At 41.5% G+C, this 72,089-nt stretch overlaps 1 protein-coding gene across 1 annotated transcript; it reads right to left on the bottom strand.

The window, feature by feature from the left end:
- Positions 1-21,712: 21,712 nt before the first annotated feature.
- On the bottom strand, positions 21,713-55,580 carry LOC124719877 (serine/threonine-protein phosphatase 6 regulatory ankyrin repeat subunit B-like). The gene is made up of 2 exons (XM_047245058.1): positions 55,382-55,580; positions 21,713-22,194 (listed from the first exon to the last, which is right to left on the bottom strand). Exons 1-2 carry the CDS (start codon positions 55,578-55,580, stop codon positions 21,713-21,715), a joined length of 681 nt encoding a protein of 226 aa, XP_047101014.1.
- Positions 55,581-72,089: the final 16,509 nt, after the last annotated feature.

The following is a 72,089-nucleotide window of genomic DNA, read 5'->3' as shown; positions in this document are numbered from 1 at the left end:
GCCTGGAGTAGTATTTTTATGTAGTTATTGCAGCAAATATGAAGGGTTGATGTAGGTTGAAGAGATATATATCAGTAGAAGTTGCTATTAAGTTGAGGGAGTTATGTGTAATGATGTATATTGAGTATGAGATGTTTGAAGTATTGAAGTATATGGAGGATTGATGTAGGTTGAAGATATATATTTATTCGCAGTTGAAGTTGGTGTTAAGTTATGTGTAATGAAGAGTATGGAGTATGAGATGTTTGAAATATTGAAGTATGTCATTTAGCACATGAGCAACATTTGTTTGCAAGTTATTTGTAGGCATACATGTTTATCTGAAGTATGCTGATAAAACAAAGTGTAACTAATGAATAATTAGTAATTCATGTATCCAATTAGCTATCAGAGTCAATTATGGTTATACGTAGGTCAAGCTTTAGAAGCAGAATTCCGGCACTGAGTAATGAATGACAAATATCCATATAGTGGATTTGAATTAATGTGAATATAACAGGAAATATTGCACCTCTCATCTAAGCTTTCTTTATAACAATTCACATATGGCAGTAATGTTTGGCAAAATGAAATGATCAGTAGTTTAAAATTTTTCATTGGGTGACCACGTTAGTTGTAGTGTTGCAAATAATTATGTAAGACATGCTTAGCGGTATAATGTAGCATTTAAATTTATGGAATCTGTAATGAATAAGTTGTGAATTTCTTCCTTAAGTTTTATGTGTGTTGATCAAGTTGGTTATGGGTTAGAGTGATAGTAGTATGGACGGCACAAACCCCGCTGAAAGGACGGCATACCAATGGGGTAGCTGGCATTCAATGTATAAATGTCATATTTTGTCTCATTTTCAATTTGCTTGTGTTAAAGATTTAAATAAGTTGTGATTTTTCTTCCTTAACTTTTATATGCGTTGGGAAGGGAGTTATAAGTTAGTGTGGTAGTAGTATGGACGGCATGATCCCCGCTGAAAGGACAGCATACCAAAGGGGTAGCTGGCATTCAACTAGTTTGTTTTCTTGTCTTTGCTGTAGCAATAAGTTGTGAATTTCTTCCTTAACTTTTATAAGTGCTGGGCAAGCGAGTTCTGAATTAGAGTGATAGTAGTATGGACGGCACAAACCCCGCTGGAAGGACGGCATACCAAAGGGGTAGCTGGCATTCAAGTAATTTGATTTCTTGTCTTTGCGGTAGCAAGTTATAACAAATATGTAGTTAATTACTCGTACAAACATTGAAAGTGAAAATTTTTGGTAATTGAATGTAAGATAAGTTTATAAAAATATTTACCATGCTATGTTAATTAAGTTAGATTGATGTTGTGTGTTATTGTGGTTTGGACATGCCATGTTTTCGAGATGTAATAACCTTTTGTAGAATATTATTGTAGAGGCAGCCCACTACCAGAGTCAAGGGTTTCTTGGTGAATTGTAATTTCATTACTTATTTGCACTGTGTGTTTTGTTCATATGTAGTGATGTCTAATTCCCTAGCCGATTCTTTTACGCCTGTGGCTTCAAAGAAGTTTTCGAGGGCGGGGATGTAAGGGGTCCGTAGGCCCTTACTATAAGTTTTGCGACAGCACAGCTCGACAGGACAAACAATCGATAGTGTGTGTCGGGTTGCGAGAGCGAGAGCGAGTGTTGAGACAGAGTGTGGTACGCGCTGCGGGCCGAGCCGGGTGGAGGTCTGTTGCTGGAATGCAAGACCGTACCGACAAAGGGAGTGGCCATCGCCGTGGTTTAACCCCTTTGTGTTAGAAATATACGGGAAAGTGAAAAAGTATAGTTACTAGTGTGATTCAGTGATTTTTTGTGCCGATATTTGTAATTACGCGTCTACCGCGCCAGCATCATTTGGATTGCAGTGTTGGATTGTAGTGTTGGATTACAATGAGTGAAATTGCGTGTGACGATAATGAATAACGAAAGGGCCTGTGCTGAGATTAGCCGTTATTAATTCTGTATGACGAAGGCAGTGGCTGTCTCCTTACTTTGTGTTTTTGTGATGAATATAGGTCGTTGCTGTGTTGTTGTTCTTCTTGCCACCAGACATTTTATTATTACAGCATTTTGAGAAGGACAAAATGGAATGTAACAACTCCGTAGCAGTCCCATCCGATTGCCAGCCCCATTAGGTACACGGTCACATTAGTTATTATCTATTTGGGCTGCTATCAGATCCTGATCGAGCGGGATAAGTCAGTAGATTAAAATGGAGTGTTACAATACACAACAATACTTCCTGTCCTATATGGAATTGTACAGTGCGCTCTAATCTTTTGTCGTAAGACTTTTTTCCCGGTTCGGCCATTTCTCCTACAGAAATTAAGGCTTGGCGTATTTTTCTTCAAATGACATATCTCTCTTAGGTACTTTAGACAGTGGTTTCTCCCACTCGTCCATTTCTCGTTCCTTAAACATTAATTCGGTTCGTGTAAAACCTGTCGAAGTATGTGGAAAGTTATTAAGTAATGGTTTGCTGAAATGGCGACAAAGAATCGATCCATTTTGTATGTTTCCGTGGTGAGGATAAGGTAAGAATAATTACTGCACCCACAGAGGAATTCAAACAGTCATTCTTCCAGGGCTCCATACACGAATGGAATGGGGAGAAACCCTAATAACTAGTACAGTGGGACGTACCCTCTGCCATGCACCTGGGGGGTGGGGGAGGGGGTCTACAGAGTACAGAAGTAGATGTAGGTCATGCAATTCGCGTAGATAACGAGCGGCCGACTTGCTCACGCGGTGATGGCATCCGAGAGCGACCCAGACGGGTTGCATAGGATTTAGATCAGGCTAACATGGTCACCGAGATACCAACGTAAGTCCACTATAACGATTCTCAAACAGCTGTAGCACGGCTCTGGCTCCGAGACACGGACAGTTGTACTGCTGAAAGATGGCATCACCGTCGGTGAAGAAGAAATCAAGCACGAAGGGATGCACGTGGTTCTCATCCGTCAGTGTGTCTTCGGTTCCTGGCTCAGGTCCCCTGCAAGCGCAGGAGAAAGTCTTCCACAGCATAATACTGCACACACCAGCCTGCGTCCGTGACGCTCTGCACGTTTCGAGCCACCGTTCACCTCGATGTCGGCGTCTGTGGAGACGAACATAGAACTACTGTATCAAAATCATGCAAACTGCAATCGTGATTGTCGATGTAGTTGGGTCAACATGTGACCACGTAAGGGTGGTCTGCTGCAGAAAATGGTTCAAATGGCTCTGAGCACTATGGGACTTAACTTCTGACGTCATCTGTCCCCTGGAACTTATATATACGTGAACCTAACTAACCTGAGGACATCACACACATCCATGCCTGAGGCAGGATTCGAACCTGCGACCGTAGCTGTCGCGCGGTTCGAGACTGTAGCGCCTAGAACCGCTCGGCCACTCCGGCCAGTGTCTGCTGCAGAGCTCCATTTTCAACAACGTATGGCGAACAGTGTGATCCAAACCACTTGTGTGCGCACAAGCATTGAGTTCTTTCGGCAGAGATGCCACAGATCACCATCTGTGGTACTCGTACTTTACTTCACGTTTGTGGTCACAAGTTTTTTTGTCATCAGACTTCACATCTGTTTTATAAAAAGACATGTCCTAATGTACTGCAGCCATAGTGGCATAGTCAAATGTTGAGCAGAAAATTAGAACCAGCATTGTCAAATATGCATAAGTAACAGCATATGCAAGGGTCAACATGTCAGCACCACTACTGTTCAAAACCACTGTTTGTTTTGAACACTAGAGCTGCTGACAGGATTGCTGAATTAGATACGCACAATGCACTGGATACAGGTGCATCGACAAATATAGTCTCACAAGGCTTACTTAATGAGTTGCATAAGTAAAACACACATACCAACCTACCCTGTGCAGAACTGTCGAATCCTGACGACATTGGGAGAAAATCTAAAGGGGTAAAAAATCAAGAATTAATACTCATTGTTGTTTTTGTTGTTGATTTTGTTGTTGTCATCTTCAGTCCTGTTGATGCAGCTCTCCATGCTACTACTCTATCCTGTGCAATCTTCTTCATATCCGAGTAACTACTGCAACCTACATCCTTCTGAATCTGCTTAGTGTATTCATCTCTTGGTCTCCCTTTACGATATTTACCTTCCACGCTTCCTTCCAGTACTAAATTGGTGAACCCTTGATGCCGCAGAATGTGACCTACAAACGGATCTCTTCTTTTAGTCAGGTTGTGCCACAAATTCCTCATTTCCCCAATTCTATTCAGTACCTCCTCATTAATTACGTGAACTATCCATCTTATCTAGGGCATTCTTCTGTAGCACCACATTTCGAAAGCTTCTCTTCTTGTCTAAACTATTTACTGTCCATGTTTCACTTCCACACGTGGCTACACTCCATACACATACTTTCAGAAATGACTTTCTGACACTTAAATCTATACTCGATATTAACAAATTTCTCTTCTTCATAAACGATTTCCTTGCCATAGCAAGTCTTCATTTTATATCATCCCCACTTCGACTATCATCAGTTATTTAGCTCCCAAATAGCTACTTTAAGTGTCTCATTTCCCAATCTAATTCCTTCAGCATCGCCTGATTTAATTAGACTACATTCCATTATCCTCGGTTTGCTGTTGTTGATGTTCACAATACCCATTACTATCGGAACCTTTTCATTAAAATGCTTATTTTGGTGGTTGAGAAACTTGTACTTGATTATTGGTATGGATATCCTTTGGACAGTACAAATTACACCCTGACACAGGACAGTGAAGCTGTTTCTTTACAATTAATGAACAAAGTCTATCAATAGATTTAATCAGAACCAGTACAATAGAAAACAAGCCTCTGCCAAATAGTCATCACAGTACAATTTCTTTATTCAGATATATAGTTTCGTGAGGCACAAAATACGAACAGCTACATGAAGGAATTATGGATCTGGTACTAGTACAAGCAAAGACAGAGTGAATCCGTTTGTTTGTTAGAAGACGAGAAAGAGGAGCTACAGAAATTAATATTTCGGTATGAGAATGTATTTGAAAAGCGCCCAGCAATAACAGAAGATTACACTTATAAAAAAATGTGTCTTACTTCATGAACGACTTGCTAATAGCAACGCCTATCTTGGAAGAGCATTTAGGATTTTTGGTACATGAAGTATATTGATTCTTAGAACATGATGTTACAGCAAATGTAAAGAAGGCGGAATTAGGGAAGGGAAAGGTCAAATTTGTACGACAAATCATATCACCAAAAGGTATTGTGCAGATCCGGGGACACTATCTGCAATCACCTCCGCCCCCCTCCCTCCCCTCCCCTCAAACAAAAGAAAACACTAAAAGCTTATCTGGGCTCTGTATCTTTCTTTAGAAAATTTATTCCCGACCTGTTGCTGAACAGCGATTCCCTGTTAAACTTGTTACGGAAGAATAACTTTGGATATGGACCAATCAGTGTCAGACCGACTTTGAAAATGTAAAAGGAGCTCTACTGTAAGCAGGTACTAGACACGTCACAAGAGTTTTGTTTACGCACTCCTGTGTCTCCGCTAGGTCTGGTGCATTCCTGTTCCAAATCACTGAGACAACCGACACACAAGACATTTAGTTTTGCAAGCGTAACTCTTACTGGATGTGAGAGGTCATATTCAGTAACGGAGCTCGAAACTCTCTCTATAGTGTGTGCTTTTAAGAAAGTCGAATGTTACTTGCGGGGAAAACACATCAAAGTACTGTGACCACGAGGCACTTTCTCTTCTCTTGGCGTGTGAACTGTTGCACATAAGAATTGCTAGCTGGTGCCTTTGTTTGCAGGAATTCAGTTTCGAGGAAGTGTACATCAAAGGTAAACAAAACATAACTGCTGGCGCCTTGGCGAGGCCATCCCAAGGGTTGTATGAATTTTTAGGATCTACCAGACAGAATTCTGAAATCTGCATCCTACTTACGCAAGACAAAACACACCACTCTATTACTTAAACATGCGCAGTGGCCTGGAGCCTTTGCAAGAAAACCCGAGTTGGAAAAAGGTAAGACTCAAACTATGTGAAGGAGATAATGATAACAACTTTACAAAATCTCTTACCCCATGTGAAGGACTACTGTTTCACTGACATATACGTAACGAAGAACGGTGCTCCGTATTCTTACATGAAAAGTTTGTACATGAATTCATTCTTTACACTCACAACATATGGGGTCGTTTTTGTGTTTTTAAATGCACTGATAAGACACACACTGCTACTTCCGAAACACATGACGTCGAATTCTCCAAGTAATTCGAAAATGTATTGCTTGTCAGAAGACCGAACACTCCTACAAATATCAATTAATTGAACTACATCCAAAAGTTCCCATAAAACCTTTAGACATAGTATCATTGGATGCAGCCGGTCGTTATCCAAAAGGAAAAGGGGGTGTAACAGCCTTCTGTAATGTTTCTTCCAAGCATATTAAATTGCATACAGTGAGGTCAGTGACCGCCGGTTCTACTACTAGAAGAACTACAGACGACTGTTCCCTGAGAGTAGGGAAGCCACAGATACTGTTAACTGATAATGGAAGGGATACACGTCCACAAATAAAATAAAATACAAACTGGTATCACCACTCCAACCCAAAGCAAGCCCCACAGAAAGGGCGTTTAAGGAGTTTAATAGATAGATACGCTCACGGTTCCTATGTGAGCCATATGTAGGGGATGTAGTATATTCGTGGAGTAATTACTTAAAGCTGGTTCTTGAAACTTTGTTAATAGACTTTCGCAGGATAGTCTACAAGAGTCTGCTGGTTTAATTCCTTCAGTGAGACTCTCCAAGGACTAGAAAATCATATGACCAACCGTGTTGTCCTTTCCCGTATACGTTCAATATCACCTGTTAGTCCTATCTGGTTTGGGTCCCACACACTTCAGCAACACTCTAGAACCGGTCGAACGAGTAATCTTAAGCATCTTCTCTGTAGATTGATTGCGCTTCCCCAGTACCCTAGCAATAAACCAATGTCTACCACCTGCTTTACCCACGACTGAACCTATGTCATCATTCTATTTAATACCCCTAGAAAGTGCTACACCCAGGTATTTGAGTGAGTTGGCCGATTCCAAGAGTGACTCACTCATATTATAGTCATAGGATACTATGGTTTTTCGTTTTGTGAAGGGCAAAATTATACATTTCTGAACATTTAGAGCGAATTGACAATGCTTGCACAACTTTGAAAACTTATCAAGATGTGACTGGATATTTTTGCAGCTTCTTTCAGACAGTACTTCATTATAGGTAATTGCATCACCTGCTAAAAGTCTGAGATTACTATTAATATTGCCCACAGGGTGATTGGTATACGATATGAACAACAAGAGTCCGAACACACTTCCCTGGGCCACACCCAAAGTTTCCTGTGCGTAGACATCTGATGCCACATATATCCACAAACCTACCAACAAACTGTCGGATCCCTGACACGCAGAATCAGTAATTTATTTCGTTCGAAAGATGTACAAACAAGCTATTGAGCCGGTGGTCATAATATTTTAGTTAATCAATGGCACTGCATACTTAAGCGATACGATGTGAATTCGATCACAGATTCACAACTTGAACTGCAAAACAAAAATGACAAAAAAACCGTAGCAAAATGAGTATGAATACGTGAAATGGAGACTTACCTGTATAACCACCTGTATTTCTGTAACCTACAAAGACTGGAAACCCGTATGAAATGTTCTGTTCGCATTTGTTTATATCACCGCCGCCTGAACTATTTGCTTCTCTTCTTGAATGGACCTGTATAGTTGCTTACTGGAGAACATCAAGCGATGTCAAATTGAGAGTATTTGGATACAACGGGTACTACAGGCCTTTAGAAGACGTTAGTCGATGTTGTTCAAAAGCACCAAATGGAACTACAAGTCTAAAGCAGCAATTGAAGAAATTTTATGCTGAATGCAAATTTATCGCAAGCGACACCTACCCATCTGACAGAGTGCAACTGCTCTTCCAGGTCCTTTGCAGTCTCTGACAGAATTACAATGTCGTTGGCAAACCCCAAAGTTTTTATTTCTTCTCCATGGATTTTAATTCCTACTGCAAATTTTTCGTTTGTTTCTACTACTGCTTGCTCAATACAGGGTGTTTCAAAAAGGTACGGCCAAACTTTCAGGAAACATTCCTTACACACAAAGAAAGAAACTATGTTATGTGGACATGTGTCCGGAAACGCTTACTTTCCATGTTAGAGCGCTTTTTATTACTTCTCTTCAAATCACATTAATCATGGAATGGAAACACACAGCAACAGAACGTACCAGCGTGACTTCAAACACTTTGTTACAGGAAATGTTCAAAATGTCCTCCGTTAGCGAGGATACAGGATTCCCTGCGTCGCATGGAATCCCTGATGCGCTGATGCAGCCCTGGAGAATGGCGTATTGTATCACAGCCGTCCACAATACGAGCACGAAGAGTCTCTACATTTGGTACCGGGGTTGCGTAGACAAGAGCTTTCAAATGCCGCCATAAATGAAAGTCAAGAGGGTTGAGGTCAGGAGAGCGTGGAGGCCATGGAATTGGTCCACCTCTACCAATCTGTCGGTCAACGAATCTGTTGTTGAGAGCGTAGAACACTTCGACTGAAATGTGCAGCAGCTCCATCGTGCATGAACCACATGTTGTGTCGTACTTGTAAAGGCACATGTTCTAGCAGCACAGGTAGAGTATCCCTTATGAAATCATGATAACGTGCTCCATTGAGCGTAGGTGGAAGAATATGGGGCCCAATCAAGACATCACCAACAATGCCTGCCCAAACGTTCACAGAAAACCTGTGTTGATGACGTGATTGCACAATTACGTGCAGATTCTCGTCAGCCAACACATGTTGATTGTGAAAGTTTACAATTTGATCACGTTGGAATGAAGCCTCATCCGTAAAGAGAACATTTGCACTGAAATGAGGATTGACACATTGTTAGATGAACCATTCGCAGAAGTGTACCCGTGGAGGCCAATCAGCTGTTGATAGTGTCTGCACACGCTGTACATGGTACGGAAACAACAGGTTCTCCCGTAGGACTCTCCATACAGTGATGTGGTCAACGTTACCTTGTACAGCAGCAACTTCGCTGACGCTGACATTAGGGTTATCGTCAACTGTACGAAGAATTGCCTCGTCCATTGCAGGTGTCCTCGTCGTTCTAGGTCTTCCCCAGTCGCGGGTCATAGGCTGGAATGTTCCGTGCTCCCTAAGATGCCGATCAATTGCTTCGAACGTCTTCCTGTCGGGACACCTTCGTTCTGGATATCTGTCTCGATACAAACGCACCGCGCCACGGCTATTTCCCCGTGCTAATCCATACATCAAATGGGCGTCTGCCAACTCCGCATTTGTAAACATTGCACTGACTGCAAAACCACGTTCGTGATGAACACTAACCTGTTGATGGTACGTACTGATGTGATTGATGCTAGTACTGTAGAGCAATGAGTCGCATGTCAACACAAGCACCGAAGTCAACATTACCTTCCTTCAATTGGGCCAACTGGCGGTGAATCGAGGAAGTACAGTACATACTGACGAAACTGAAATGAGCTCTAACATGTAAATTAAGCGTTTCCGGACACATGTCCACATAACATCTTTTCTTTATTTGTGTGTGAGGAATGTTTCCTGAAAGTTTGGCCGTACCTTTTTATAACACCCTGTATACTGATTGAATAACATCGGGGACAGGCTACAACCCTATCTCACTTCCTTCCGAACCACTGCTTACCTTTCGTGCCCCTCGACTCTTATAATTGCCATGCGGTTTCTGTACAAATTGCAAATAGCCTTTCGCTCACTGTATTTGACCCCTGCCACCTTCAGAATTTGAAAGAGAGTATTCCAGTCAATAATGTCAAAAGCTTTCTCTGAGTCTGCAAATGCTAGAAACGTTGGTTTGCCTTTCCTTAATCTATCTTCTGAGATAAGCCGTAGGCCCAGTATTGCCTCCCATGTTCCAACATTTCTACAGAATCCAAACTGATCTTCTCCGAGGTCGGCTTCTACTAGTTTTTCCATTCGTCTGTAAATAATTCGTGTTAGTATTTTCTACCGTGATTAAACTGGTAGTTCGGTAATTTTCAGACCTGTCAACCCTTGTGTTCTTTAGGACTCGAATTGTTATACTCTTCTTGAAGTCTGAACAATTGAGGAAACAGCATTCTACTAACTCCTGTTGTGTCTGAACAAATCTACAGTGAGCACTTTCATAGGATATGAATGGAAACATTTGTATTTATGGCAATTTCAAAGTAAAGCTAGGGCGAAAATGTTTTCCTTTTATCGAGCGTTTTATTAGCCCAAAGACAAAAATCTCTTAAGTTTTCGATTTTTGTTTCCAAAACACAGTTTTCGTCCATCATTGAACATTTTTACGTTGCGGCAGTTGTAACAAATGAAACTGTTTTGAAGAGCATGCACTACATTGCTATAAAGCGTGCCCCTTACTCGTTTGACGGGGATCATTTTTATAGACATTCCATCTACTTAATGTTATGACTAAATCCCGCCGATAGCAACACCGTAAACACGCTGTTGGCAGTGTAACAACCATAACAGCTGCTCTTGACATCAGACTGTTTGTCCGTGACAAGATCTCACACTACCTTCTCCGTCACAAGTCCTTCACGTTTGCCGCTAATTCCGTTTCCAGACACCTGCAGAAACTAAAGCCTTCTGTCCTGCAACAAGCCGTTGGCTTCAGTATTTACAATGTTTTCCAGCAATAAACTGTTTTTCGATTTTTTTGTGACTTAAATGATCTGCCATGTCAACATACAAATTTAAAACGAGATGAAGACGATTAGGCGGCAATGTTTTAGCTTTCACGACGTGATGTTAGTAGTATAATGTTAATGGCCACGTTTCCTGTACAAAAATGAGGGATGAGAGCTCCGCTCATTTAATCCGTTCTGTTGGAGAGCAAGACTTTTATGTGATCCAGTGCGATAGATAAACTACACCTGTATACGTTCTGAGTATTCCTTTAATTGTGTGTGTGGCCACGCAAGCATCCAGCGCATGGTGTCGAGTAAGAGTCATGTCGCCCCGTTGTCGACGGTCCGCTTACAGGCAATGAGAATAAATTAATTAACGCTAGTATTGTGACGTGGCTATGTAAGCAGTAAACTCGTTACCCTAACGCACCTGAGTGAGTGACGATCCGGGTCACTGATAATCCCAGTGTCAATGTGTTACAGTCTAACCTTGTATCTCAAGTACTGAATGATAAAAGGGTTAGAATCATACACTTAACCTCTGTCAGTCACCATATCGATGAGTTTTATGTCTTGTTTACTCGTTTAATCGTCACAAGTACCGCAGAAGTATGACACATTCCTTATCAGAAAGCACAGTGTAGGACAGTGCTGTGGAACCAACGTGTCGCAGGCGTCTAAAGCCAACGACCCTCTTACGAGGAAGACTGGAAAATAAGACGCATTTCACAAATGGGCAAGAAAATAGTGTGTCTGTTTAAACGTGGCTGCAAATGTTACACCGCATACCACTTTCACTACCGCTTATTGCTTTCACTACACGTGTGTGTGTGGAGCTGAGATGTCAACAAACAAAGCATAAAAATTGACAATTGGAAAAGTTTATCATGATCTCTCCATTGGTAGAAGATTCTGGGCTAGCCATTCTTTTGTATTTCTGGAAAGGGCGTGCCAAGGAGGAGGTCATCATGACAAAGAATTCAGTAATAAACGAAAGGGTAACATTCTATGACTCAGACAGTGAGAACACGCAACGTCTGCAGTTTCATCATGGTAGATAAACTAATAGCCTTAACACTTTTTATGGCGATTAAATTAACACTTGTATATTCATGTAATTAAAATAGTCAGTACAGAGTATTGACTATGGTGTTTTTTGTGCTTAAAGTTTGAGATTTTTTAACCTTTATGATACCATGGATAAATTGAATGGTGAAACTTCTGTGCTTACGTTTTACAAATACTGTTATCAAGTCTGGTACTTTGGATTTTAAAATTTTTCCGCTAATCTAATATTTAAATCTTAATAATAAATGTGAATTTTCACAGTGAATGCCATTTTTAGTACACTCCTGGAAATGGAAAAAAGAACACATTGACACCGGTGTGTCAGACCCACCATACTTGCTCCGGACACTGCGAGAGGGCTGTACAAGCAATGATCACACGCACGGCACAGCGGACACACCAGGAACGGCGTTGTTGGCCGTCGAATGGCGCTAGCTGCGCAGCATTTGTGCACCGCCGCCGTCAGTGTCAGCCAGTTTGCCGTGGCATACGGAGCTCCATCGCAGTCTTTAACACTGGTAGCATGCCGCGACAGCGTGGACGTGAACCGTATGGGCAGTTGACGGACTTTGAGCGAGGGCGTATAGTGGGCATGCGGGAGGCCGGGTGGACGTACCGCCGAATTGCTCAACACGTGGGGCGTGAGGTCTCCACAGTACATCGACGTTGTCGCCAGTGGTCGGCGGAAGGTGCACATGCCCGTCGACCTGGGACCGGACCGCAGCGACGCACGGATGCACGCCAAGACCGTAGGATCCTACGCAGTGCCGTAGGGGACCGCACCGTCATTTCCCAGCAAATTAGGGACACCGTTGCTCCTGGGGTATCGGCGAGGACCATTCGCAACCGTCTCCATGAAGCTGGGCTACGGTCCCACACACCGTAAGGCCGTCTTCCGCTCACGCCCCAACATCGTGCAGCCCGCCTCCAGTGGTGTCGCGACAGGCGTGAATGGAGGGACGAATGGAGACGTGTCGTCTTCAGCGATGAGAGTCGCTTCTGCCTTGGTGCCAATGATGGTCGTATGCGTGTTTGGCGCCGAGCAGGTGAGCGCCACAATCAGGACTGCATACGACCGAGGCACACAGGGCCAACACCCGGCATCATGGTGTGGGGAGCGATCTCCTACACTGGCCGTACACCACTGGTGATCGTCGAGGGGACACTGAATAGTGCACGGTACATCCAAACCGTCATCGAACCCATCGTTCTACCATTCCTAGACCGGCAAGGGAACTTGCTGTTCCAACAGGACAATGCACGTCCGCATGTATCCCGTGTCACCCAACGTGCTCTAGAAGGTGTAAGTCAACTACCCTGGCCAGCAAGATCTCTGGATCTGTCCCCCATTGAGCATGTTTGGGACTGGATGAAGCGTCGTCTCACGCGGTCTGCACGTCCAGCACGAACGCTGGTCCAACTGAGGCGCCAGGTGGAAATGGCATGGCAAGCCATTCCACGGGACTACATCCAGCATCTCTACGATCGTCTCCATGGGAGAATAGCAGCCTGCATTGCTGCGAAAGGTGGATATACAATGTACTAGTGCCGACATTGTGCATGCTCTGTTGCCTGTGTCTATGTGCATGTGGTTCTGTCAGTGTGGTCATGTGATGTATCTGACCCCAGGAATGTGTCAATAAAGTTTCCCCTTCCTGGGACAATGAATTCACGGTGTTCTTATTTCAATTTCCAGGAGTGTATTTGTAGTTTCAGGATGGTGCTTACACACATCAAAAATTATGTTGTGACTGAAATTCAGTACCTAACGAAATTTGTATTTTTAAAAAAATTTATTTTTGGTCATAAAGTAACTTTGCCCTAACCACTAGACATTGCTGAAAGTTGTTATAGCGCAGGCAAAATACCATGATCGACAGATGGCAGGGCATGTGCGGGGAGACTGGTACTGGTGATCGTTGGGGGCGGGGCCGGTAGGGGAAATGCCGAGCGCTGGAGGGGGGGAAGTGCCATTCTAAACTGAAGCCTACACTCACATTTTTTTGTAAATATTAAGTGGGGTCATTTCGCGCTCACAACAGCATGGTGACCATTCAAAAAGGTGTGTCATTTCTATTTGGTTCTAGGCGCTTCAGTCTGGAACTGCGCGACCGCTACGGTCGCAGGTTCGAATCCTGCCATGGGCATGGATGTGTCTGATGTCCTTAGGTTAGTTAGATTTAAGTAGTTCTAAGTTCTAGGGGACTGATGACCTCAGATGTTAAGTCCAATAGTGCTCAGAGCCATCTATCTATTTGGTTAGTATCTGAAAACAATTCCAGCGAAAATGTCGCGTTTGTCAAACCTTATCGCCTGGTTTGTCCAACATTTGTAACTTCCAGAGAAGTGTAAGGGATGGTGAATTTTGAGTTAAACCTAGCAAGCCAGATAACAATTTGCTTCTTTCGCCAAAACTCAGCAGAGTTCAGGCAGTTTCACCTCACTAACATGTTGTGCAGACGCAATTGCGAGAGAATTCTGAAACAGGAATTTATTTATTTTATTAAGTGAGGAACTGAGGAAAAGTAAGGTCAGCGTCTTATGAGAAAGTACAGCCTTTAATGACTTCACTTATTTTGTTCCAAAACCTATAGCATTTGTCGTTTCACCAGCTATCCATGGCCCTTAAAAATTACATTGTTTCATCAGAAAAGTCCGTAGTTAATGGAATAATGCGGAAGATAATGAACTTTTCCGTAATAACCATATGATAAAATACTCTCCTCTTTGTGTGTTACCATTTTCCAAAAACTTATTACGATATATCAAACTGTTTGTAAATATGAGAAATGTTGTGAATATTTCACTCTGGCCTTATCGCTGGAATGGTGCGATCGCGATAGCAAGATCAATTTTCTCGAGATTGCTGGCAGATAGAAACTTCCACCCATGTCTATAGAAAAGTTCAATTTCTTAGCTAAATTTCATGTAGTAAGCACCAAACGTAAACTCATAGCGACGCCTATGTTTCACTGTAAACGTTTTCGAATTTCGCGCAGTGTCTTACTTACACATATCACAATAACTATGACCATTAACGAAATGATAGGCAAATCATATTGAACCTGATATATAAAGGTTCAAGTAAAGCAAAAATGAAATTCTTGTACCGAATAGTTTCCGTGAAAGTGTTTGAGAAAGGTATCAAGGTGTGCGCGTCGATTCTGTCATCGCCAACCCGCCGAAGATGGCGAACGCCTGCCGGCCTCCCCTTCTGAACAAACGAATGAACTCGTCCAGCGTTTTGGACGAGAACTGGTTACTGGGCAGCGGCCACCGCATGCTGCGCGACGTACAGACGAGCTAAGAGTGTGGTAAAAGATTTTTCAGGTTCTTGACCTGTTTACGTGTTAGTATCCATCGAAAGTGTGTGCAGTTCATGTAAGTAAACAAAAATTATTGAATTTTGTTACTCGTAACAGGTTTATACTGCTAAGGCTACGTCACCAGATCTCTAAACGGACTAAATTTCATGTACTAGATCTCAAGTATAAAAAAGTTGAGCACCGCTGATCTATTGTGATCATCCGGCTCTAAGTTTCCCGATAGATTGCAAACTGCAAGCGAATTTAGTTCGATGGTCAGTGGCTGTCCAGGAATACGATTTCGAAATAATTTATGTGAAGGGTGAAAATAATGCAGTGTTGACCGAGGAGTTGACCGAGATGCAAAAATATGGTAGTCAAAAACGCTGAATTCAAGGTTTTATTAATTAGGGATGACTCATATCCACAATATGACCTCAGTCTGTGTAGAAACTTCACATAGTTACAAGATAATGTTTCCAGATGGGTGAAATTGAAAATACAGCCAGTGATAAATCTGATGGTGGCACTAAGTCATCATTGTACGAAAGATAATGAATTGCTCTATCACTGCGTTTGCATTCCAAAGGAACCAAGGAACGTCTAATCTGGTATATGCACAGAGCTTGGAGGAATTTTGGAATGGATATATGTGCCAAAAAAATTACTAAGTAATTCTATTTTCCAAAGATATGACGGAAAATGAAACAATTGATACAGAATTTTTTCATATGTCAGGAGACGAAACCTTCAAACCGAGGCTCAAAGGAGAAATTATACCATATTACTGTTGAGAAACCTCCACAGGTCATTGCAACAGACATTTTGGACCCCTTAAAATTGCATGTGCAGGCACCTGACACATCCTTGCTTGTTTTTTAAACATTTTAAACTACATGCTTTGACAAGAGTAACCAGCACCACAGTAATCCACCGATTTATAGAAAATTACATTCTTCCAGTTTGCAAACCAGAGATTATTTGGAATGAAATGCACAAAATTTTACCAGCAGGAAACGAAAGCAGTTTTTATAGGTATATGTTTTCAAACAGATACTTGTATCATGCCATCATCCTGATGGATGGGTATTAAAGGAATTCAGTAGTGTCATGTGGACTTACTGTTCAAGTAAACTGTGGAGTATTCTTTGCCATTATTTCAAGAAGTGTTTAATAATGTAACCTATGCCTCAACGCAATGTACTCCAAATGAACTAATGTTTGGTAGGGAGAACAATGAATGGATTATGCCATCACCCAAGATTGCAAGAGAAGTGTTCCCTTTGGAGAAACAGGTTTGACCAATTTTGATTACACACACGAAATACAGAAATGGGAGAATTGTCCTTTGACACCAATTTCAAGAGAGTAAAAGAGGTCACAGTAGAGGTTAAAGCACTTGTACAAAGCTGTAATAAGCCTTCTAGATTACCTAAACCCAACTGAGAGTGGCAATTGCTATATTTTGGCCCCTATGTCATTATTTACATACATCACAAGGGCACATATCTTTTGTCATATGCAATGTATCAAAGGAATATACATCCACAAAGAAATCAAGATATATTTTGAGTAAATACACTTATGACAAATGGAAATTTCTTCTGTAAAATTGTAAATACAGTTGTGTAGATGTAAGTGGTACATTTAAGAATTGTCTGTTCTTAAAGTAATCAGCATCTATAGTAACATATTTGAATGTGAACCACATAATATAGATTAGGTTTTGTCACTCATTCGTTTACCTTTCCTTCATATTATTAAGGTCTCTGCAAAAATGACAGCGTTGCTATAAAATAAATTAAACTTAGCTCTGGAGGTATATTGATCAGTTTTAAGTAGATAATAGATATGTTTAGTTGCTTGCTCAGCAATGAAGTAAAATTAAGATTGAATTCAATTTGTAAAAACATTGACCACAGATGTATGTGACAAAGTACCATAGCTGACATGAATAGTTGAGCTCTACTGCATTTATTAACAAGCAGTTTAATTACATAATATTAATACTCATAAATCAACAAATTTCGAATAACATTCTGTTCTGCATACATTATCACTGACAGTTTTATGTATGGGCTCCTCTACTTGATTTTTCCCATGTCCTTTCAGTGTGATGGACTTTGCTATCTTGATACAACAATTTCCTTCTCTAAAAGGGTGCAAATCCATCAGATATATTGAGAGTACTCCTGTCTGGCAACCAGAATAGCACTAAAGGCTTTGGAGAAGGGTTGAGATCATTAACATGAAAGCAGAAGCATAAACAGGATTTTCGAATCTGATATGGATCTAGTTCAGTCATGTATGAGATTCTTTGTTTAGTGGATGGATATGTTATGTGAATCATAAAGTTTATACCCATTTAATGTATGTGAGTGGACTTGGTGGCGATACAAACATGAATGTTTTTTATGAACTGGAAGTGTCAAGAATGAAGATGGCAGTATGCAGGCACTAGTGAATATGAACAGTTATTCAAACACAATGTTGGCCACTGTGTATGTAGTAAGGAATATCCATCAATTACCTATTGTAGAACAATGATACATCTTTCAGATAGAACAGACGTATCATCAAATCGCAACTGGGCTATGGTGAAATTTAAAAAATCTTGTAGCTAAGAGACTGCATTGTTGGTAATGGTGGTGGGTCAGCTGTTAACAGAGCAGTCTACAGGCAACAACAGGATTGCTAACCTTACCTAAATGGATGCTTATAAGTGCATACTGTGACTGTACTATCATTGAACTTGAAGGACTAGTGAAAATTATCAAACAAGGATGAAACTGATCAAATTGATCCCAAAGATACCACTAATGTACAAGTTAACCAATTTGAGAATGATTTCAAGAATATTAAAGTGTGCCTAGATTGTGAGTCAATGTCCCTCATTATCTGATCCAATAAATTTATGCTGAGGAAGCCTTCAATATTGTCGATTGTTAATATGCACCTTCACAGCAGCAGACAACCCTTACCTAAAAGTCAGTCACTTGCACTTGCTCCATCCAATTGCTGCCATGAATACTAAGATGATTAAGAAATTGTTGGGTATCATGATATATATATATATATATATATATATATATATATATATATATATATATATATATATATAATGAGATACTTATTATGCAATCTGAATACTTATATGTAAAATTAATATCCATATTTCATAACATTACCTTCACAATGGAATTTGAGTCTGTATAACTTATACAATTTTTGTAAAAATTTAGCTTCATGTGTGAGTGAATTTAAACTGAACTTTATCTCTTAAGTTAGATTTTGGGAATCAGAAATTGTCAGCTCAAGATTTATTTAAACCTGTACTCTAGCAATAGTGTCTCACTGATAATAAATAATGTTTTGCCTCTGTTATCAACTGAACTTCAAGATTTTTGATAAAAGATGTACCAAATGGTCAGTTAATATTACAGTTCAATTATATTACAATTCCGCTCAAAAAAGTCAACTACAACTCAAATTTGTAATACTCTGACTAAATGCATCATGAAGTTGAAAGTCTGTTCTATGTTTTTTGCCAGTATTTCATGGAATGGCATCGAAATAAGGAGACACTGGAGTAATGATATTGTGGCATTACTATCAAATAAGCATCTTTATGAGTAGCAAAGAATCAGTCACAAAACTGATCTTTGTAACTACTCTATTGAGCATAGTGGTAATTATTTTCACAAAATCATTATTATAATTAGTACGAAATATGATTGAACTCTTGCAGTAACTTGATTCTAAATAATCGTAATAAAGTGCAATTTGTTCAACATGATGTAGAATTATAAGTTACCTTCGTAACTTTGGAGAGGTGCATTAACAACAACTAACAAAGGCAATTAACTGTTGCACTAAGAAAGAACATTTGAAATTCAAACAAAGTGAACAGCTAAATACACTCCTGGAAATTGAAATAAGAACACCATGAATTCATTGTCCCAGGAAGAGGAAACTTTATTGACACATTCCTGGGGTCAGATACATCACATGATCACACTGACAGAACCACAGGCACATAGACACAGGCAACAGAGCATGCACAATGTCGGCACTAGTACAGTGTATATCCACCTTTCGCAGCAATGCAGGCTGCTATTCTCCCATGGAGACGATCGTAGAGATGCTGGATGTAGTCCTGTGGAACGGCTTGCCATGCCATTTCCACCTGGCGCCTCAGTTGGACCAGCGTTCGTGCTGGACGTGCAGACCGCGTGAGACGACGCTTCATCCAGTCCCAAACATGCTCAATGGGGGACAGATCCGGAGATCTTGCTGGCCAGGGTAGTTGATTTACACCTTCTAGAGCACGTTGGGTGGCACAGGATACATGCGGACGTGCATTGTCCTGTTGGAACAGCAAGTTCCCTTGCCGGTCTAGGAATGGTAGAACGATGGGTTCGATGATGGTTTGGATGTACCGTGCACTATTCAGTGTCCCCTCGACGATCACCAGTTGTGTACGGGCAGTGTAGGAGATCGCTCCCCACACCATGATGCCGGGTGTTGGCCCTGTGTGCCTCGGTCGTATGCAGTCCTGATTGTGGCGCTCACCTGCACGGCGCCAAACACGCATACGACCATCATTGGCACCAAGGCAGAAGCGACTCTCATCGCTGAAGACAACACGTCTCCATTCGTCCCTCCATTCACGCCTGTCGCGACACCACTGGAGGCGGGCTGCACGATGTTGGGGCGTGAGCGGAAGACGGCCTAACGGTGTGCGGGACCATAGCCCAGCTTCATGGAGACGGTTGCGAATGGTCCTCGCCGATACCCCAGGAGCAACAGTGTCCCTAATTTGCTGGGAAGTGGCGGTGCGGTCCCCTACGGCACTGCGTAGTATCCTACGGTCTTGGCGTGCACCCGTGCGTCGCTGCGGTCCGGTCCCAGGTCGACGGGCACGTGCACCTTCCGCCGACCACTGGCGACAATATCGATGTACTGTGGAGACCTGACGCCCCACGTGTTGAGCAATTCGGCAGTACGTCCACCCGGCCTCCCGCATGCCCACTATACGCCCTCGCTCAAAGTCCGTCAACTGCCCATACGGTTCACGTCCACGCTGTCGCGGCATGCTACCAGTGTTAAAGACTGCGATGGAGCTCCGTATGCCATGGCAAACTGGCTGACACTGACGGCGGCGGTGCACAAATGCTGCGCAGCTAGTGCCATTCGACGGCCAACACCGCGGTTCCTGGTGTGTCCGCTGTGCCGTGCGTGTGATCATTGCTTGTACAGCCCTCTCGCAGTGTCCGGAGCAAGTATGGTGGGTCTGACACACCGGTGTCAATGTGTTCTTTTTTCCATTTCCAGGAGTGTACATTGGTAAATTCATAGCCCCAGTGTTTCACCACTGGAAGCAAGTGTAATGGTGCTTTCTGTCTTATAAATACAATACTTACATTTCACTACATTGACACACTGTCTGCCATAATAACAATCTTTACCACCTACACTCAAGAGTCATAGAATGTTTTTTATGTTGACTCTTTGTAGCAGATTGAATCTTGCAAGATGCATCACCATAAAGTGTTTGAAAAGTACTTTCTCTTGTTCTGGTATTCATGAAGAAAGTTGTGATGTAATCTTGTGCTGAAATAAATATCACATTATGCATTTCCTGCTTTCATTCGAGTAGACCATATAAATCTCCTTGGTGTTATCATAATCAATCATATATTTAGGAAACAGCAATTTTCAATTCGAATCAGGGATAAACTTAATTAAATATTTCTCATGGGTATTTAATTATTGAACTAATTGCTGTTTTCAGTCTTGTCTGGTGTGAAATTTTAGTAATGAATGCTAGTCTTTGTAATAATTGGCAACATAATCAGAACCTGCACTTCGATTTGTTTCATACTTAGTCCGATAGCCAGGGTCACTGTTTTGTTGAATGTACAGTTTCATAATGAATTACCAGACAAGACACATGAAATAGTGCACTTACACATTTCGTTTGCAAAATATGTGGTGGCTTAGTTAAGTATACAGCTTATATGATAGTAGTGTTGCTATGGTGTAGTTTACACTAGCCTAACAAAGAATCATATATGCTCCTGTCAAGTACTTCTCCATAGTCAAATAATGTAGAGGTCTGCTAACAACTGAAGGAGATGCAGTCATGTGGGATATTTGACAACTACTAATGTTTTGCCATGTGTGACTTGAAAATGATTGTGTATTTGCATGTTGAAGTATCAGCGGTTGTCATAGACGGCACTTGGCTGCATTACCGTAAGTGGTTTGAACATTTAATATACTGGTAAAAACTCGAGATTGTGACACAGAACTGGTGTTTATTGGTGAGTATTTTTCAGTTTTGTTGTTAAGTGTTGTAAATAATGCTCAAGAAAAATTTTTCATGCTGTTTCCTCCAAGGCACAGTTACATAGAGTAGTTTACAGGTGTCTCCCATTGTTGCATTTGCTGAGGTGCTACTAGTGCAATTATATGTATAAATGGTTCATGACAGGATTATTTTTTTGTATTCTATGTTTTAAAAATAATGGCAAATTAAGTAGTGGAGCTTTACTTGTTTTATTCCACATATAGTACTTAGAGTGAAAGCTTCAAGTTAACAACTCTACGATATCCTGGTGGTTCTCTTTCCTGGCGAGATGACGAGGGGTGGCACCAATGTCATCCCTGGCCTCTGGGCTGGCTCCCACAGCCAGCAGTGCTGCTGTCGCCTCCACATGGCCATCGAGTGCTGCCCTGTGCAGTGGTGTCATCCCCCACTGATTCCTAGCATTGGGGTCAGCAGACAATGCCGCCAGTAGCCGGACCACAGCTGCTTGCTCTTTCCATGCTGCCAAGTGCAGAGGTGTATTCTGTAAGTTGGTCCTAGAATCAACTACTGCTCGAGCATCCACTAGACACTTCACTGGCTCTATGGGTCTCTCCCTTGCTGCCCTGTGCAGGCCACTGATGCACACTGTGTCCTTCGCTCCAGCGTCTGCCCCTGCTGCAAGCAGTACCTGCATCTCCTGCAGTGCCCCCTCCTCAGCTGCCTGGAGCAACCTTTTGTTTTTCCTCGTCTCCAGGAAGGCTACTGTGAGAGGCAACCATATGCCTTGCTCATACTGTGGCATCAAGCAGTCAGGCCTGCAAGATGAGTGGTCTGTCAAGCGAGTGGATTTGTTCTTATTTATTGAGTAACATCAATGACTGATTATGAGCTCTAGTACCCACAATTAAGCTACAAATTATTCTCCTGATGAATATTGCACAATGGAAACGGATAACGCACATCTGACTATTAGTAATTTGCACAACTCTGATTGTTCACTACGCCCTGGCAACACCACATTTTCTTTCTCACCCAACGGCTTTGATCAACACGTGGCCATCGCACTGAATATGAATGGCGCACACATTATAAATTCTGGATATCATGACTACACACCATTCGAAGAACAAGACCACCAATCTTTTTCTTTTCACTGTCATTTTTATTCCAATAAATTCTACTCGTATTATGATTTAAAGATAACCTAAACAAACCATTACATTTTATACAAGAATTACACATGAGAAACTCCGACCAGTGGGCATGGCTTTTCATTGGTGATTCTTATGGTCTCGTAATTATTTAACGCTACAGTGCACTTTCTGGATAGGATGATGGATCTTCTGCTATATCTCACACTTCGACTCTCACACCCATCATCACGAATATTTACTCCAGACCTAGCGGTACAAAAAGAAACATGCATAACCCATTGCCTCTGAACCTATCTTGCTACTCTCCCATGCAAACCACACATACTTAAATTACATGAAATACATCACACTGACAACATAGAGTACATCACAAAGAATAGTCACAGCGTTAGAATCACTTCACTTTCAGCTTTCCCACTTCAATTAGTATTCATCCTAGTTTCACACGGCACTGCCCCACTTCGTAACTTTTCTTTCCTACTACGAACTCTGGGCGATATATGCACGTCTTCCTGTGCAATGCAAGACAAGTGGCGTTGCTGGATAGACACTTGACTCACCTTGCTTCTCTCTCAGAGTATTAGAGTTTGAATCTAGCGTTACACGGAAACATAACACGCAAAGGTAATATTTAGATCATATTCATGTTTCCTACCACGAATTCTGGAGGATATATGCATGTCTTCCTGTGCAATGCTAGCCAAGTGGCGTTACTGGATAGACTGCTGACTCACCTCTCTCGGAGTATTATAGTTTGAATCTAGCGTCACACAGAAACATAACACGCAAAGTAATATTAAGATCACATTCCTCACACACGCGAGTCATCAACTGATACCTTGGACAGGTACTTATCTTTATTCTTTGTCTCATACACTGATTGAGACTCACACAGTACCCACCACGTAGTAGTGCTCGTCTCTAATTTCAAGTCCTGCACACGCCATTTCGTAAATATTCCAACTTATAGTACACACGCCAGTAATTCAGCTTAACTTTAGCACTCGGAAGTATTTCAACTTAGTACTAGCATTCACAAGCATTTCAACTTATTGCTACACGTGGTTTCATTGTGACCGTTGGTCACTTACGAAGATTAATACGTTCCCCTTAATATTACCTGCCTGTCATTTAATTCTCCCCCCAAAAGTTCCTGAAATAGTGAAATAATTATTCCAAACTACTCTGAAGTATTTCACATGCATACCATTCCCTCCACTCTTTTGTCTTTACGGAGCACACCTAAGACAGGTCTTACCAACATAAGATCCAGCGCCAGAGTGCTGAAACATGGCTGTTCTTCAGGTTATCTCGCACATCCGCCGAGGTGGGATGCACCATGCTACCGTATTGGTCATCCACATTTCAGGTGCTCAAAGCTCAGGTAAATTTCATCTCTTTGGTTCCACCAAAGGTGACCAAAGGACCGTCTCTAAGATGATCATATATTACACATTCACTACTTGTGGTTAGCAGACGACCATACATTCATTCATTTCACAGATCTCACCAACTTTGATGTAGGGATTTACTTTGTGGGAGTGCACATGTGATCAATTAAATAAATAAATTGTCCTTCTTTCTTACACTGGTATCCGGCTTCGGTGTATTAAGTGAAATTGAGATATTATTACAAAAAATATGTTGTTCTGACAAGAATAACGAAGAATGTTGTACCTCTTCTCAATGTCGGGCGGTACTGTACCCTTTCACCAGCACAAACCATCACGATTCTTATACTTTAGTATAAATAGAGAAACCAAATGAAGGAAACTATCATAGAAGCGAAATTGTGAGCTGTTCTAAATACATATCCATATAGCAGGGTGAAAACCTCCCCCCTATGATAGGGAACACTCTGAAAGTCAGTTTATAGTGTCTAACCACAAGGCAGTATCTCCTCATTAAAGTCTCCATCCACTACCCATTTCCTCTCATATAAATAATACAGTTATCATCATCATTTGCTTTGGGCCTTTGTCCCACTTCAATGGTGGATCGACCTTGTTACTATGGATTTGGCCATGTTAGTGTCAGAGGATGGCCATATGCCCTTCCTGTCGCCAACTCTTACCCCCTTGGATGGAATTAGTGTACCTCAGCTGTCTGCATCTAGTGTAAGCCATGGAATATTGCGAACATTCTGCATATGTCTGTGAGTCGTGTAACTGAGGTGGGACGTGTGGACCAGCCCAGTATTCACCTATTGGGATGTGGAAAACCGCCTAAAAATCACATCCAGGCTGGCCGGCACACCAGCCCTCGTCGTTAATCCGCCAGGCGGATTTCATGTGGGGTCAGTGCGCCTACTCTAACAGTGCATTAGTGCCCTTGGCTATCCTGACAGGTCAAATAATTCAGTTGTCATATTCTCCATAGCTCATTTCAGACAGTGGGTTGCTTACACCTCAAGAAGCTATAGTTATCCAGTACTTGACCCCACTGAAATATTCATTTGATACACCTATCAATATCTCTCTGTGCATGGTAATCCCTTATGATGCTGTAGTATACAGAGAAGTTGCAGCATTAGAAAATTGTAGTGAAATGCAGGAAGATCTGCAGCGGATAGGCACTTGGTGCAGGGAGTGGCAATTGACCCTTAACATAGACAAATGTAATGTATTGCGAATACATAGAAAGAAGGATCCTTTATTGTATGATTATATGATAGCGGAACAAACACTGGTAGCAGTTACTTCTGTAAAATATCTGGGAGTATGCTTGCGGAACGATTTGAAGTGGAATGATCATATAAAATTAATTGTTGGTAAGCCGGGTACCAGGTTGAGATTCATTGGGAGAGTGCTTAGAAAATGTAGTCCATCAACAAAGGAGGTGGCTTACAAAACACTCGTTCGACCTATACTTGAGTATTGCTCATCAGTGTGGGATCCGTACCAGATCGGTCTGACGGAGGAGATAGAGAAGATCCAAAGAAGAGCGGCGCGTTTCGTCACAGGGTTATTTGGTAACCGTGATAGCGTTACGGAGATGTTTAATAAACTCAAGTGGCAGACTCTGCAAGAGAGGCGCTCTGCATCGCGGTGTAGCTTGCTCGCCAGGTTTCGAGAGGGTGCGTTTCTGGATGAGGTATCGAATATATTGCTTCCCCCTACTTATACCTCCCGAGGAGATCACGAATGTAAAATTAGAGAGATTAGAGCGCGCACGGAGGTTTTCAGACAGTCGTTCTTCCCGCGAACCATACGCGACTGGAACAGGAAAGGGAGGTAATGACAGTGGCACGTAAAGTGCCCTCCGCCACACACCGTTGGGTGGCTTGCGGAGTATCAATGTAGATGTAGATGTAGATGTAGAACATGAACATATGAAGGATATTCACGAAACTGACCATATCTCTAGGTATGCAAAGAAAATTTTCTCACATGAAACCCAAAAATTTCGGCCCAGTTATTCGTGACTCTGTCCTAATAGAGAAAATTACTACTTCACACCATCTGCCTCCCCATTACCCCCACTCACACTCAAACAAATATGGTTTTTATATGCATTAGTAAATAACTCAGTCATACATGCAAGGTCACACCAGTGCAAGAGTGTGCACATGCGAGTGCGCGCGCGCGCGCGCACACACACACACACACACACACACACACACACACATACAGGACCTTTTAACTAGATTCTTATGCCTCCTATGTGTCTGACATATCAGAAAAACCTTTTAAAGAGTAAATTATTATTTCATATACTTGTGTACAGTACTGTTAGACGTATTACTATAAGCCAGTCTGGGCCTACTAAATACATGGCAGACTGCATGCCACTGATGTAAGTACTGAGAAATGGCAACTTTCCAGTATCACCCAGCAACCTAACGATAACATGCCAAACAGACAATACCTGTAATCCACTCCCACAAAATGTGTGCTACATGTCATGAGGAGTAAAATGAAACAAATTCCTTACACACCAAGAGCATTTAAGAAGAAAAACCCTTTTGTTATACTGTCAAGGGAGATGTTACACTGATACATAAAATATCCAGCAAGCAAACACTCAGTTTCTCTTTCTATAAATATTATATGCTCATGCAGATACTGATGTCACTTTTTCAACTGGAAATGAGTCCAAAAAATAAACTAATGGACTAATAGGTCATACAGTTCATTTACTAAATCGGATTTCATATTCAGAGAATAATGTGAGTCTTATCTTGGTCTTTCTTCAGAACGGTGAGCTAGCTAATGCATATTTTCAACAACTGTACAGTTGGCAACAGCTTGGAATACTAACGTCAACAATACTTGGTTTTAAAGTACATAAAGCACTGACAGAGTTGGAAGTCACGAACTAATCCTGTAAGTCTGAGTGAGACTCTGAACTGTGAAATTGCGCACTCATATGGAACAAGAAACGTTGTTCGCATGTAGACACATGCAATAGTTTCCATGGCTAGTTCCACTGTACTGATAATCAGCTGCAAACAGATTTTCATCTGTGACATTGTACAAGTCATTTAGTCTATCATGTGCTCACATTATCATTGTGTATTTTGTGGTCTATCCCCTTAATTAGTATTTGGTGTCTCAGAATCGCTTGCAATGCAATAAGGGCCCCCACCCTTGCTCCAGACCAGCACATGCTGAGGAAGGCCGAGGTATCAGAAGCCTATGTTGTGAATTGCGGTGGCATTCATATGGATCCATCTGCACGTCTGGGTAACTGGCTGTTAAGAGTGGGGGGAACTCGATACTGTAAATCTGTTGTGGGAAAAACATAACTTACGCATATATGACCGCTGTCTCTGGCTGCCAAGGCCAGGCCCTGAGCCACAACACATGAAGAAAGAAGCAGTCTGGGTGGTGGCGGCAAGGAGGAGGCTGAGGCCGGTAGGGGGATATCAAGGTAGGGGTGTGGGGTGGTAAAGTGCTGCTTTTGAGGGGATAAAGAGATGTGGTGGAGAGAGGGTAAGACAGCTAAGTGCAGTTGCGAGGTTAAACAGAGAACAGTGGAATGGAATGATGTGCCAGTGGAAAGTAAAAGGAATGTGGGTGCATTGGTGGTAGAGAGGGCTGTATAATGCTGAAGTGGAAACAGGAAAGAACAATTATTATACTTCCAGTTTTTTAACTTTATGACTCTGGAAACAATTGTTTTACATAAAATTATATTTTTTTTCTTTTCACTTGTGTAAAAGTTTAGAAAAATATTTGATTCGATAATAGCCAGCAGCAAGATTAAGCTAATGTGAACATATCATTCCATTATTATGAAGATAATTTGAGAAATTGTATGTCATATAAACAATAATGATATTGAACTGAATTAAACGCAATGAAAAGATATGAATAAAACAAACAATATTAAGTCAATGAAGATGCATTCAAATGATATGGTATTAGTGGAGACCAGTCAGATGTGCTGAACCTGCACATGTGTAAAGACAATTTAAAATCTGTATCAGATCAGCACAAGAACAATAATTTCTTATTTAGTATGAAAATTTACCTAAACAGTTACTTTAAATCTTTCACTTTGAATTATAACTAAAAGTTCTTTATTCATAAAGAATGTGTGTTTTCAACCTTTCTTTTCCTTAAAATAATGATTCAACATAAACGTAATCAGTCTAATTCAGTTGAAGAATGAGACTCATTTCGTTTTGCATGTCAATTGCTGTTTTCCTCACTCAGTTTAAACAGTAGTATGTTAAATGTCATTATGGGCATTGCTGATGTGGACTTGATAGAATCCTGTACAATTTCTCTCTCATGAAGATCATGTCATTAATTACATTCAACCAGCCAACTTTTATCATTGTGGTCAGCCTTTCTTGTTAATAGCTAGTTTCCATGTAAATCAATGGAATAAAACCTAGTTTCTGATTTATGTGGCCTATGTTGATCGGTATGTCTTTACCATGGGAATCCAGTGCAGTGTAGAGATATTTGGGTACAGAATTGTTGCTCTATAGTATTTTCTTGTCATCCACAATGTTTACTGCCATGGCTAGATATCCAGTATCTGTGACTTCGAGAATCCCAGTGGTACTTACGTGTGGTATACCATTGTGTTACTAAACACAGCCTTGAGGATGTTGTCAGATCATGCTAAGCTAACATTCTGCTTCCTGTGTTCTGTTAGAAAATGTGACGTTCAGTGAGAGGACTGCTGTTAAATAATTTATTTTACTGATGACAAATGTAATCATGAAAATTATCATTTTGAACCTACCAGAAATTCTCATTTCATGGCCATCACTACAGACATCATTATGTGCATGCTCCCAGTTAGCTGAAACCATATATCCTGTTCATGTCAAAGTACTTCATGTATAGGTAATTAGAAGGCATATCTAATTGTATGAGCTAGGATATCTTTTATAGTTACTTTTCGGTACTGTCGTTTAGATGTACACTCTAAGAAAAAAAGAGACACACAACAAAGAAATTATCCGAATGGGATGGAAATCTGTAGGTCTGAAGCACATGTACACTCAAACAAATTATTACTATTTCAGAAAAATTTGATGATTGATTCAAGAGAAAGAGCTCCACAGACTGAGCAATTCAGTAATGTGTTGGTCCACCTCTGGTTCTTATGTAAGCAGTTATTCAGCTTGCCACTGATTGATGGATTCATGAAGTTGTTTGATGTATTGCTCAGAGATAGTGTACCTAATTCTGTCCGACTGGCGCGTTAGATCGTCGAACGTCCAAGCAGTTGGAGAGAGACGTGATGACCTTCCTGGCCAAGGTAGGACTTGGCAAGCACGAAGACAAGCAGACGAAACAATAACGCTATGCTGTGAGGGTGCCACGGATGACAACCAAAAGAGTCCCACAATGAAAAGAAATGGCACCCAAGGCCATCAATACAGTTTGTCGAGCTGCATAGTGAATGACAGTACTGTTGTTATCTTACAGCTGTCTGGAGCGTTTCCAGTCACGTCTTCACTGGTCACGAACTTGTAGTGAAATAGAGTCATATCACATATAGTTTTAAAATGAAGTGAATAGTACTCGTTTGCTTGTGCAAAAAACAGAGCTATTGAGCAAAGAGTAGAAAAACAATCCTCAGACCAAACAGGGAGGTTGGCACCTGGCGGATTTCATAAGGTATTGCGAACGAGTGGTACCAAAAGACATGAAAGGTGAGGGAAAGATTAATTTAGCATTTGATGGTATGACTGGTAGTGCGAAGACATGGGGATTGAACTTAGACATGTCTCAAATGACGTTCTTGGCGTTCATACAGATGATTTTAAAGGAGTTTTGCTCTGTGCAAAAATGTCATCGCAAAAATGTCAGACATTCTTGGGCATAATACTATGAAGGCCTACTGTGAGACCTGATATAAAAGACTATAAAGTATTTCAAGGATAGGCCTTTAGAATTTGAGATATTGTGGGAGTTATGCAAGAAACTGGCTGATGATTAGAAATGTTACATCAGCAGCAATCACGAAACAGTTGACAATTTCTCGGAGAAAACTGAATATGAGGATCGGTGACATAAAATGAGCGACCAAAGAACTTTCAGGAATCATAATCTACCTGAAATAGGAAGCTCCAATGGGCACCAAATAACTATGATGAGAGGACATCGTTATTGAAGTTTTGGTAATCCTGATAGAGGTAACTTCAAAAATTGCTGGGGGCTCAGAGATGAGGAAAATTAACCTCTTTTCAGATTTCGGGTCCATTGTGTGCAGAAAAAAGAAATTGAACCAAGAAAGGATGACTGCAAAAGTATTGTCAGCTTGAAGATAGCATCAGAAATGTAGAGTATGATCTTGTTGGAAACACATTCCACAACCACGGCATTATGACACTGAGGTACAGACATACAGAGTAAGAGCAGACTTGATTGGTGTGGAGGTAGGTGAAACTAAAAAGATCAAATAGAGTAGGGTATAGTGTGACAGGACAAGAAATAAAGACAATGGTTAAGACGAACATTGTCTGGAAGTACCGAAGAAAGGGCATATTTTTGTGGAAGGTAACAATAAATCGCTATTTAGAAGCCATCTCAGCTGATGTTGCGTGGTTTTGGGAACTTTGTCAAACGTATGACAGGTTGGAAAATGCAAAAGTTGAACAAAATAGGACAGATAGTGACCTATAAGAGGCTACCCCAATAGTAGAAAGGGAGGAAAGGAAGAAGCCTTGCATACCAATTAATGTGAAATTGTGCAAATAGATTTTGATGAGATAATCCCATTCTCAAAATGAGAAGAGTAAGTAGAGAAGACTAGCAAAAGAAGGTAACTGTCGAAGAGAAAAATGAAGCTTATCCCGATATAATTGTAATCAAAACTCATTTTGGTTTTGGTGTTTATTCAGTGTGGGAGGAAAGTCATCGGTCATGAAGGTAACACGAACGTTATAGGATGTGTACCCAATGAAATAAAATCTCGTGACACTGACAGTATTTTTCCTGAAATCACCGAAAATCAGGGAGATACACTATCAACGCAGGATGAAGAGGAAGATTACATGTAAGATTCTAAGAGGAACTTGTTAGAAGAGGATGAAGATGACAAAGAAATTTATCGATGAACTGAAGAATTTCTAGCAGCATGTCGAGCAAAGGAAAATAAAACAGTTATATCTAGGGAACGATGCAGCTGAGAGCAGTAGTGATGACTAGTTTAGACTTTCCCCCTCGTAAGGAAATTACTCTAAATGAGAAGAAACAGCGACTGTAGAACAAAATGACAGAAGGAACTGAAGATAAGATTTGTGGGCAAGATGAAAATCTGACAGAACATTTGGATCTTGTTAAGACTCAAGAGAAAGCGAGTAAAATTAATCGTGAAATAACAAAATTCAAATTTATTTACAGTGGACTTAAGAAAATTGCAAATATTCCTCATACTGATGCTTGCGTTTTGGAATTTCTAACACTGATGAAGACATTTGGTACAAGGAATATAGTAGAGTTGAGAAAATACACACATAGAGGTCAAAATAATAATTAACAGGCATAAAATATAGTCTGAAATAAACGGATGTTTAATATGTGCAAAACCATAAAAACTAGATTAGTTAGTATTTCTTGCATGCATTTGAGTTTTTCAAGTTTGAAAAGATATAAAATGTAACAAAAGTGGCAGTGCTTTAGAAAAAGGGCCTTGAAAAAAATAAAAGAAATAATGTGAGTCGTGTTGAAGGACTTGGAAAACAGTGAAAAATTGTTGTGAAAGAGACTGAGAAAATTATTAAAAAATTCACTATAAGTGAAAGCTCAAAGCAAATGAAAGTGTGGGCAAGGGATGCTCTTAGACCCATTGCCCTCTGCCATTTTAGAAAATCTGTCAATATTATGAATGATTTGCGTTTAGAAAGAAGTATAGAGCAGAAGTACATAGTAATTTAGTCTATAGGTTTTCAAACTGAAAATTGGACTTTTCAGTAAGTAAACGATAAATGATTTATATGTGATATATGACAGAGTGTTGTAATAAAAACATATACTAAACTCAAAAAGTTATTAGTCAGTAAGACTTTTATTTATTACGTCATTCGTAAGTTTTATCTAAGTATGTTATCCTGTTGGAAACTGTGATGTTATTAAAAGTAGCTAATGATTCAATTAGAGTTACGTTATCTGAAGAAATATTTCCTTGAAGTAATACTTACATGATACTTCAACAATAAGGGGGACACATTTAACGTAACAGTCCTACAGATATGACAATATTTTCAATTAAACTGTGGCCAATGCATAAAGGTATTGACGTTTTTTAAAGTATGTTAACTGTCGTGTGAAAGTGAATGGAGTAACAGATATTGTTTAAGGAAACCAAAAGCATAATAATGAATGTTTTCTACAATTATAATGACCGTAATATTCGTAGGTTATTTGAAAATGTATGTTACTTTCTACAAAGCAAATAAAGACGGGGATCCTCTTAGGGTTTTCAGCCTGTGGTTGTGTGCATGACTTCCACCTTAAGTGGCTCAGAAAGTCCTGAAGGAAACGAAAAACAGAAGCTGCAGGCAGAGTAACCTGGTTAGCTAGTTACCTGTGCCATGTCTGGCGATGTCAAAATTTCCGGAGTGGTCAAACTGTGCGTGATAGAGAGAAAGCTGTAATGGCAGCGGCGTTCGTCTCGTAAAGTCGTCTCCAGAAATTCAGTTTCTGGAAAGCAAGCATATCCAACATAATCTAAGATGGTATATGGAGCCAACGCAACTCCAAGGAAAGTGGCTACTGCAAGAAAGGTGGTAGTAACAAATTAATTCCATCTTACTGGAGACATGAAGGTCCTAACCAATTATCGGTCAGTGAACGTCAACTACAGGACCGCAACAGCCACGATAAACGAGGCAAGAATATTTAGTGAACCTAAGTAACCAGAAGTGTTGTAATATTTCTGGCCTTAGAGCCGTCATATACAGGTACAAGAAGCTCTTCTTAGAGCAGTTGAGAAGGCAGAAGTGGCAAGATGACGTAATGTGGTGTGAGATACCGGTGACAGATGATTTATTCGGTTATGGTATCGTGAGAAAGAGCGCTTAAACTGTGGTCCTCTCCGCGATTGGCTGTTGCGTTCGGAAGTTGCGCGCCTAAAATGATCATCTTCCGTTATTAATATGAGGCAAACCAAAGAGCATATTTATTTGCATTTCAAATTAAAGCATCTCTCAGTAGCGTGCTCTCATTCCATTATTTCACAAGCATTAATAACCAGCAGAATAATAAACAACTGCTAAACGAAAAGGAAACGAAGCACTTTGGTAATCTTCGGATCGCACCTAGCTTGGTTGGCGGGCGAAGTGGTTAGGCTGTAAGATCAGAGTTAAGACGTTGTCAGCAATTTCTGGTCATTTATACATATAGCTGAGAACAGTGCTACAGTAATTATGGAAATACGTAGCTCATTATTTTGTTGGAGAACGGAAATTATTTATGACTCTTAAAATGGAATGTAACTGTGCAGTTTGTGGTGTTGTACTAATAAAAAATGAGTGGCGTCCCATATAAACAAAAATACCGGAAAATTTAGTTATTCACATAATATCAATTTCGCTAAGAGTTTCTTACAGCCTCAAGATTACGGATTCACGACCTACGTGCAGTTTTCTGCGCAGGGGACAAGTACTGTAGAATACTGTATTTTGGCAAACATTTGTTAGAACTGAACACATTCCACTCAGGGCGATGGAAGCAAATAGGCACCTCGCTTGTGCGGCAACCTTAGTACAAATGAGATCAGTGACTCGTCGCCTATGGTAACACAGAGGAAATACGAAGGAGAGAAATTTTCGGGGGGAGGGATTTATCGTACGTACGTATGTATCACCCTCTCTCTCTCTCTCGCTCACTGTTTTTCAACTCGCCGTAGTGCATTTAACATTACGGCCATAAACTTCATGGCTAATTACTGAACACAACAATTTTTTTAAAAGTATCTTTTAAGTAGTTATCCTAAATTCAGAAATTGAATTCTGATTTCCATGTCACTGTGTTTAAATAATTCTGAGTATATCTAAACGATCAAAAGATCATATAAAACAATCTCAGAATTACGACAGTGCAAGATTGTCACAAGTGTATTTAGGTGGAAAATACAGCTTTAATTTTATTTGCGTGTTTATAATACTGGCTCGTCGCATTGCTAATTCACTTAGTGCTTCAGGTTTTGAGATTTCTTTCATTTAATTTTCAATATTAAATTTTCATTAATATGTGACTTCAAATTTTAATGACGGTAGCTATTGTGCTACGTAAGCTTCCATCCATCTTGATTCCAGGTAGAGCACTGAATATTAACTGTAGTAAAGTAAATTCATTTCAGTGACTGTCAAATTACTTCTGAACGAATAAAGTTAAATTGCTCCTTCAGAGCTGGAGATCACAAATGTTTGTAGCAAAAGTATCATTTCCAGACGGTCTGTCCTACAAAAAGATTATACCAGTCTACAGTCTCTTTGCTGCTGTGGTGAGGACAAAACATAGTTTTCTATGGATTAACATGTAGTGTGCGGAAATGCATAAAAATGTGTTTCGTAGTTGCTTACTGCATCTGGCTTTACATTCTGTCATTTCTAACTAGTTAACTGTTCTGCTGGCGTCATGGCCTTTTACTTTATTGTTTATTGTGTAGAACCAATATTTTGTCATCAGTGTTATTATTTATCACACGTGCTTGCCTTGCTTGTCACATTGTGTTGATTATTATGGCGTTCAGTTGTTCATACCTCAAGAAATTGTGTTATGCTCCGTGTTATCTGTAGAGGCATGGGGAATAATATTGCGTTGTTTCCTTTTGCCAATCTGTATGCTGCTGTGTGTATTGTATTAGGACTCGTCTGATTTTGTATTTTGTGTATCATAGCTATCAATGTCTACAATTTTAGAACTGTGGTTGCTCTGTTACTGCACATGCTGTTCACATTTGGTCAAGAACTTTTGTCAAATAGCGCTGGTAAAACACACACACACACACACACACACACACACACACACAAGCTAAAACCTTATAATCAGCTGCTAAATAGCACATCAATCTACCTTTTTATGAAATACAGCAACGATTGTACGTGGCATGAATTCTACAAGACCTTGGTAGGTTTTGGGACTATGCACGGATCAATTCCCATACATATTGGGCCGGTTGTTCGTTGGCAAGGAGTTGGCACCCAAGAGCATCCTATGTGTGTTCCACTAGGTACAGGCAAGTCGATTTTGGTGGCCACGACATGAAATTTGGTTTCCTATCGTCCTCTTGAAAGAACTGTTACACGATTCTGGCTTTGTATAATGAGCTTTTAACCTGCTGGATCATGCTATCGCTGACATAGATGTAATCAAGCATCAAGGTGTGTGGATGGTCTATGATATACCACATTGTCAACTTTAGTAAAATGATCGTTTTGGTCCTATTTTTCGCCTTTCAATAATTAACAATATCGCGTTGTATTCTGCACTGATTAATTTAAAAGATGTTAAATAAGCTCACCGTTGGTAGTACAGGTCTGTATGAGTAAGATTCAGATGCAAAATGCACGGTCTTTAATTTTAAAGTGAACTGTGTGGGCAATGCAGTCATACTGCAAAACTACCAATCCACTCTCAGATAGCTACATTTTTTTCTCATAAATCCAACTATATGTGACTACTACCATTGGTAATTGATTTAAAATATGTACTTTAGGTTGTACAGAAGAATGCTGAAGATTAGATGGGTAGATCACATAACTAATGAGAAGGTATTGAATAGAATTGGGGAGAAGAGGAATTTGTGGCACAACTTGACGAGAAGAAGGGACCGGTTGGTAGGACATGTTCTGAGGCATCAAGGGATCACAAATTTAGCATTGGAGGGCAGCGTGGACGGTAAAAATCGTAGAGGGAGACCAAGAGATGAATACACTAAGCAGATTCAGAAGGATGTAGGTTGTAGTAGGTACTGGGAGATGAAGAAACTTGCACAGGATAGGGTAGCATGGAGAGCTGCATCAAACCAGTCTCAGGACTGAAGACCACAACAACAACAACAACAAACTTTAGGTTGGAATTTCACAAAAACTGCTCCATGATGAACAGAAAACTGTACTTAGAACACCTACAAAACTCTGTCACCTGCTCGGAGGCAAGGCACACTGCACCACACGCATCTCCACTCAATCACACCCACAACAAGACTGGCCAGATTTTCTGATTATTGCATGCAGGTGCATTAACGTTTAGGCCACATGAGAACACCTGCACTTCTCTCCAACTTTCATTGTGGCTGATGTTTTCGCCCATGATATCCAAACACTACCATTAGAGATTCTCAAACACATTGTACTAAGATGAACCAAGGTTTCCCACTAACTCCTCTACCCATTGTTGCTATTCACACATACCCCATGGCAGAAACTCTCATACTAGTGTATGGAAATCAGTGGTGGGGCGTCTATGAGAAAGACTGAGTCTCGGCTCAGGGTGTGGTCAGATAGACTGAAGGTTAAGGTGACTGCCTGTGATAATCAGGATATCTGGGCACAAATTTAACACAAATTTTCAATGGTCACTATATATATAAATGTTGATAAATGTCAGTTAGAGAAAATTCAAAGTATATTTGAACACACATTCAAAACAAGCCATACCCTCAATCCTGTGTCGAATATTTACTTTTTGTTCCTCCTACTCCTTTACCCACTTACTCTTTGTTCATCATTTATTTCTGAGAAACTGTATGCACTTACATCCACAATTACTCATTTACTTGAGATCTAGGTTTTGTTGAATCGTAATTCAACAAAACCATGCTTCGACAGACATTTTCTTTGGAAATGAGTTGTAAGATAAATAAGTATTATTGAAAGCAGAAACTGCACACCAATGAACGAAGAATCTTTTGAAATGTATATGCTTCCTATGCCACATTTATCATATAAGAGCATTTCAATAATTCTGAACAGAACATATTGTTCACTGTGAAGCCAGAGAAACTATCTGTCTTATGCATATCTACTCAAATGATGATTTCATGATACCACTACTCAAATACAATAAAAGAATATATTTTTCCAAGATCTGTAACTTGTGCTTCATTCATAAACTAAAAAACCAGGGATTCAATTTTTTCCTGTAACACTTAGTTAACACCGCAGAATGTGGTACCACACGTGCAAAAAGTGTTTAAACAGTGCTGCAACTCACTGCACGCGAGAGACAATTGCATCATCAGCTGGGGGTGTGTGGTGGGGAGTTTTGGGTGGAGTAGCTGTGGCAGGAGTCCGGCTGTGGCCACTGAGAGGCTGATGGTGACTGCCAGGGATGGGGCCACCCCCTGTGGTGGCCAGCGCACTGCGCAGAGAGAGGTACTGCATGGGTGAGTCTATTCACATAGGGGGTGGGGGTGTATAGGGGTCTCCACAGTACAGGCAGCACTGCTGAGGGAGTGTTTACAGGGATAGTTGAACACACACTCTGAACAAGAATAGTTTGTCAGTTAACATGAATGATTTTATAATGAACTACCCAAAAAATTACCACCTCAAAAGAGAATTACACGATTATACACAGGAAATAGATACACACACACACGCACACACACACACACACACATGCGCACACACACACACACACACACACACACACACACACACACACACACACACACACACACACACACACGCACGCGCGCGCGCGCTCGCGCACACACACACACACACAAGTAAAAAATGAAAAATATCAAACCGCAACACAACACACACAAAAGACAGACAAACACACAACGACAGTTGGCAACACTACACACTGAAAAAACACACATATTGATCACATGCAGCTTTACTGTATGATTAAATGATGATGGCGTCCTCTTGGGTAAAATATTCCGGAGGTAAAATAGTCCCCCATTCGGATCTCCGGGCGGGGACTACTCAGGAGGACGTCGTTATCAGGAGAAAGAAAACTGGCCTTCTACGGATCGGAGCGTGGAATGTCAGATCCCTTAATCAGGCAGGTAGGTTAGAAAATTTAAAAAGGGAAATGGATAGGTTAAAGTCAGATATAGTGGGAATTAGTGAAGTTCGGTGGCAGGAGGAACAAGACTTTTGGTCAGGTGATTACAGGGTTATAAATACAAAATCAAATAGGGGTAATGCAGGAATAGGTTTAATAATGAATAGGAAAATAGGAGTGCGGGTTAGCTACTACAAACAGCATAGTGAACGCATTATTGTGGCCAAGATAGGCACAAAGCCCATGCCTACTACAGTACTACAAGTTTATATGCCAACTAGCTCTGCAAATGACGAAGAAATTGATGAAATGTATGACGAGATAAAAGAAATTATTCAGGTAGTGAAGGGAGATGAAAATTTAATAGTCATGAGTGACTGGAATTCGAGAGTAGGAAAAGGGAGAGAAGGAAACATAGTAGGTGAATATGGATTGGGGGGAAGAAATGAAATAGGAAGGCGCCTTGTAGAATTTTGCACAGAACATAACTTAATCATAACTAACACTTGGTTCAAGAATCATAAAAGAAGGTTGTATACCTGGAAGAATCCTGGAGATACTAAAAGGTATCAGATAGATTATATAATGGTAAGACAGAGATTTAGGAACAAGGTTTTAAATTGTAAGACATTTCCAGGGGCAGATGTGGATTCTGACAACAATCTATTGGTTATGAACTGCAGATTGAAACTGAAGAAACTGCAAAAAGGTGGGAATTTAAGGAGATGGGACCTGGATAAACTGAAAGAACCAGAGGTTGTAGAGAGTTTCAGGGAGAGCATAAGGGAACAATTGACAGGAATGGGGGAAAGAAATACAGTAGAAGAAGAATGGGTAGCTCTGAGGGATGAAGTAGTGAAGGCAGCAGAGGATCGTGTAGGTAAAAAGACGACGGCTAATAGAAATCCTTGGGTAACAGAAGAAATATTGAATTTAATTGATGAAAGGAGAAAATATAAAAATGCAGTAAATGAAGCAGGCAAAAAGGAATACAAACGTCTCAAAAATGATATCGACAGGAAGTGCAAAATGACTAAGCAGGGATTGCTAGAGGGCAAATGTAAGGATGTAGAGGCTTGTCTCACTAGGGGTAAGATAGATACTGCCTACAGGAAAATTAAAGAGACCTTTGGAGAAAAGAGAACCACTTGTATGAATATCAAGAGCTCAGATGGCAACCCAGTTCTAAGCAAAGAAGGGAAGGCAGAAAGGTGGAAGGAGTATATAGAGGGTTTATACAAGGGCAATGTACTTGAGGACAATATTATGGAAATGGAAGAGGATGTAGATGAAGACGAAATGGGAGATAAGATACTGTGTGAAGAGTTTGACAGAGCACTGAAAGACCTGAGTCGAAACAAGGCCCTGGGAGTAGATAACATTCCATTAGAACTACTGATGGCCTTGGGAGAGCCAGTCATGACAAAACTCTACCATCTGGTGAGCAAGATGTATGAGACAGGCGAAATACCCACAGACTTCAAGAAGAATATAATAATTCCAATCCCAAAGAAAGCAGGTGTTGACAGATGTGAAAATTACCGAACTATCAGTTTAATAAGTCACAGCTGCAAAATACTAACGCGAATTCTTTACAGATGAATGGAAAAACTGGAAGAAGCGGACCTCAGGGGAGATCAGTTTGGATTTCGTAGAAATTTTGGAACACGTGAGGCAATACTAATCTTACGACTTATCTTAGAAGAAAGATTAAGAAAAGGCAAACCTACGTTTCTAGCATTTGTAGACTTAGAGAAAGCTTTTGACAACGTTAACTGGAATACTCTGTTTCAAATTCTGAAGTTGAGAGGGGTAAAATACAGGGAGCGAAAGGCTATTTACAATTTGTACAGAAACCAGATGACAGTTATAAGAGTCGAGGGGCATGAAAGGCAAGCAGTGGTTGGGAAAGGAGTGAGACAGGGTTGTAGTCTCTCCCCGATGTTATTCAATCTGTATGTCGAGCAAGCAGTAAAGGATACAAAAGAAAAATTCGGAGTAGGTATTAAAATTCATGGAGAAGAAGTAAAAACTTTGAGGTTCGCCGATGACATTGTAATTCTGTCAGAGACAGTAAAGGATTTGGAAGAGCAGTTGAACGGAATGGACAGTGTCTTGAAAGGAGGATATAAGATGAACATCAACAAAAGCAAAACGAGGATAATGGAATGTAGTCAAATTAAATCGGGTGATGCTGAGGGGATTAGATTAGGAAGTGAGACACTTAAAGTAGTAAAGGAGTTTTGCTATTTAGGGAGTAAAATAACTGATGATGGTCGAAGTAGAGAGGATATAAAATGTAGACTGGCAATGGCAAGGAAATCGTTTCTGAAGAAGAGAAATTTGTTAACATCGAGTATAGATTTAAGTGTCAGGAAGGCGTTTCTGAAAGTATTTGTATGGAGTGTAGCCATGTATGGAAGTGAAACATGGACGATAACCAGTTTGCACAAGAAGAGAATAGAAGCTTTCGAAATGTGGTGCTACAGAAGAATGCTGAAGATAGGGTGGGTAGATCATGTAACTAATGAGGAGGTGTTGAATAGGATTGTGGAGAAGAGAAGTTTGTGGCACAACTTGACTAGAAGAAGGGATCGGTTGGTAGGACATGTTTTGAGGCATCAAGGGATCACAAATTTAGCATTGGAGGGCAGCGTGGAGGGTAAAAATCGTAGAGGGAGACCAAGAGATGAATACACTAAGCAGATTCAGAAGGATGTAGGTTGCAGTAGGTACTGGAGGATGAAGAAGCTTGCACAGGATAGAGTAGCATGGAGAGCTGCATCAAACCAGTCTCAGGACTGAAGACCACAGCAACAACAAACAATTGATCACAAAATGGAAGGTGCAAGTGATATATGCTACGTGACAAATATGGGTGAAAGAACGCCATAAATCGGCCAGCTGAGGTATGGAAACTAATTAATACATCTCCAGGACCACACATATCAGTCAGCAGCGCTGTAAATCGTAAGTAACACCGAACGATAAGTTCACATTACGGAATTTGTGCTACAGTAGTTGATTCTAATCTAAAAAGAAAGAGAAAAGCATGACAAAATTTAATAGAGCAGCATAGTATATCTACCACATAATACGTTTATTGCGTCTATAAAAGGATAGATGTATTAAATGCCACTGATGATGCTTCCCAAGTAAAAGAAGCGAAAAGCATATAGCAATAAACAAACTGCCTTCAATTAATTGCATAGGCGGTACAGACCACTACAAATTTCTAGATTATTTCTCCCTACAGATGGAGCTTATCATACCAAAAAACAAATTGTTCAAAATTAAGCACAAATAAAAGATAATTACAATGGCCCACAATAAATCTGGACTGGCAGAAGAATTTTTCAGCGGCATACATCACACAGAAATTAGAAGGGCATCAAACAGGCTGTCTCAGACCTTTAATTGTTCTTAACTGTTGTTACCGTAACACTATCATCATCAGACAGTGTTCAAAGTGTTTGTAGCTCACGTGCCAGGGAATGGGCTATAAGAGACACCGAAAATGAACTGGACAGCAAGTTTTGAACTTAGCTGGGAAGGTGCTTCAGAGGAAGTAGCAGTGCAGGAAGATGACGATTCATGACAGAATGGAGCCAATCCAGTGGGAAATTTAACTGACATTAAAACATTATTACACAGAAATGTAAATGCTGTACAATAAACGGAATTGATACACATGGGCCAACGATCACTGTTACTCAAGAGGTCGATGTGAGGCACGATCCAACAGAAATGATGAATCGACGTGTGTGTGTGTGTGTGTGTGTGTGTGTGTGTGTGTGTGTGTGTGTGCATGTGTGTGTGAGAGAGGGAGAGAGAGATGGCAATACAATCTGGTAAAGTGGGTTATCAGCTTACTACAGAAACAACGTCTAGCTTCTCATGACCATACAGATCTGAATGGGAAGTTATGTAACAAATTGACTTCATCACAGTCAGATGAACAGATACCAAGCAATATGGTGTGAAGTCTAAAAGACTGAAGAAAATTGTAACCAGGAATTACATTAAGTAGATTTTAAAAGTTATCAAGAGTATTTCCCGAATTTACTTTTGAGTAAAGCAGGTAAAAGTAAATTTACGTGCAATGTTTCAGAGTCAGAAATTCTCGAAAACACACCACTGGTGATGTGTTTCATTTTCACACATTAATTTTCATTTAACATAACGTTGAACAAACAAAGTTGCTTGAAGAGTTTAAAACAATGGCTACAGTTAAAAGAAAAATCGTCTTTGACATTGTAAACAATATCATCTCAACGTTTACAGTTCTTGAAACACACCATTGTGTACTGCAGACATATGCTTAAAAATAGTTAAAAAACATAGGAAATAAACGTGAGTGGGGCATACATACCTGTGATACAGTTTATAACAAAGGAGAGTGGTATGTATACATCTACTCAATACTGTCATCCCTATAAATGTATCAGCAGCTCCAGTATGTTGGATAGGGAAGATCACCTGCTGTGTCAAAGTAGAAGGAAACTTTTGATACTCTATGGACAGGATCTATTAACACCATAGAGAATTTCAAACAAGGAAGGAGCGTAGGGATTTGATGCTTGCTCTTCCAGGATTTTATATACACTACTGGCCATTAAAATTGCTACACCACGAAGATGACGTGCTACAGACGCGAAATTTAAGCGACAGGAAGAAGATGCTGTGATATGAAAATCATTAGCTTTTCAGAGTATTCGCACAAGGTTGGCGCCGGTGGCGACACCTACAACGTGCTGACATGAGGAAAGTTTCCAACGGATTTCTCATACACAAACAGCAGTGGACCGGCGTTGCCTGGTGAAACGTTGTTGTGATGCCTCGTGTATGGAGGAGAAATGCGTACCATCACGTTTCCGACTTTGATAAAGGTCGGATTGTAGCCAATCGCCATTGCGGTTTATCGTATCGCGACATTGCTGCTCGCGTTGGTCGAGATCCAATGACTGTTACCAGAATATGGAATCAGTGGGTTCAAGAGGGTAATACAGAACGCCGTGCTGGATCCCAACGGCCTCGTATCACTAGCAGTCGAGATGACAGGCATCTTATTCGCATGGCTGTAACGGATCGTGCAGCCACGTCTCGATCCCTGAGTCAACAGATGGGGACGTTTGCAAGACGGCAACCATCTGCACGAACAGTTAGGTGACGTTTGCAACAGCATGGCCTATCAGCACGGAAACCATGGCTGCGGTTACCCTTGACGCTGCATCACAGACAGGAGCGCTTGCGATGGTGTACGCAATGACGAACGTGGGTGCATGAATGGCAAAACGTAATTATTTCGGATGAATCCAGGTTCTGTTTACAGCATCATGAAGGTCGCATCCGTGTTTGGCGACATGCCGTGAACGCACATTGGAAGCGTGTATTCGTCATCGCCATACTATCACCTGGCGTGATGGTATGGAGTGCCATTGGTTACACGTCTCGGTTACCTCTAGTTCGCATTGACGGCACTTTGAACAGTGGACGCTACATTTCAGATGTGTTATGACCCGTGGCTCTACCCTTCATTCGATCCCTGCGAAACCCCACATTTCAGCAGGATAATGCACAACCGCATGTTGCAGGTCCTGTACGGAAACAGAAAATGTTCGACTGGTGCCCTGGCCAGCACATTCTCCAGATCTCTCACCAACTGAAAACGTCTGGTCAATAGTGGCCGATCAACTGGCTCGTCACAATACGCCAGTCACTACTCTTGATGAACTGTGGTATCGTGTTGAAGCTGCATGGGCGGCTGTACCTGTACACGCCATCCAAGCTCTGTTTGACACAATGCCCAGGCGTATCAAGGCCGTTATTACAGCCAGAGGTGGTTGTTCTGGGTACTGATTTCTCAGGATCTATGCACCCAAATAGCGTGAAAATGTAATCACTTGTCAGTTCTAGTATAATATATTTGTCCAATGCATACCCATTTATCATCTGCATTTCTTCTTGGTGTAGGAATTTTAATGGCCAATAGTGTAATTTGTTAATACCTACACAAAATTTCGTGTGTGTTGTAAACGAGATTGTACCAAAGTAGAGCAAATATTTTGGGGTAACTAATCGACTGAGACGAGAAGAAAATGTGAAGGAAAGATAAGGCATTGTCTAGGACCACTCTAAACTGCCATGTTGTTGAGATGACTGGTTTGTTGTATTGTGGATCAGAGCAGTGGAGTGTGAAATGTTTCACTTGATGTTCCTTAAAAGTTATATCAAACTATACCCATACTGCTTGCGGGTAGTAAAATAATTTTTCCTCCAAAATGCCTGGCATACTGCACACACATACTAAGAAAATAAAAGACAATTACGGGACACAGAAAACTTTCCTACTGTCCTGCGCTGTAGCAGATATGTGCCTTGGCAGTCTGAAAGGAACACCAGCTCTGGATTACACTGACATATTGAACTCCCAAGTATGTGGTTTATGCTTCTGAGTCACTGAGTTTTAATATCCTCAACTGTGTACTAATGCAAAGCTATCCACTACTACCCGCATCTGGTGGGATGCTTGTGAAAGTTGGAACTGCAAGGTGGTGGCGATGATGATGATGATGATGTTTGGTTTGTGGCGTGCTCAAGTGTGTGGTCATTAGCACCTGAACAAAGTCCCAATTTTTACACAGTCTATTTTCTTTTCCACAATCCAATCTAGTAACTCTCACAAATAATGAGGATGATGATGAATTGATGAGGACAACACAACACCCAGTCACCAGGGCGAGAAAATCCCCAATCCGTCTTCGAATCAAACCAAGGACCCCGTGATCCAGAGGAAGTAACGCTAGCCCCTAGACCACGAGCTGTGTACTGTAAGGTAATAGGTTGATTATATGTGCAGAGATTCACCTGTCAGTTCTAGTTGTCATTTTGGCAGCTGAATGGGAACTGTGAGACATAAATGTGGACCCAATGTTGACAAAGCAATATCATTTACTAGAACTAAAAGTTGTGGCAAGTCAGCATTTACAGCACGGCAACGTGAGAAATGGATAACTATGAATACGTTGCTGCCCTCCTTGATTGACTCGTTTTCCAGCGTACTGCTACTTGGTACTGGTAAAGAGAGACGTACTTAATCCTCCCCTTCAGCTTGTGTTTATGTAGTGTGACACCATTTGTGGCTAGCTTACTGCCAGCGAAGTAGTGGCAGTGAGCAATTACTTTTTTTGTGAAGAACAATTACTTTTTGTGAGGACCTGTACATCATGCAGAGAATGGTTCAAGCACTCACGTGCACAGTTTAAAAACACACAAATTGCTTTGTCTATGAAACTTCCTGGCAGATTAAAACTGTGTGCCCGACCGAGACTCGAACTCGGGACCTTTGCCTTTCACGGGCAAGTGCTCTACCAGTGGCAGAAGTGAAGCTGTGAGTACCGGGCGTGAGTCGTGCTTCGGTAGCTCAGTTGTTAGAGCACTTGCCCGCGAAAGGCAAAGGTCCCGAGTTCGAGTCTCGGTCGGGCACACAGTTTTAATCTGCCAGGAAGTTTCACATCAGCGCACACTCCGCTGCAGAGTGAAAATCTCATTCTGCTTTGTCTATGTCTATACTGAGCAGCACATCATCTTGCCCAAATCGAAAATGCCACCTGCTGAGTACACTATCAACATGATCTTTGTTCAGAAGCATGATGCCAAAACCCAAATAATGTGTTGTACACAAGTAGTATAACGGAAATAGTGACTACATATAAGGATGGATTGCTTCGAGGTTAATACAACCTAGGAAGCTACGAAAATATCGAGTTTTCCAAAACTTCTTTTAGCTAACTTAACTCCTAATGAAAACAGTTCAGATTAGAGATTCGATGAACGTGTTATGAGAAAGCAATGAAAATGTCGTGAACTATTAGAAAATTGCTGTTGACCATGGTCAATTTTATGGTACAGACCCATGTAAGGATAGAACTGGAAAATGCAGAGGAGTGTCTTGTTTTGTGCTTACCTAATTTCTCCAAGTGGCGCAGCAACAAGGCGAGTCACTTGAATAAAATGTTGAGGCTGGTTCAGCAATGCATCTGCCCAACCCTGTGTGGCCATTACCTGGACGTTGGCCTTCATGAAGGCGACAACAGCCACAGTTAGGTCAGTGCACGAATTCCTGATGGCGAGGACAGCTGTGGCCGCCACACTCTCTACGGTCAGCTGTGCAATCAGCTGATGTTCACACACGGCCTTTAGGGTCGAAAATCCGTACTTATCAGCAGCTGCAAGGAGCTGGGGGGCTATGCCGGGCAGCTGGGAGGCCTGCAGCTGGGAGGCCTGCAGCCAGCAGCTGCCTCAGCGTCAGTCCCTCCACGTCTGCGATGGTGACCTGGCCGCTGCTGGCCTCCAGCGTGTCGTGCCGGAACACGGCGGCGAAGACGGGGCTCCTGGCGGCCAGGACCGCTCTGTGCGCCACGAGCTGTGTCTCTCCAGGCAGCAGCGTTACCATAGCGCCCTGTCCAGCATCCAGAAGGGCGCCCAGGTCCACAGCTCCAGTGTCTCGAACCTTATTCATTGCAGACATTGTTGATGATACTGAAACACACCATCATTGCTCTTTGCTCTTACACAGCACCTTCAACTATTGCACATGCACATGAAACCTGTATGAAGACACAGTTGGTAAATGTTGTCCACTGCAAGACAACTACACACATCAAAAAAAGTTTCTCATGACCCCAATTCCCAAAGCTCCTGAAGATAGACAATGACTGTGAATATTGTATCACAGACACAGTCCCTTAGACTGTTCAGAGATGTCACTAAACCTTCCCAAAGATGTAAACAACCATACACGAGCAGTGCCTATTAGACAGAGGGAGTCTGACAGCTGATCAGTTCCAGTCATTACATCAGGAAGGAGGTACACAGTTCATGTCATCTGTAGCTCAACCATGCCCAGACGGTCAATACCGCGGTTCGATCGCTTCCACATTGATATTTTGTGGCAGGAAGGGCTCTCAACCAGGGAAGTGTTCAGGTGTCTCGGAGTGAACCAAAGCGATGTTGTTCAGACGTGGAGGAGAACCAGAGAAATAGGAACTGTCGATGACATGCCTCGCTCAGGTCACCCAAGGGCTATTACTGCAGTGGATGACCGCTACCTACGGGGTATGGCTCGGAGGAAACCTGACAGCAATGCCATAAATTTGAATAATGATTTTCGTGCAGACACAGGACGTCGTGTTATGACTCAAACTGTGCGCAATAGGCTGCGTGATGCGCAACTTCACTCCCAACGTCCATGGCGAGGTCCAGCTTTGCAATCACGACACCGTGCAGCATGGTACAGATGGGCCCAACAACATACTGAATGGACTGCTCAGAATTGGCATCACGTTTTCTTCTCCAATGATTGTCGCATATGCCTTCAAACAATCGTTGGAGACGTGTTTGGAGGCAATCCGGTCAGGCTGAACGCCTTAGACACGTGGTGTAGCGAGTGCAGCAAGATGGAGGTTCCCTGCTGTTTTGGGGTGGCATTATGTGGGGCCGACGTACGCCACTGGTGGGTCATGGAAGACGCCGTGACGGTTGTACGATACGTGAATGCCATCCTCTGATCGATAGTCCAACCATATCGGCAGCATATCGGCGAGGCATTCGTCTTCGTGGACGACAGTTCGCGCCCCCATCGTGCACATCTTGTGAATGGCTTCCTTCAGGATAATGACATCGCTCGACTAGAGTTGCCAGCATGTTCTACAGACATGAGCCCCATCGAACATACCTGGGATAGATTGAAAAGGGCTGTTTATGGACGACGTGACTCACCAACGACTCTGAGGGATCTACGCGGAATCGCCTTGATGAACTTGTGGATAGTATGCCACGACGAATACAGGCATGCATCAATGCAAGAGGACGTGCTACTGGGTGTCAGAGGTACCAGTGTGTACAGCAATCTGGAGCACCACCTTTGTAGGTCTTACTGTATGACGGAACAACATGCAATGTGTGGTTTTCATGAGCAATAAAAAGGGCGGAAATGATGCGTATGTTGATCTCTATTCCAATTTTCTGTACAGGTTCGAGGAACTCTTGGAACTGAGGTGATGCAAAATTTTTTTTGGTGTGTGATAACACCAAGGTATCCTTTCTCTTCGAAACTGCTACCACAAGCGAACAGCCGAAAATCTACTACGTTTTGAGGAGTTCCCATTTTGTTGCAGCAAAATTATTTTGTACATGTTCTCAGAAAGGGCGTAGACATAATTTCCATATTTCTTTTGAGAGAGTGGTGTCACTTGACCACGAAGTCTTTCAGAATAGAGATACTAACAACGTCAGAAGGAACCGTAGTGCTACTTCATAGAACCACCGATGCCTGTAATCTGTCCTGTTATTGAGGAAATCGAAATTTTGGTATCGGAATTCGTATTATCCTGCTCATAACAACCAGTCAGGCATGTCTTGTAGGAGTTGGTTCACAAAGTAGACTTACCGTTTGCTACTGAAGTCTGGGGTGTCTTACCAGCAAATACTTAAGCAGGGTGACAGCCGCAGTCAGACAGTAACTCATTCTCACCAATTCCAGAGATTCCTCGCAGACAATACCGAACCAGCCGTAGGTGAAGTGTTGAGTCTGTCATAGAGAATATGTCTTACAACTAAACTAAAACATATGCTGTCGTTTTATTCTGTAAGCCCCCTTTCCCACCATACGAGGAGAAGTAAAATCACCAATACAGAAGACTAATAATTGGGTTTCGCTCGCAGGCAATACAAGATAACAAAAGAGCGTAACTCACTTGTCATTCATGTCTGACTTACCAGTACCAGATTGCTCCTGTGATGTAGAGCTTTAAAAAAATATCAGAAATATGTGTAATTCTTTATAAGTACTTTCTAAACTTTCTCCTACTGTCAGTCACAAGATGGGAAGTTTACATTATGGTAAAACCGGTAAAGAAACAAATTGACTAGATGTCTCAAATAATGGAACATTGAAATGGAAGTAACAATTCATCTCTATTTTGGGGAGACTTTAATATTTTAGGAAGAACTATACAAAGTTCCAGATGGTTCTGGCACATCAACATTCAACGCAAAAGGACGTACTTCTAATTCATGAATCACAGCCGTTATACTGGATTGTAACGTCGAAATTACACTACTGGCCATTAAAACTGCTACACCAAGAAGAAATGCAGATGATAAACAAGTATTCATTGGACAAATATATTATACTAGAACTGAGATGTGATTACATTTTCACGCTATTTGGGTGCATAGATCCTGAGAAATCAGTACCCAGAACAACCACCTCTGGCCGTAATAACGGCCTTGATACGCCTGGGCATTGAGTCAAACAGAGTTTGGATGGCGTGTACAGGTGAAGCTGCCTAGGCAGCTTCAACACGATACCAAAGTCATCAAGAGTAGTGAGTGGCGTATTGTGACGAGCCAGTTGCTCGGCCACCATTGACCAGACGTTTTCAGTTGGTGAGAGATCTGGAGAATGTGCTGGCCAGGGCACCAGTCGAACATTTTCTGTATCCAGAAAGGCCGGTACAGGACCTGCAACATGCGGTCGTGCATTGTCCTGCTGAAATGTAGGGTTTCGCAGAGATCGAATGAAGGCTAGAGCCAAGGGTCGTAACACATCTGAAATGTAACGTCCACTATTCAAAGTGCCGTCAATGCGAACTAGAGGTGACCCAGACGTGTAACCAATGACACCACATACCATCACGCTAGGTGATACACCAGTATGGCGATGACGAATACGCTTCCAATGTGGGTACACCACGATGTCGCCAAACACGGATGCGACCATCAGGATGCTGTAACCTGGATTGATCCGAAAAAATGACGTTTTGCCATTCGTGGACCCAGGATCGTCAATGCATACACCATCACAGGCGCTCCTGTCTGTGATGCAGCGTCAAGGATAACCGCAGCCTTGGTCTCCGAGCTGCTATTGGATACACCATCACAGGCGCTCCTGTCTGTGATGCAGCGTCAAGGGTAACCGCAGCCATGGTCTCCGAGCTGCTATTGGAAAGGTCATCGAACTGTTCGTGCAGATGGTTGTTGTCTTGCAAACGTCCCCATCTGTTGACTCAGGGATCGAGACGTGGCTGCACGATCCGTTACAGCCATGCGAATAAGATGCCTGTCATCTCGACTGCTAGTGATACGAGGCCGTTAGGATCCATCACAGCGTTCTGTATTACCCTCCTGAACCCACCGATTCCATATTCTGCTAACAGTCATTGGATCTCGACCAACGCGAGCAGCGATGACGCGATACGATAAACCGCAATCGCGAAAGGCTACAGTCCGACGTTTATCAAAGTCGGAAACGTGATGGTACGCATTTCCCCTCGTTACATGAGGCATCACAATAACGTTTCACCAGGCAACGCCAGTCCACTGCTGTTTGTGTATGAGAAGTCGGTTGGAAACTTCCCTCATGTCAGCACGTTTTAGGTGTCGCCACCGGCGCCAAACTTGTGTGAATGCTCTGAAAAGCTAATGATTTGCATATCACAGCATCTTCTTCCTGCCGGTTAAATTTCGCGTCTGTAGCACGTCATCTTCGTGGTGTAGAAATTTTAATGGCCAATAGTGTAATTAGGTTGTATTTCTGTAATGGAGTCAAAGATTCAATACTGAGTAGGTAAAAGATGTTCCACTTTATAGTTTGAGAAGTAGTTTTTGCAATTTGTTCTGTGCTTATCTTAGTGGACGAGAAAAGTGTGAGTAGACTGCATGAATCTGCAAGTGAACGAAAATCGTTCAGTACACAAATTAAATCCGAAAACGGTAGTTCTGTATCTTAATACGTCTATGCTGCCTGATACCTGCCCTAAGCATAGAAGAATGTATTGCATTGTCGCACTAAGCTTCAGCAAAAACATTCTGTCAAACGTAAAAGATGAAAGACGTGGTCGAAAGTAAAGCGAACGAACAGTACAGAATCGTTATGGGAATCAGGAAAAATCGCCGTGAGTATTGAGGCAATCATGAGCCCGACGCGTCGGATTCAACACAGCCGTTTGGTAAAGCAGCTTGTGCTGCTGCGGGAAGAGGTCCCTAACTGTCCGCTGCACGCCCTCGTCCTACTGGAGTCGTGCATCGTCCAGGGCTTACTTTAAGGGGCAAAGGGCGTGGCGGTCGCATGAGGAGAGATAGGGACTCTGGCTCAGGTGCTCGGGTGTCTCACCCCTGAGTTGGCGTAACGTTCGCAAAGCGATGTGGAATGGCATCATAAAGAGCATAGCGCACACGAACCCCAGATTTTTCACGAAATTAAGTGGATTGAAGTACAATCGTTCCCAGATAAGGATTTCGGCTTTATTTGATTTAGTGTTCAACGTACACAAGTCCTAATTTCTCATCAACAAATCCTCAGAGTTACCTGATTTTTTATCTTTTCGTGTGACCGCTGAAGTGGAGGGTAGTGGAGTGATACCTCTCACGTTCTAGCTTTTAGAATTCTTCGTACCCAATACTGTGTACAGATCTTACTAGTCCTTCAAAAGAGGTAGTTGTACGCCGTTTTCCCGACTGCTTTTTCCCTCACATTGTAGTCTTTACAGTGTTAGCGTCGACTTCACTGGAGTAATTCTAAAGCGCACTTCTGTCAGACATCGTCGTGACTGCTTTTCTATGAAAGGAGCAGGCGGTAAACCATAGACACGGCACACAGAATTCTTCTTAATCTCAGGATTCCCCACCCCACTTCGACAGACGACGCGAGAGTAGAGTGACTGCTGTTTAAATTTCCTGGCACATTAAAAATGCGTTTCTGATCGGGATTCGAACCTGGGACTTTTACCTTTCGTGAGCAAGTGCTTTTTCAAATGAGGTATCCAAGGACGACTCAGAATCAGTCGTGACATCTTTACTTCCGCCAGTATGTCATCTCCTACCCTCCAGACTTCATTTTGGTGACTGGCGTTCATACAGAGAGACGCTTCAATCGTTTACTGACATAGCGCAAAGATCCAAGAGGCTACTGAAGGTATTCCCTTTCCTGAAAGTAAAAGGTGTCCGTGGCTTTGACAGACAGATAGAGAGACAGATAGGGGGATAGTTGCAAATTTACAGTATTGGCATTGACCTCAACGTCAAAAAATAGTTCATTATTTGTAGAAAAGAAGATTAGCTCTCTCTGTCGATGCTGTATGGAGTCTCCATCCAAATTAAAGGGGATTTGTCTAGAAAAGTCAGTGAGCTGACGAACAAAATAAACGATAAGCTAATAGGTAAGTTGTCGTTATAGGAGTTCCACGGTATCAGCCCACGAAGATTCGGTCTTGTGTGCCACACTGCCCAAGTCCTATGTCTCCAGATCATCTAAAAATTTAATCCTGCACTCTTTCTGCTACATTGTACACAAAAGTAATAAGTGAAATTTAGTTGCCGCTAATGGTATTGCGATATTAAAGGCCATCAGTGGATAAATGCCAACGGCCTTGCTTCAGTGGTAACATCGGTTTCCGTCAGTTCACAGAAGTTAAGCGCTGTCGGGCTGGGCTAGCACTTGGATGGGTGACCATCCGGTCTGCCGAGCGCTGTTGGCAAGTGGAGTGCACTCAACCCTTGTGAGGCAAACTGAGGAACTGCTTGACTGAGAAGTAGCGGCTCTGGTCTCGTAAACTGACATACGACCAGGAGAGCAGTGTGCTGACCACACGCACGTCCGTATGCGCATCCAGTGATGCCTATGCTCTGAGGATGAACCAGCGGCCGGTCGGTACCATTAGGCCTTCCAAGGCCTGTTCGGAAAGGGTTTTTTCAGTGGATGAGTATTTAATGTTATGTAGAAAATTTTCATTTAATGATGTAATATGTATCCCATTTTAAATGTTTCACATCAGGCTGGCCAATCGAGTCAAAAAGAACTGACCATGAAACATCAGATCTACAACCACACATCTCCTAAATACAACTGCAAAATAGACTGTATTATGCTGTTTGAACTGAGATCATGACAAAATTTGCAGTTAAGCAGTAACTAATTTCAATCAGTTACAGAATGAATACATTTCTCAATCCTGGATATCAGTGTGAGAAACACTGAAAGGGTTACGTAAGCCTAGTCAAAGACCTCAGTCGTTAGCTAGATCCATCACTCCTGACAATAAACGATCGAGATAAGCGATAAGGTGGTATGTGCCACATCCGAATGGAGCTAAGCAGACGATCGTTCCAAATTATGACCATCGCAGAATCTGGGATACCATTCCACAACTGTGGTGCAGGACAAAAGAAAATGGTTCAAATGGCTCTGAGCACTATGGGACTTCTCATCTGAGGTCATCAGTCCCCTTGATGTAGAGCTACTTAAGCCTAACTAACCTAAGGACGTCACACACATCCATGCCCGAGGCAGGATTCCAACCTGAGACCGTAGCAGCAGCACGGTTCCGGACTGAAGCGCCTATAACCGCTCGGCCACAACGGCCGGCGCGGTTCGGGACAGACACGCTGCCCCATACACATTCTTCACTCTCCGATGGACCGGTGTTTGTCCTTCAGCAGCCAAGAAATAACACCTCGTTGGTCTTGTTTGGACGCATTTGCCAATAACATCGCCGTAGTTCACGGTTCTGCGTGTGCGTCGGAAACACACAAATGACACACTGATCTTTTGCCTACATGACGGTGCTTATGTTCCCGCATCAGAGTCACGCTACGCTGCATATGTGCTGCCGATATGCCCTCAAATGGAAACATCTTGATCGCTCTCTTACACTACGTACACAGGAGAGGGAGGCATAAGACTGCAGCAAAATTTGGACGTAGTGACTCCGATTCTGTCGCAGTGAGCACTCTGGCGCAAAACAGTTGCCTTTGTTATGGCCGTGCACTGTGTTCCTCTGCAAGTTAAAAATCTGCCCCACCCAGAATAAACTGAGTCTTAACTTCAAAGAGGAGTTATCGACTGACAGGGCAGTGCATCACCTGCCCAGTAATCCCACAAACGTTGAAAGGTAACAAAAGAGACACGTCCTGCAGAGTCTCTACTCACCCCAGAGTGAGGTGGGTCAGCCCAGCACACACAGCGTCGCGTCAACAGCCCAGCCAGACCAGCACTGTAGGCAGAGACAGCCTGACCACCACTGATGCATATGTACCTCTCAGCGGGCAATATTGCGTCACCGCGTTCTTCACTTGCTCCACAGGTGGCCATTCGGATGTGGCACGTACCATCTTATCACTTGTCTCGATCGTTTATTGTCAGGCGTGATGGCTTTAGCTAACGACTGAGCTCTGTGAGTAGGCTGACGTAACCTTCCCTTGATTCTCAGAGAACACTGATACCCGGGAATGCGAAACGTTAAGTACTCGTTTTGTAACTGATTGAAATTTGGTGCTGCATCACTGCAAATTTTGTCATGATCTCAGTTTTAACTCTTTCACGTACAACTAATTTGACCAAAAACCAGCTCTAGAAGTACACGACTTGCTTTTATTGTCAAAAATTCATACAAGCAACATATTTATATTAGAATGAACATAATTATTACCATTGTACACAAAAATTCAATTTTTATAATCATTGTTGGTCACAAGGGAGGTGGTTCATTTTTTGTACCACCGTGCATCAAGATGCATGATAGTCTTGGAAGCATGTCTCCCTTTTCCCTAAGCGTTTTGGAACCTTAAACACACTACACATCCAGCCGGTGAGAATTTGTTGTTTCTTGGAACTACATGCTGCACATCTCCTCCTTGTAGATCTTTCTGGCTGATGAGATGAACTTTCAAGACGTACCGATTTCGGAACATTGGGTTTCTTCTTGTTGAACTGGAGATGGCTGTTCAGACTTCGCTTTTTACCTCTTGAAGGTACCAAGGCAGGTACCACTAAATCCCTTGCGATTTCTGTTCTGAAGTCCTTCAGAGTCATCGTAGGCAACTTCATTTCTTTATGGATGACGAAAGCATTCACCATGGTGGCATAAATAAAGTACCAAAATATTCTGTGCGACCACTTTCTGCTCTTTCTGTCAGTTTCATATATGCCCTTCAGCTGGTCAAATTCATCTACATAATTCATGTTGGCATTGTAATCGGAGAGAGCAACAGGGCAAGAAACTTTTATTTCATTTCCATCTTTTTCCTTTCTTGTAACCTCTGTTGTTTGAGTTGGATCATGGAGATGTGAAAGCAGATGGACGGATCTCTTATCTTTCCACTTCATCACACTAAGGCCTGTATTGCTAGTAGCCCAATCATAGTCACCCCTTTTCATTTCCTTGTCACTTTTCAGCATAGGTAAATATTTTCTACTTGGATTCACTGTACCACAAGCACGTATTTTGTTTTCTTTCAAATCTCGAAGGAGATCTAGGCTACTGAAATAATTATCAAAGTAAACTCTGTGATCCTTACCTTTAATATTTTCAGTGAGGTGTTTCACAAATCTTTCTCCCAATTTCTTTTCCACAGCATTATCTTTCTTCCCAGTGTAAATATCCAATTTCCATGCATAGTCAGATTTGTCTGCTAGTACCCACACCTTGTAGCCTCTCTTGATAGGCTTCTTTGGCAAGTACTGTTTTATAGAAGATCTTCCTTTAAATTTAATCATAGATTCGTCGACTGCCATACATTCATGTGGATTAAGTGCTTTCTGAAAGTTATGTGAAATTCTTTCTAGGGAAGGATGCAACTTATAAAGTTAACCATAGTTGGTGTCCCCTCGTTGTGGCATTTTACTATTGTCATTCAAATGTAAGTTGGTGAGGAACCATTCGAAACGCCTCCTTGACATCAGCTGACTCACATAACTATCATGTAGATCAGCACCTGAACTCCAGTAGTCTCTGTAACTAGGAAGTGGTTTTATGCCCATCAAGATATTTATCCCTAAGAAAGTTTTTAATTCTTCCGTGGATGCTGGCACATAAGATTTACCAGTAGTCAGAGACGACTGTTGCGCATATAAGTTCGTCTGAAACAAAAATAAATCCATAATAAGCTGTGGTGTATCGAGAGGTTGTAACAATGGAGAATTGTACTGAAATGCAGAAGGATCTGCAGCGAATAGACGCATGGTGCAGGGAGTGGCAATTGAGTCTCAATGTAGACAAGTGTAATGTGCTGCGAATACATAGAAACATAGTTCCCTTATCATTTAACTACAAAATAGCGGGTCAGCAACTGGAAGCAGTTAATTCCATAAATTATCTGGGAGTACGCATTAGGAGTGATTTAAAATGGAATGATCATATAAAGTTGATCGTCGTTAAAGCGGATGCCAGACTGAGATTCATTGGAAGAATCCTAAGGAAATGCAATCCGAAAACAAAGGAAGTAGGTTACAGTACGCTTGTTCGCCCACTGCTTCAATACTGCTCAACAGTGTGGGATCCGTACCAGATAGGGTCGATAGAAGAGATAGAGAAGATCCAACGGAGAGCAGCGCGCTTCGTTACAGGATCATTTAATAATCGCGAAAGCGTTACGGAGATGATAGATAAACTCCAGTGGAAGACTCTGCAGGATAGACGCTCAGTAGCTCGGTACGGGCTTTCGTTAAAGTTTCGAGAACATACCTTCACCGAAGAGTCAAGCAGTATATTGCTCCCTCCTACGTACATCTCGCGAAGAGACCATGAGGATAAAATCAGAGAGATTACAGCCCACACAGAAGCATACCGACAATCCTTCTTTCCACGAACAATACGAGACTGGAATAGAAGGGAGAACCGATAGAGGTACTCAGGGTACCCTCCGCCACACACCGTCAGGTGGCTTGCGGAGTATGGATGTAGATGTAGATGTAGATATCATCAGAAAGCAGAGCTCCTAATAACTGATATGGTGATGGTGTGCCTAACTTCACAATAAAATCACTGGGACCACACTGGGAAGTAAATGCGGGGGCATCAGCAGGGTGTTCAGTTTTGCTCCACTTATGTTCAGTCTTAGACTGATGATCAGCAATCTCAGATGGAGCCTGATGCACTGTGAAGGTTTGACTTAGCTCTGTCTCTAGTGACCTAGTCACTGAAATGGTAGCTGGGCACTCATCCTCAGAATCACTTGATGTATCAGAATCAAACAGAATAGCTTTGGATGTAGTTGGTTCCAGACAATAAGAACTGATTGTCATTGGTGTCATCACTGTCCCCAATATCAAATGATATGTCAGATGGAATATCCTCTTCAAGGGCATTCAAAATTTCAGACTCAGTCAGCTTTCTCTGACCCCTCATTATTCCTGGAAAGTAAAGAGTAAGATTTACCTATGTTTGAAGTAGACTGACTGTTGTGGTACAGAGGTACATATTTTGAACCGATGAATAGTTAGCTACATTTTAATAATCTCTCAAAGAAATAGTCTGAACAACACAAAAAACTACAATAAACAAATGTACTTACATATTCCAATATAAATTTTTGGAAACTTCCGTTAGCAAATAACAAATAACAATGTTGCACAAACAATGTCTCCACAGTGCACTTGAGCGCACCTGACGTAGACAAATGAAGTACTGGTGCTGCTACAAGAACCCAGTAACAACTGCCATCTGGTGCATACAGCTAAGAACTACAAAAAACATATCCTGCTAGTTCAAATGGTTCAAATGGCTCTGAGCACTATGGGACTTAACATCTATGGTCATCAGTCCCCTAGAACATAGAACTACTTAAACCTAACTAACCTAAGGACATCACACAACACCCAGTCATCACGAGGCAGAGAAAATCCGTGACCCCGCCGGGAATCGAACCCGGGAACCCGGGCGTGGGAAGCGAGAATCCTGCTAGTAGTTCAAGTAATCTACCACAAGAATGCGCTGTTCTACGCATCCAAATTGGTGGTACAAGTAATGTACCACTGTACAACCTCAGTGCAACATAAGGTGGTACACAAATTGTACCACCAGACTTGAAAGAGTTAACATCATAATACAGTCTATTTTGCAGTTGTATTTAGGAGATGTGTGGTTGTAGATCTGATGTTTCATGGTCAGTTCTTTTTGACTCGATTGACCAGCCTGATGTGAAACATTTAAAATGGGATACATATTACATCATTGAATGAAAATTTTCTACATAACATTAAATACTCATCCACTGAAAAAACCCTTTCCGAACAGGCCTTGGAAGGCCTAATGGTACCGACCGGCCGCTGGTTCATCCTCAGAGCATAGGCATCACTGGATGCGCATACGGACGTGCGTGTGGTCAGCACACTGCTCTCCTGGTCGTATGTCAGTTTACGAGACCAGAGCCGCTACTTCTCAGTCAAGCAGTTCCTCAGTTTGCCTCACAAGGGTTGAGTGCACTCCACTTGCCAACAGCGCTCGGCAGACCGGATGGTCACCCATCCAAGTGCTAGCCCAGCCCGACAGCGCTTAACTTCTGTGAACTGACGGAAACCGATGTTACCACTGAAGCAAGGCCGTTGGCATTTATCCACTGATGGCCTTTAATATCGCAATACCATTAGCGGCAACTAAATTTCACTTATTACTTTTGTGTACAATGTAGCAGAAAGAGTGCAGGATTAAATTTTTAGATGATCTGGAGACATAGGAGGTGGGCAGTGTGGCACACATGACCGAATCTTCGTGGGCTGATACCGTGGAACTCCTATAACGACAACTTACCTATTAGCTTATCGTTTATTTTGTTCGTCAGCTCACTGACTTTTCTAGACAAATCCCCTTTAATTTGGATGGAGACTCCATACAGCAGCGACAGAGAGAGCTAATCTTCTTTTCTGCAAATAATGAACTATTTTTTGACGTTGAGGTCAATGCCAATACTGTAAATTTGCAACTATCCCCCTATCTGTCTCTCTATCTGTCTGTCAAAGCCACGGACACCTTTTACTTTCAGGAAAGGGAATACCTTCAGTAGCCTCTTGGATCTTTGCGCTATGTCAGTAAACGATTGAAGCGTCTCTCTATATGAACGCCAGTCACCAAAATGAAGTCTGGAGGGTAGGAGATGACATACTGGCGGAAGTAAAGATGTCACGACTGATTCTGAGTCGTCCTTGGATACCTCATTTGAAAAAGCACTTGCTCACGAAAGGTAAAAGTCCCAGGTTCGAATCCCGATCAGAAATGCATTTTTAATATGCCAGGAAATTTAAACAGCAGTCACTCTACTCTTGCGTCGTCTGTCGAAGTGGGGTGGGGAATCCTGAGATTAAGAAGAATTCTGTGTGCCGTGTCTATGGTTTACCACCTGCTCCTTTCGAAGAAAAGCAGTCACGACGATGTCTGACAGAAATGCGCTTTAGAATTATTCTAGTGAGTTGACGGTAGCACTGTTAAGTCTACAATGTGAGGGAAAAAGCAGTCGGGAACACGGCGGACAACTACTTCTTTTAAAGGACATGTAGAATCTGTACAATGTTGGAAACGAAGCATTCAAAAAGCTCCAACGTGAAAGAAGAGTCATTCCACCACCGTCTAATTCAGCGGCCTTACAAAAAGGTGAAAAGCAGGTAACTCTGAGGAAACTTGTGTACGCTGAACATTAAATCAAATGAAGCCGAAATCCTTATCTGGGAACGATTGTACTTCAATCCACTTAGTTTCGTGAAAAATCTTGGCGTTGTATGCATTATGTTATTTATGTGTACATTAGAGTCATAACTCACATGCTCCAAAATAACGAAAATTGAGATGCTGACATATTCTCATATAGCTTTATACATAGAATATAATTCACGAAACAGTTATTCACATTTGGCACAAGATCCTTGAGAAAACTGGTGTTAAACTTCATGGTTAGTTTCAAAAGTCTCATGATCCGCGGGATCTTGTGAGTTTTATCCCGTACCTCATCTTGACGAATCAGCGATTAGTTCACTCGGTGCCATTTTCTTGTGTAGTAGTAAATAAATGTTGATGCCAGCGGAGTGTGTTTTCTGTTCTGTTCAGTTATTTTCGGGAATAAAATTCAATATACTGGTTGGAATAAAACTGATTTGAGACACAAGTCATGGAAGAACACGTTTCACCCGCTGGAGAAAGAGGAAGGCCAAGGAAACGTTCACAGCACCCAGAAATGTGGAAAAATCAGGAAGCCAAACGAATGAGGTTAGAATATCCTGTTTTCTTCATTGTTTTCAAATTAAACTGATTCTTGTTATTGACTTGATTTGTTCCTCCACGTAAGAATGTATAGGACTCTTTCTTTGGAACTTAAACTGAGGAATCGCAAATTCAATATTTTAAGTCCATTTTTGAGAAATAAACAGAACCTCACAGTGTAGTTTGTTCTACCATTATAGGTACAAACCTTCAGTTCTGCCCCAGTATCCGACATGTCAACACTGTGGAGGAGCATTTAATTGCTCTTCACTTTCTATGAACGATATTAAAAACTTTCATGATTTGTTTTATAAAACAACGGAAAGAGAATCAGTTCATATTGAAGCATGTGGAAATTTGCAACGTCATCAGACGTCGACCTAGAAAAGAAAAATCAAGTCAAAACCAAAAGTCACAGCTGCTTAGAACGACGAAATATTTTATACGAAGCACGCAGAAAAATAAAGTTCCAGTTTGCATGCCAACCTTTATAAATGTATTGGGAGTGTCACGATTCAGAATAAATAATATCACTAAACAGTTTCATCAGAAAGGTTTTGTACAAGACCGGAGAGGTGGCTTCAGGAGGGTGGCAGAATTTGAACCCAAGAGAGACTGTGTCATGAAGTTTATCAATAGTCTAAAGTGTGTAGAGACACATTACTGTAGAGGACGAACAGAAAGACGGTATCTGCCTGAAAAAATGAACTGTAAAATGTTATGGAAAATTTATTCTTCCAAGCCCGAAAACTTCCCTGTGAAGCTATCTTACTTCAGGTACATCTTTAACACAAAATAGAACGTAGGCTTTGGCACACCGAGAACTGATGTGTGTTCCACATGCTTAAGTCTAGCTGAAAAGTTAATACATCAGAGAGACCATAGCAAGAAAACTCAATAAATTACTGAAAAAAGGGTTCACAAGTTAAAGTATGGCATTTTTTAACACCCTGAAGGACAAAGACGTTGGAACGTTAATTCTTTCATTTGATTGTGAGAAGAATATTCCATTGCCGAAAGTTCCAGATCAGTCATGCTATTATAGCAGACACATTTATGTCCAGAATTTTACCATTGTCAAACGCCACAGTAAATCTGAGTTAAACCATTCCACTGTCACTTCTTATTGTTGAACAGAAAATGAATTCAGTCGAGATTCAAACACTATAGCCTCATGTGTGTTTGATACGTTTAACTCCCTAGAAATGTCCCATTGCAAACAAATTCGATTGGTATGTGACGTGTGTGCTGCACAAAATAAGAATTCTACTTTCGTTGCGATGTGTATGTTTTGGCTTTCCATAAAGTCTCCCCCACATATCGATGGAACTGAAATGATTTTTCCAGTCACCAGTCACAGTTACATTCCTCTAGGCCGTGTGTTTGGAAATATAGAAAAAAAAAGGAAAACAATGGAAGTAATAGTACAGCCTGAACAAGTGTATGAGATAATTTCGAGTCAGTCAACATTGAAATTGGTAGGAAGAGACCCCAGTGTTGCCGAATTCAAGAATTGTGTGAAAACTGCGTTACGAAATTCAGGGTCATGGCTTTTTCAATTTCAAAATGTAAGCGTATTTACATAAAGCGTGGAGTGGGAAATAAAATTCTTGTGTGTGGTGAACAAACGTACAGAAATGACCTTGGAGTGTTTAGATCTATGTTTAAATCAGGAGTAAACGCACTTACACATCCTGAACTCATCCATCCAAAGAATTCGAACTCTTTGGGGAAAAGGAGGGATGTTGAAAAACTTCTGACTGCCCATTATGGGGAAAACTGGAGCGAAATTGAGGATCTCAAGTTCTATAAGCACATCATTGATAAGAGTACATTGGATCAAACTGATCATGAGTGTATGAGTGACATGATTTAAGAGGAACTTAATGTTGTGATATAGAAGAGTAAAATTATTTTCAGTTTTAGAAGTGAGTCTCCTTCAAATCTTCAGTTTTATTTTAGTAGCTTATTTTCTTTTGGTATTTGATAGTTCCTTTCTTCTCAAAGACTGCTTAACAAGTTTGAATTATTTTCCGGATTATAATATTCTACTTTTCTTTGTGATCAATAATTAGTTCTCATGAATGGAATGTTTGTAAATTTCTTTGATAATTAAACTGAAGAAATGTGCATGGTAGACATTTCTTTTATGAAATTGCAAACGGTATTCCAAACTACAGAATAACTTTTGTAAACTAACACAAGTAAAGTCCATAAAAGATGATTAATTGGTATTTATCGCGATTAACATCGGAATGTAATATTATATATACACTGTAGAAGAGAAAGTGGCTTGCAGTCAGATCAAAAAGTGTTGCATATCGAGTCGCAACACGATAGTTCCCGCGAAACCAACATCGTCCAAAGAGCTCAGTACCAAAACTCACAAGATCGAAAATGGGGATTGTCAAAACTTACATGTTCCATAGCTCATTAACAAAACTCACATGATCCATAATATAACCTTAAATAATTGCAATTTCTCAATTGGCAAACATTATCTGAAATATAGCTAATGATTTATACCCATTGTTCTTGCACATACTGATGTCAATATATGGAACATGCGCACGACGCATGTAAAACACGTTTTTAGTCATTTGTGATAAATTATGTTTTAGGAGCATGTGAGTTATACTTCTAACCTACTCTTATGATGCCATTCTATAAGGTTTTTTTTTTTTATTTTCAGTACGTCATTTAACCATTAATTACTTAAGCGATTTAGGGTAAAACAAATTTTTGTTGCATAAATTCTGACTGTTGTCATATTGCAATTGTTGTTCAGGAATGGTAATAACGTGAACACGACTCTCACAAAACATTTGGGCAGCCTCCGGCTATGACTTCAGTTCTGGTAGAAGATCTCTGTACTGATCTCGTGTTTCCGACCAATGTAAGCGGTAACTACGCTGCGTTTGTGAAATAAAATCACTTTCATTGTAGAAATCACCGGTTGAAATCTCATTGTGGGTGCATCTTCTCTAGTTACTACTTTACTCATTTCTTTCAGTTACGTATAAATACGGAACGCAGTAACGTCAGACTGCTGCTGGCAGTTCAATGACTTCATTCAGTTTCTTATTTCTTCAGATAAATGATTCTCTTACGTTAGGGTTTTCTTTTCCTTAAAATTCGATGTAGTTAGCTCTCTCAACCGCGTTTATCACACGTACCAAACACTCTGTGAAATGTAGAGAATTTTTATGGTACATAAGGTGCAGTTAACGATTTCCATACAAAATCTGTTTACATTTCACGGTCTGGAAGAGTAAGATTGCAACTTGGGCGTACTTCAAATATTTACTTTGTTACCTGACAAAGGCAGTGGCTCCCACTTAGACTTTATTTGTAATCGTATCATATAAGCCATTTGAGGACGTTTACTTCACAAGGAGCTTAAGTTACAGAGAATAACACAGTTTTTTGTTTTTCTCTAAGCACTACGTGATTTCGTATGATCGAGACACTGGGACACAATTTTACTATCCTCCATTTCACTTTGGTAGTTAATCAATGTTGCAGCAGAGACACTAGTGGCCCAGAACTGGAGAAACTCGGTTGTCACTCTGTCACTGGGAAGGGAGTTCTGTTTTTAATGAGGTAAAGCGCCTCTTACTTTACTTACAGTCAGTACTGTTGTTACACAAGCACAGGTGTCCAAGTGTTTAATGAAATTCATCGTATGCAGTAACAGAATATGTAAATAATCTCATATATTAACGTTACTTATGTAAAAACCTCCTTGCAACTTAATTAGGCAAGGATAATTGCAAAATAACTGTAATACTGTAATTGTATAACATATGACAACACCGATTATATGTAAACATGTTCAAAGGTGAATAAATATTTTATTCTGTTCTGTGTCCTCTGCATCAAGGTGAATGGGTTTCAGCCACTCTACAGAGACCGTCTTCCGTTATAATCTATCATGAAGTCGTTTGGTAATCTACACAGTACTCGGAACAGACCTGTACGTGGTTGGTGGAGAGGGGGACGTACAGTGTCAGTATGTAGCCAGATGTGCGACACTGTGGCCAGATCCTCATCTGTGATAACTGCTCTGCTGGCAAGGATGCATGTTGATATGTGCCAGTCTCTCTTTTAATAAGCTACCAAATTCAGACACGAGTTCCTCAGGCGATGCGTTCATAGGTTTGTTTGTCTGTCAGTAGCTCACCAGATAGATGTACTCATTTGCCAAACACCGACTCTGCCAAAGAAAGAGCTACATGTTAATTTACCGCCAATCGAAGGCCTCACAACGCCAGAGGCAAAGCTTTCATCCACTTACAACTGTGTGTCATTAACGTAGCCTTGAGAGAATGATGAAGTCAACTATCCCATTGCTTGCTGGGTGGTTGCTAGTTGTGTGTGACTATTTTGCCAGCAGTTTAGTTGAAGCCCTGACTCCAGGTGTGCTAAAGTATGAAAGGCGCAGAAAACCTCTTTCCTATGTCTCAGCAGAATGCAAGGACGTAATGTACGCTGTGATTTATCACACCATAAGCGGTAAGTCTCAACAATTTGACTTGCAAGATAACTTGATATGTTTACACTAAAGCACAAATTACAAATGTGGCGAGTTAGCGACAAAGCACATCGAGAGCGAGCACCAGAAAAACAGAACAAAGAAGAACATTCATACAGATAAAACACACTGAAACATATCACTGTCGTTTATGTCTAATGATCGATATCACTTGCCACTACATGCTTTCATTACTGGAAATGTTTACAATGCGAATTATATTGCTAGTAATTAGTAGCAGTAGGAAGGCTTAATGATCCTTGTGATTTTCCAGATGCATTTCCCACTTCGATTACTGGTTGTTCTATGTATCCATCCATATCCAGAAGAGATATTTGTGAAGATTCGAGGCAACTCTTAAAAAACTCTCAGCTTAAAGGAATCATGATTGATAACGTAAGTGTGGAAAATGAGTGTTGGAACAATGTGTCATTGAAGTCATTATATGATTTGAAAGGGATGATAAATAAATATGAATTACACTGCGAGTGAATAATGAAATTTCCATTTTCCCCTTGATTAAGCCATCCTATACATCAAAATATTCTGCTGTGTAGTTAGTGGTCAGGACCTGCTAGAGTGTGATACTTATCCAACTAGCCTTCCTGCCCTGAAATATTCGTTTTGATGATAGACTGCCCTGTAGTTTAGCCCAATTTCTGCATTACATTGTTTTAAAATTGACGATGTGTAAATGAAAACAATTAAAAGCACTGAACTTCCAGTTGAAAGTGGACGTCAGGAATAGTTTTAATGTAATATTTGAAAATACACAAAAATTTAACTGTGTGGTGTACTTTCAGAATAAAATATGCATTTTGTGTATTCACTGTTGTTACACATTTGCTAAACATTACATACCAGACCCCAGGTTAAATTTTCAGTAGTTTATGTACAATATATATGTGTTATACATGTCAAAATGCTCGTCAGAGCCTTGTTCATAATCTAATATGTTTCCTGAAATTGCCCTGCAGTTCTAGTTTTTATGATGAAAAATGTATTTAAATGTGGAACAAAAATTGCAGGTCACACTATAATCTTCATTGTGATTTCATTCCTATGCCCCATACGGGCAGGAGAGGGCTGGCTGTGGCACAATCCGCTGCTCTTCAGCCAAGTGACATTACAGTTAACAAATAGAGTAAACCATACATAAAAAGGCGGCATAAGGAAAACATAAAAATATAGTGAGTGAAGACAATGTGGCTACAATATACACTGACAATGGGACGTTCATTGTGGGATAGTTAAAAAAATCGACATAAAGTTAAAAGAACATAGGTCGCGAGTCATGGAGCACATCAAATACACTGGAGTCACAAGCACAAGTTAAAAGTTGGCCACAGTATAATAACACACAGAGCGAGAGACACTTGAAAAAACCATTGTAAGCAATGGAACACACACGAAGAATAAAAACTGCTGGGAAGGACCTGCCGAGGAAGAGGAGGCCTGAGAAGAGGGAAAAAAGAGGAGAGGGAGATGCACTGGGGGAGGGGGCCTAGAGGGTGTGGAAGAAGGGGGGTCGAGTGTGCACTGAGAGGCAGGAGATGGGTGGGATGGAAGATGGAGAGGGAAGGCAAGTCAGGAGAGAGTGCAGCGACACAGAAGGGGGGGGGGGGGCACAGGAAAGGGAGTGGGGGTGTAGAAGGAAGAAAAACCTCTCAATGGAAGGGAGGAAGAGGGGAGGAGGAGCCCTGAAAAATAGGTAGGGGAAAGGTGGGGTTAGAGTTGGTAGGAGGGGTAGAAATCAGGGCAAAGCTCATCATCTGGGAGGGGTAGCTGTTGGAAGTTGTGTTAGGAAAGGAGGTGGAGGGTGTTGAGATAGAGGGTGGGATATAATGGTAAAGGCATGGCAAAAGGCTGGGGGGTAGAGAGGATAGACGATGTCATGGGGTGGGTGGGATTAAGTTGTCAGACAATGCAGAGGGTGTGAATGTGTTCGAGGAAAAGAAGGAGTCATAGGAAGGGGATGAGGTCATAGAGGATCCACATGGGGAACAGGGGGCAGATATGGAAGGCGAGAGCTTTGTATATGGGAGGGGCAGAAATCCAAGCATTGCTGGCATATCAAAGCATGGGGTGGATCAAGGATTTGTAGGTGTGAAGGATGGTGAAAGGTTGCAGTCCCCATGTCCACCCAGACAGGAGTTTCAGGAAGCAGAGTCTATTGTGTGCGTTGTGTTGGAACGTAAGGAGATGGGGAGTCCAGGTGAGGTGATGGTCGAGAGTGAGGGCAAGGTATTTCAGGGTAGGAGTGAAGTGGATAGGACGACTGTAAATTTGAGGTAAAAATTGTGGAGCCAGAAGGAGCGGGTGGTATGACCTATGATGATTGCCTGTATCCTGGAAGGGTTGATGCGAAGGAGACACTGGTTGCACCAGGCAGTGAACTGTTTGAGGTGGGTTTGAAGGGTACATTGGGACTGTTGAATGGTACTATCAAGGGCCAGGAAGGCAATGTCATCAGCAAATTGGAGGAGGTGAACAGGTGTGGGAGGTTTGGGCATATCTGCACTGTACAGGAGATAGTAGGGAAGGGGAAGGATGGAGTCCTGGGGCACGCCAGAGGTGGAATAGAATGTACAATGTATGAGAGTTTGTATTGTGGATAGTAAGATTGGAAGGACAACAGGAGAGGAAGGAAGCAACAAGATGGACAAAATTGATGGGAAGGGTGTAGATATGGAGTTTAAAGAGGTGCCCAGCATGCCAGACACGGATGTAGGCGTTCTGAAGTTTAAGGGAAACAAAGATAGCAAAGCGATGGGAGTTAAGTTGGGGAGAAAGAAGATTTGTAAGGTTAAGGAGCTGGTCGTTTGCTGAGAAGGAGGGCCGGAAGGCACACTGGGTGAGGGAACAGAGGTGGTGCTGGTTAAGGTGTTGATGAATATGGCTGGAGACGAGTGACTCAAAGGCCTTACTGAACATGGAGGTGAGGCATATGGGACGATAGGGTGTCAGAGGGGGGGAGGTTGTTGGGCTTAGGGAACAGCAGAACATAGGAAGTCTTCCACAGGTCAGGGTAAAAGGTGGTGGAGAGGAGGACGTTATGAGGGTAGCAAGAGCAACAAGAGAGGAAAAGGGATTCCTTCAGGTGGCTGTAGGTGACACTGTGGTGACCAAGGGCAGTGTTGCTTTAGGGGTTGAGAACAATTTTGATGCTGTGTGCCGTGATGGGAGTGTGGGTTCCCTCGGTTGTAGCGTCTGCAACTGAAAGTAACTAAGCATCTCACAGAAGCTTTCGTGCTTACTAAATAACCGTATACCTAACGGTGTTGCTCTTGTTTGGCTTTTAGAATGATGAGTAGCTTTCAAGTATTTGTCAAACGATTGATTTATAAGCTATCAGTTAGCACACCTGAACTTGAGGTTCAAGTCCTCCCTCGGGCATGGGTGTGTGTGTTTGTCCTTAGGATGATTTAGGTTAAGTAGTATGTAAGCTTAGGAACTGATGACCTTAGGAATTAAGTCCCATAAGATTTCACACACATTTGAACTTTTTTTTTTAAGTTTTTTGTGCTAAATCAAGACCATTATCTTCCTGTTAATTAACCATGAAAGACGTTTAATATACCTTCCTTCACAAGTAACCACGTGAGTACGTGTTGAAAATTCCAATGGTGTGATGTAAAATTTGGCGACAGGGTATTGTACCCAGCACATTATCAGCTGGGTAAATAAGTAAAATCGCCTGCAGCGAGATTTATCAATATGTAATAACGATACACTTATTTTCTGCCCCCAGAAACAAACCTGGCACCCAGTGTCCCATCCATGCACAGATATAAACATTAACTCCTTACTGACCAGTAGTAAGATGCTCATACATTTGACTATCGTTATTGTTGACAATTCATGAAGGAACATTAAAAATGAAAGTTATTTTTTGCTGATGCTTCGGTGTGTACACACTATGGCTTACAAGGAAACTATAAATATGGACCAGGTTTCGAACCCAGATACGTTCCATTCGTAGAGACCCGAATTCGAACTCCACTCCATCACCAGAATTTTCTACGTCTCAAATTTACATTAAATATGAGCCCTGTGGAAGTAATGCCCATTGAGTCATTAAATGAAACAAAATTTTAGTGCAGGTTTACCCAAACAGAATTTCTGTCTTCTGCGACTACCGCCTTTCTTGTGGCGCAATTTAAACACTCTGGCCCTGTTGCTGGCGAAGGGATATGGTGTTTATACGGATTCTGAACTATGGGGTGACATAATATTCTTCACTTGGTGTCACCAGAGATGCAGTAGATCCGTTAGTGAGTGTTAAAAATGAACGACCTATGTGAGAATCGAACCCACACCACGCAATTATCAAACTAGGATCCAAAACTGTACCGTAACAGTAATTTCGTGTGCAATGGATACATACAGATTGCAGAATTTAAGAATTTAAGGCTTTGCGGTTCAGGCAGTGCAACATCATACACCAGCAGTAAGCTCGTGATGCCAACTGCATTGTTCTTTTCACTTGATTCTGTAATCACTTAAATAAAATCACGTAACTTCCCAACACGAGAGGTTTAACTTCGTTTCTCCATTCCTGCTGGGAAATTTGTTGTGTTATTGTGAAAGGTCTCTGTTGGATTCCTTTCATGTTAATTTCTTAAATCTGATGTCATTTACGGCATAAATTCCTCTTCCAAATTTACTGTGGTATTTCTGACTATCTGGGAGGAGACTGAGCAGTGAAACGTGTTACTTTTACACATAAACAAGAACGATCTGTCACACTACTACACTTTAAAACACAGTTTATATGTAATTCATGTCACACAGTCTCATACGGAACCTACATCCGCTTTCTTTTATATACTGTATATGATAAGATACTGTCATCCCCCTTCCCTTCTGTGTGAGAGGATGAATGAGCAAATGTGTTTCTAGTTGCATGCTTGAGGGTAGCAGACAAGCCTGTCTGCTAGAGAACATTAGGACCAACGTCGGAACAGGTAGCTACGCTTTCTAAAAGCAGAGAGGTTTCCATTCTTAGCATGTTTCTGTCCGTCCCTTGTCATGTTGGCATAGGAAGCTGCCCCTCTGGTCACTCCCGTTTGTATCTGTTAAGCACGCTCGGTAGGAGCCCAGGTCAGTCTGTCCGCGGCGAGCGTCTGAAGTGGTAAGATCTCCGGCTAAGCGCGTGTCTGCTAAGTCCGCAGGACAATGGATTTCTTAAGTTCAGCCTAACTGAAAATTTAATCACCTTTATTTCAGGTTTATCTCTAAAATATCTAATGTTATCTTAAATTTCAACGCAGTGTAATTCGCGTGTGAAGTTCAGAATATCTTCCGGTAGTTGCTTTGTCACTACTTTGTGAGTAAAGTGGAACCACGTGTTGATCAGTAACTCTAACTAAGATCACCAGTCTTAAATGCGAATGCTTGTGTGATTATAACGTCTCGTCTTGACAAAAAATAGCAACTTTTCTTTATGTTCAACCCACGTGGGGTGTACTTTGCGAGACCAGTACCACTTGATTGACCCATCAGGTTAATAGTAAGACGATAGTAACCAGTTCAAGGTTTTTCTTTAGTAAATTGCGTTTCGATGTAATTTATTTTAATTATCAAAATTATTGTGGAGTTACACTCTTTGTGTAAACCAAGTTGACCACGTGAAGCATGTGGTGAAAGCATCAACGTAACCCTCAGCTATTCTTTTCGGGAAGATTTAACAGAGAGTTAGTATGAATTTAGTATACCAGTGTGTGGTAATTACATGACGGACAGGATTGCGCTACGAATGTAACTTCTTTGGGTGAAAATTGAATCGGTTGGTTGTGGTTAATTTCCCCTTGCATATGTTTCAACGTTCTTTGTGTGTTATTTTATGAATGCAGTGTTGTATGTAGTCTCCCAATCTTGGCTCCCTATTTGATGTGTTCCGTAAGATTACAAACTCACATTTTCACAGTCCTAAATAAGGCACCAGCTTAGTTATGACTCACGTTTAATATGCTGAAATTTCAATGATCAATGTTAAAATAAATTTCCAAATATAAACTGATTTATTTCTTTTTATTTAAATTCTCTTTTATATATATATGTATCAGCGGTTGACGTATGACTATTAAAAGATTATAATTAATGGTAGTCTGGTTGGGAATTCGGTAAGCTAGACTGGATGCCTTGTGAAACAGTTGCTCAGTAATGCAAGGTTAACTTCCCCAGACAGCTCACAGCTTTAACCTGCTTTTATTGTCTATCAGTACTGCTTTCATAGCAAATTAATGTAACAACATTACAATTGATCAGCTCTTTTCCTTCCTGCCAGTGAAATGTGACATAATGTGGCCTGTAATAGATCCATAGCCCGCTATTTTAGTGTTGTTGTAGGTGAAGGAGTTTAGTTTCCTCTTAAAACGAGCAACAACGTTCTCCGATTTCCCTAAAATGAAACGCTCTTTGTCGAGGTAGGAAGACCTTTAAATCAAAGGTATGTCTCTTTGTCTGATGGCAATGCGTAAGTACTTATCCTAAGAGGCATCACAAGTTGTGTTCGTATAGCTGTAGAAATCATTAGTTGAAGTATAGTTTAGCACCTGTAGGTATGGTACTGCTAGAAATACAGAAGTATTATGTACTGAAGGCGGAGTTCATCTTGGAACTGAGGCGTATTTATATTACGGAAGCAACTGGAGATTAAATGTTCTTGATTTCCTCCACAGAGCATTCGAAGGCGTATACACACAATACTACAAATAATGTAAACGATAAAAGTGGCATTTTCCATCTAAACTAGTAACTTGATGTTTACATCAAATTAAAAAATAATTGTAATGGCAGGATTCGCACCTAATTCTAAGAGTTTTGAAACCTAGCACTTTAGCCACTACGCTAACCCGCCACTGGCTGAATGTGTTGTTACAGACGTGTAAGGCGTGCTGTAGCGAGAGCACCATGGCCTGAATCACTACATGATTCTAAATGTCGCTTTAAATCTCCGAAAACGATTTCATTATTACTATGTATGAAGATTAGAAACAAGATAATTGCCATGATACTCAAAATAAAACTTAAGAGAGCTTTATTTATGAAATATTTATTAGCATGTAGACGAGAATGAATGTGACTTCGGAGGTGAAGAAAGTGCTGTCTCGCTTGTATAGCACCTCGTCCTCTTGCCTTGTCACTAGGTTCTTACCTGCAATGTCTCAGCACAAGGAATTCGATAAAGGTCGCTTTCTTGCACTTTATGAAGATGGATACTGTATCAGCGCCATTTACCATGCCCTAGGATGTAGCAAATCGACGATTCATCTTTGGATAAAGAGGATGGCGGATGGAGGCCACGTGAACCGCCGTCGTCTCCCTGGGCGTCCACGGACTACCACGGAGTATCAAGACAACAGTGTACTCCGATGAAGTGGTGACGACCCACTCAGGAGCAGCAGGGAGATAAGGAACATCCTTCAGCTAAGCGAGAGCAGGTCGACCATACGACGACATCTCAACGAGAAGGGAAGGTATGGACGAAAATCCGCGTTTA

Source organism: Schistocerca piceifrons, chromosome 11 (assembly GCF_021461385.2).
Source record: "Schistocerca piceifrons isolate TAMUIC-IGC-003096 chromosome 11, iqSchPice1.1, whole genome shotgun sequence".
In the NCBI taxonomy this organism is placed as follows: Eukaryota; Metazoa; Arthropoda; class Insecta; order Orthoptera; family Acrididae; genus Schistocerca; species Schistocerca piceifrons.
This window is presented reverse-complemented; position numbering and strand designations above follow the sequence as displayed.

Coding starts and splice junctions, on each gene's coding strand:
- LOC124719877 (XM_047245058.1), bottom strand. CDS start 55,580: ATGATTAAATTTAAAGGAAGATCTTCTATAAAACAGTACTTGCCAAAG. Junction 22,195..55,381: donor CCTCACTGAAAATATTAAAG/GTAAGGATCACA, acceptor TGCCTCTCACAG/TAGCCTTCCTGGAGACGAGG.